General features: G+C 42.7%; 3 protein-coding genes across 11 annotated transcripts; 1 reads left to right on the top strand and 2 right to left on the bottom strand.

The window, feature by feature from the left end:
• Positions 1 to 18,738: 18,738 nt before the first annotated feature.
• LOC308332842 (gap junction delta-3 protein-like) lies at positions 18,739 to 22,713 on the bottom strand. Of its 7 annotated transcripts, none has more exons than XM_080788953.1 (3): positions 22,495 to 22,713; positions 21,130 to 21,232; positions 18,739 to 20,130 (listed from the first exon to the last, which is right to left on the bottom strand). In XM_080788953.1, the coding sequence occupies exon 3, from the start codon at positions 19,871 to 19,873 to the stop codon at positions 19,019 to 19,021; it is 855 nt and encodes a 284-aa protein (XP_080645079.1). In that variant the 5' UTR covers positions 19,874 to 20,130; positions 21,130 to 21,232; positions 22,495 to 22,713; the 3' UTR covers positions 18,739 to 19,018. The 7 variants fall into 7 exon arrangements, with proteins under 7 accessions (XP_080645079.1, XP_080645077.1, XP_080645075.1 ...); XM_080788951.1 differs by lacking the exon at positions 22,495 to 22,713 and adding an exon at positions 21,974 to 22,044; XM_080788949.1 differs by lacking the exon at positions 21,130 to 21,232.
• Positions 22,714 to 22,896: 183 nt separating this feature from the next.
• top2a (DNA topoisomerase II alpha) lies at positions 22,897 to 47,014 on the bottom strand. Of its 3 annotated transcripts, none has more exons than XM_080789738.1 (35): positions 46,780 to 47,014; positions 43,777 to 43,929; positions 43,464 to 43,554; positions 43,257 to 43,320; positions 42,984 to 43,129; positions 42,791 to 42,888; positions 42,477 to 42,689; positions 41,201 to 41,374; positions 40,911 to 41,012; positions 40,341 to 40,478; positions 39,844 to 39,982; positions 39,516 to 39,673; positions 39,204 to 39,329; positions 38,726 to 38,836; positions 37,470 to 37,575; positions 37,243 to 37,352; positions 36,781 to 36,873; positions 36,482 to 36,596; positions 35,900 to 36,021; positions 35,027 to 35,175; positions 34,043 to 34,274; positions 33,537 to 33,671; positions 33,205 to 33,405; positions 32,802 to 32,997; positions 31,615 to 31,706; positions 31,172 to 31,318; positions 30,846 to 30,929; positions 30,152 to 30,349; positions 29,687 to 29,834; positions 26,686 to 26,850; positions 25,361 to 25,544; positions 24,964 to 25,001; positions 24,741 to 24,866; positions 23,644 to 24,062; positions 22,897 to 23,426 (listed from the first exon to the last, which is right to left on the bottom strand). In XM_080789738.1, exons 1-35 carry the CDS (start codon positions 46,798 to 46,800, stop codon positions 23,283 to 23,285), a joined length of 4,938 nt encoding a protein of 1,645 aa, XP_080645864.1. In that variant the 5' UTR covers positions 46,801 to 47,014; the 3' UTR covers positions 22,897 to 23,282. The 3 variants fall into 3 exon arrangements, with proteins under 3 accessions (XP_080645864.1, XP_080645866.1, XP_080645865.1); XM_080789740.1 differs by having other exon boundaries at positions 29,699 to 29,834; positions 46,780 to 47,013; XM_080789739.1 differs by having other exon boundaries at positions 30,158 to 30,349; positions 46,780 to 47,013.
• Positions 47,015 to 63,476: 16,462 nt separating this feature from the next.
• Positions 63,477 to 64,268, top strand: lrrc3ca (leucine rich repeat containing 3Ca; the record flags this gene model as incomplete). Its single annotated transcript, XM_080789363.1, has 1 exon — positions 63,477 to 64,268. One exon carries the CDS (start codon positions 63,477 to 63,479, stop codon positions 64,266 to 64,268), a length of 792 nt encoding a protein of 263 aa, XP_080645489.1.
• Positions 64,269 to 72,089: the final 7,821 nt, after the last annotated feature.

The following is a 72,089-nucleotide window of genomic DNA, read 5'->3' as shown; positions in this document are numbered from 1 at the left end:
AGAAATATAGGGTCGCTCGGGCTCATGTGATTAAATTGTTCCTCTAGCTGGTTTCCTGCGCTCACAAACTCTGCCACCGTCAGATAAGGTCATGCTGATGCTGTATTGCATCTGTCACACAGTGAAGGGCTCGGCCAGCGCTGCCAACTCTCCCGCTACGCTATGCGTGTCATCGCTGTTCCACGCAAAGGTCAGGCATTTGGAAAGGTCACACAGGGGAAACCTATATGAGAAAATCACACCTCTGCCAACACTCTGCCAACGTTTACGAAATCTGAACCATTCTGATGGGCGCCAGGGGAACAGAATCTGGAGAGGTGGCAACCTAGAAGGTTAGACTGGGACAAGAATCTGGGTGGGGCAGGTAGGTGCTCTTAACCCATTCTGACCTGAGATCAGATTCTAAAAATGTCTTCTACATCCCGACAGTTTTCTGAAAAAGCTATGTTTCTATGTAAGTCGTTCTTCGATTTTTCAAAAATAGCAGACCTACAAGCTTGTAGCGCGCCACTCGGTGGCGCACTATGAGCTTGTAGATCTGCTATTTTTCAATAGCTAAAGCATAACATACGCCCAACAACGCCCAAAATGGATTAAGGGAGCACCCATGTTCAAGCTTATAACTTCATATAATTGATCTTCTCTAATCAGTATAAGATGGCATCCTTTCTATCTACTAGCTCTGTGTCTCAGAGGTGGGCTATGGACACTTCAGAAATCTGCCTCTCAATCAATGGGGATTCCGAGGTAATAGAAACTACAACCCTTCTCTTCCTGGAAAGTTAGCATTCTGAAATTGACGCTCTCATTCTTTTTTTTTTTATCTGCATACCAATGATGTCTCTGTAAGGCAGGTTTCCGAACTGTCCACAGCCCACCTCTGAGACACAGAGCCAGTAGACAGAAATGGTGCCATCTTAAATAAGAGATTAAATCATAAACTGGAGCTGCTCCAGTGACCAACAGCAGAAAAACTATAGTTGAATGTGACGTGCATCACAGCTAAAACAAACTAGCATGTGCTGCTGGGAATGCTTTTTTTCTTCTTCTGAAAACATATTTTCCGTCAACTGTGTAACATTCACCCCACACACACACACACACACACACACACACACACACACACACACACACACACACACACACACACACACACACACACACACACACACACACACACACACACACACACACACACACACACACACACACACACACACACACACACACACACACACACACACACACACACACACACACACACACACACACACACACACACTTAAACTTCACCTCCTCCTCTTCCTCCCTCCTCCCCAGTCTGGTAGACTCCCTCTCTAAGCCCTGAGCTTCGCTATGAAATCAACATTGGGCCTGCAGGAAATGAGAGATCTCCACAGGAGATAGTGGAGGGAGGGAGGGGAGAGGGGGAAGGTGGGAGGGAGGGAGGGAGGGGAGAGGGGGAAGGCTGGAGGGAGGGAGGGAGACAAAAGAAAATAACGGAAAGAACCGGGCCTTTGACTTTCGGGTACAAACGTAAACTCTCGCCTTCCCCTCGCTCTCCTCGTCTCTTGTACTTCTGGTCACTCTCTTACCTATCGCTCTGTCTCTTTATCTGTGTGTACAATACCTGCTAGTCAGCTGACCTGTCTGTCAGCGTATGGCGAGGCTTGAAGGGCTCGCCTTGTGAAAGGCTCCAGGTTTGTTGTTCTTTCCTGGCGGTGTAAGTCGCCCCGGCTAAGCCCTGAAAAGTGGCCGAGCGGTGAGCTATTTCACCGGTGCCTTTGTTTTTGTAGTTCCACGTTCAAAATCAACATGACCTCGGGTGACCCCCCATCCACTGACACGCTGAAATGCAGCCTATAGTGTTCAGCTTGTTTTATATCATATAAGTCTGAAACACACTGTAGTGTTCAGGTTGTTTTATGTACAACACCTCTTCACCCACTTCGCTTTAGTCTTTGCAGTTGCGAAAATTAGTCCTGCTCTGACATTAGTCGAGGCATTGGTGCCAAGCAGAAAAAATATGATTTAAATATATTTTTAATCATTGTAGTGAGCGGAAATGATGAACAGGTGACAGCTTCCGTCTCGGCTTTCGGAAGGTGTATTTAGACTTTACAGTATTCAGAGATTGTGGAATAGTTGTCTGGCTGCGCGAGACTATAAGGCGGAAACACATTGTAGTGTTCAGGACTAGGGATGCACCGACAGGCCGATACCCAAATAACTGTTCAGAATATGCAGAAACACAACATAATTGCCTTGATGCAACTAACATTACCGAGTGTCAACGAGCGGACAGTGACACACCTCAGCAATGATGAATTGAAAGTGACTGAAGTTAGTTTTTTTTTTAAAGCCCTTGATTATGGCATGATGATGTTTACTGAGATTATGGTAAGGTTACATTTCATATCACAAACTCCATGAAGTTAAAAACGGCAAATATCGGCCAATACCGATATGTGGCCTACGTATATATCGGTGAATCCCTATGTTTTATACTGTATGAAGCTGAATCACACTGTAGTGATCAGGTTGTTTCACACTGTATGAAGCTGAATCACACTGTAGTGTTCAGGATGTTTCACACTGTATGAAGCTGAATCACACTGTAGTGTTCAGGTTGTTTCATACTGTATGAAGCTGAATCACACTGTAGTGTTCAGGTTGTTTCACACTGTATGAAGCTGAATCACACTGTAGTGTTCAGGATGTTTCACACTGTATGAAGCTGAATCACACTGTAGTGTTCAGGTTGTTTCATACTGTATGAAGCTGAATCACACTGTAGTGTTCAGGTTGTTTTATACTGTATGAAGCTGAATCACACTGTAGTGTTCAGGTTGTTTCATACTGTATGAAGCTGAATCACACTGTAGTGTTCAGGTTGTTTCATACTGTATGAAGCTGAATCACACTGTAGTGTTCAGGTTGTTTCATACTGTATGAAGCTGAATCACACTGTAGTGTTCAGGTTGTTTTATACTGTATGAAGCTGAATCACACTGTAGTGTTCAGGTTGTTTCATACTGTATGAGCAGAACCACATCAGTCACACCTGCATGCCTGGTGACACCTCTTCCATGAATTTATACTGTCGATTGCTGAAGAATACCTTATTTGCTGAATGGGCTCGTCAGCAACCGATGGCGTGATGCGATTGAGTACAATTCAGTGGCGGAAATGGTAACAGTATACAGTATGTTCAACACAGCGAGGCCAGGCCATGTGCCTCCAAGTCCTGGAAAGGATTGCTGAAGCACCGTGATGGTGCCTTGACAAGTCTCACGCACACATTGTTGTAGCTGCATTAGTGTGTGTGTGTGTGTGTGTGTGTGTGTGTGTGTGTGTGTGTGTGTGTGTGTGGGCGAGAGTCTGTAGGACATGGCCTGTGAGACAGACAGATATGTGCATATGTACATATACATATGTACAGTAAGAACACACACACACACACACACACACACACACACACACACACACACACACACACACACAGGGGTGGGGTAGCTATGAAGGGGCTCAGTTAATGGCTTTTAAATTTCCACTGAGTGAGTGACTTACAACTGTGGAGGAGCACAGCTGTTCCTGATTTGGGGAACAAAGAGGGGGGAACGGCAGCGATCTGAGAGATTGCTGTGCCGAACTGGACCAGGCTGCACTCATTTAATGGGCCAAAATCTCCCAGGAACGACACAGATGTGTGTGTGTGTGTGTGTGTGTGTGTGTGTGTGTGTGTGTGTGTGTGTGTGTGTGCCATGTACACATTTATGTCTTTGCTCATAAATGCATTTATTGCATATTTATATATCTGTGTGAGAACGTGTGTTGAAAGATGCATGTACAGTATTGTGTATATCCCATGTGTGTGTGTGTGTGTGTGTGTGTGTGTGTGTGTGTGTGTGTGTGTGTGCGCTCAAACATTTATGTAGGCGTAGATATTGTGTACATCAGTTTGCAAAGAAAAAGGTGCATGTGTGTGTGTGTGTGTGTGTGTGTGTGTGTGTGTGTGTCTGTGTTTCTGCATGTACTGTACATACACTATACACTATACAGTAGGTGTACACATCAGTCTACATTCTTACATGCACATGTGAATGTACATGAATTGTGTCTGTGTGTGAAATCCATCTTGTGTGTACACATGTGTGCATATACGATATACGTACATCTATGAATGTGTGTATAATATATAGCCTGGACATCTACAGTGTAAGATGTAGAGTGATCATCTTACTGGGATTAACACCCAGGAGTAATTTTCTTACTCTCAGGACGTGATGGTGTAAACCTGTGTGCATTTTTGTGTTCTTGCGCGAACAATGTTGTGTTCTTGTGTGTGTGTGTGTGTGTGTGTGTGTGTGTTACGTGGGTGGGGAGGGGGTCGAGCCTCGGCAGCAGCAACAGGATACGTCTGCGTCTCCTGCCATAGATTATGTCTGTGAAGCGAGGGAGGGCAGACTTACAGCTCCAGAGAGCCCAATGCTAGCGAAGGTCAGCTCATTTGGGGGAGTGGAGAGGAGAGGAGAGGAGAGGAGAGGAGAGGAGAGGAGAGGAGTCTGGGAGATTCTGGGAGATTTAATGCAGGGGGAGAGGAAGGGCGGACAGACAGAGAGAGAGAGAGAGAGAGAAGGATGGGATGGATGGAGGATGGGATGTTAGGACCTATAGATATCTAGAGATCACCATGTTGGGGGAGAAAAAAAAACACATCCATCCCAAAGGCTTCTGCCACCTTGCACTTTGCAGCCACGCACACACGCACACACGCACACTTGTCACTTGCAATATTGTCTTTATCTCACTTTTTTATGCCGTGAGGAACTTTGTTATAAGCCCTATGCAGGGTTTACTTCCTCACCTGCACACACATCTGTTTCGTTGTGCACCTTTTAATTCACTTTCACTTTGTGAAAGAATAGATAAAACAAAACCTTACACGAATCCCACGATCCTCCACCCCCTTCCCCCCCGGCCCTATAGCTGCTTTCTTGATGTGAATGATGCGGAGTTCCATCTCAGTATACACAGCATCCCCCCCCCCCCCCCCCCACACTCATCACCCCCCCATCGCCAACCCCCCCATCTGTGCCTGTACAGTGCTTTGTTTCCTGCCGGTTATGAACGCCCACCCCCTCCTTTTCTCCCCCCCTTGGAGGCCCCTGCCTTGTAAAACATAGCAGGTCAGCGTCACATGACTGAGGGCTAGGCCGCTGGGGGCCGAGACGTTAAAGTACACATGGGCGGAGGCTGTGGAGAGGGGGCTGATAGGTCGTGGTGGTGGGGAGCGACAAAGAGAGAAATGCTGAGTGTCATACACTAATGCACCGTTTCCCAAACAGTGGGACAGGACCCATTTGTGGATCACAAATCAATTGTTATGGGTCCCAACTCGAGTAAAAATCCCATTTTCTTTTTCTACATTTAAAAAAATTATATTATTTCAAAAGATTTCCACCTTTTCTTTCTTTTTTAAAAAGAATGTTATACATTTCATACAAAAACAAAAACAAATCTAAGAAATTCCATACATTTCTTGCAGAGCTGCTATTTTCACTAGTTTGGGTCTCAAGCTAAAGACTTTGAGAACCACTGCACTGTCTAATGTGAGAGGAGAAAGTAGAGGGGAAGAAAGTGAATGATAGCATGCCAGAAAGAAATATAGCATTGTCACAAGAAAATGCAGAAAACCTGAACTCGAAGGAGGAATGTTTCCATCCGTGCAGGCCTCCCTCCCTCAAGCACACCTTTCACAACTCCTGCTCTCTCTCTCTCTCTCGTCTATCACCTCCTCCCACACGCCACACCCTTTTCCATGCCTCCCTCTCCTCTCCCGTCCTCCCTCCCCTCCCCTCTCCTCTCCTCTCCTCCCTCTACTCTCCCGTCCTCTCTCCCCCTCCCTCCCCTCTCCTCTCCTCTCCCGTCCTCCCTCCCCTGGATCCGTGACAGTGTGTGAAAGGAACGAACCCCTCTTCACTGCTTTCTTTTGGTGGATTTCATGTCTGGACTGTGTGTCACAGTGTCACCACATAAGGATATACAGTATACACTGAATAGATAGACTGTATGTATAATTGTCAAATTGATCACATACCCAAGTCACAAAGACAAGGAGGACATAGAATTTGATCAACATCACACAGTGTGAAGAAAACTGCTTCAGCTTACTGTCATATCATAGGTTATCAGTTATCAGCCATAGGGGTTATCAGTTACTTACCACCCTCTCAGGCCTGTATAGTCAAATGCATTTGTAACTCAGAGTGAACACGTTTGACTTTGACCTCTTTATCGATGATAAACATATGTAAAATACATATAGTGTCACACATATGTTTGTGCAAATATGTAGTGATGCATGTGATGTGGTGTGCGCCCGTGCATATGTAGTGGATCCATAAAGTCCATTTGGTTAGCCTACATAATTATCTACACTATTATGTTAAATTCAATATGCACATTACTGTGTAGACAAGGAATGTGTTGAATATAGATGCTTAGCTTGGCATTTGTCATTGTCTGTGGTTGGGTACAGAGGGCTTTGATGCATTTGATGAAGAGTTCAAAACCTTGAATCCTATCCAAGTGGATCAGATTTGAATTGTAGGTGTTAAAGATATTTGATTAGTCGAACATGTTTGCTGGGATAATTCAATGATCACAGGTCAGATATCAAAGTGATCCCAATGCTGTGTCTTTTTTGAGTGGTGCTAGCCCCTCCTATATTCAGTTATTAGTCTACATTTGTCTTACACAAACATTAAATTCCCCTCCTCTCCCCTCCAGTGCAACGCTACGTCACATTATTTGGAGCGACGCCCACCCGAAAGGGTTGACTCCCACTTCTAGCCCAGCCAATGCGTTCCTCCAGGCTTTCATTTTTCGCGTCGAGGAAAATGAAAGCCTGGTACCGAGGCTACATTGACAATGAATGGAGAATTTTACGTCATAGTGTCTAAGCAAATAGGCATACTGTACATTTCGTGTCATGATGTACGATGATAAGAGGGGCCCTCACTTCACATGGGTGTGATTCTTATTTCAAAATCTGATCCACTCTGGATAGGACAAGGAACCAATAGAATGTGATCACTCATGGACAGGTCGAGTTCCTTTCCGTGGTGAGGTCACTCATTCATGGTGACAGTGAGCACATGGTGGCACTTTCATTTACTGCTGATTGGCCAGCTGCTGCCCTGATACTGATATCAATTATCAAGTCTCTCTGTGCTCTTATCACTGCCATCACACAGGACAAATAAAAGCTGGGAATGTGAATGTGTATATTGTATACAGTATAAAGTAACTATACACATCATACAATCATTTTCAAAGACTATAACACACTTTCCAAATGTGTCCTGGTTGGTAGCTGTGAACTACATCTCTTCAAACTGCACCTCAACTGTCTGCATTCGGCATCTCTCATAACTATGTCTCGTCAGACCAAATCATAAACTAAGGTATTCTCAGAGGAACCTGTGACATCACTCACACATCTCTGCTCATCTCTCTTGTCACATCACATTTCCCAGGCTGCAGCTGGAAAAGGGCAGAGGTGCTCCTATGATTTGGTGCGGGTCGCAGACAAGCGGGCGGGCTCAGAACACACACGCACACACACAGCACACATGCGCACGAACACACACACACACAGCACACACAGCAAACAGATAACATGAAAGGTTATCCTTACAGGGGTCCAAGGGTGTACAGTGTACACAGCACACAGACTCCGGTCACTGGGGGCCTGTCCCTCAGCTGTCACCTACTGCAGTATCCAGAGACCCTCAAGTGATGCCTATTATGAATTGTGTATTCATGTCTATTTATTAACTGAAAAACATAAATTCATACTGTAGTAAATTGAGCTCCAGCTACACTAGTACTGACACGGGATTTGTTTGCCTGCAGAATTCCAACAGTGTCTTTTTCAAAAAAATGGGCTTGATCGCTGCACCAGGACTACTGCAGGGCATGACCCAGGAACACAGTGGACAAGGTTGCCACCTATTGGCTGAATCTTGAAACAGGCTCCGTTCATTCCAATTGGAGCTGCTGCAAGGACGACATAGGAGGTGGATAACCATGGATATTGACTACATCCATCACCAGGTGACAGCAGAGCCTTGCCAGAAAAGTCACAGTAACTCATATGCATCTGTCATAGGCCTGTCTATTTAGCTGGACACGATTGAGAATGCAACATATGCTATGAGAATCAGATGCAAATGGTGTATAAACGTCCATTTTATAATGTTCACGTCATCGTTTTGGTTTTAATAGTTATTTTCATTGGTCTTGGGCTTTCCCGCCTTCGATCGCAGATCTACTTTCTCTTCCTCTCTCAGTCTTCTTCTTCCTCTACAGTTTTTTTTTGTGCTTTTCTGTGACTACCAGCTGATTTACTCCCTTTGCCCACAACCAGCAAATAGTCCCTTACACATCCTGTTAAGCAATTCCCTACCGTAATTGGCTAATGGAGGGTGAAGGGGGCTGACGTGAAAGAGAGTCTTGGGTGCCTGTGAGGCCTGCTTCATGTCCACTGGACTGGAAGAGAGACAGAATGGAGTCTCCAGTAGGCTTGCCCTCTCCAGTGCCCCCACATGCATCCAAACTGCACGGCTTCAGGGGGTTCCATGATTGCATTGGGGCATTGCATTTATACAGGCACGTGCCACGTGCACACATCAAACAGGGATTCAGTCCCTGCCCTTTTCCCCGTCTGTAAAACAACTGCCCTCACTAGACCATGAATGCCGCATTTACTATGGTGAAAGAAATGCAAATGCCCTCCTCTCCTTTCCATTCCATACCAGAGAATTGCTTTTTTCTGAATCTGATCTTGAAAGCAGCATTTTGCGTTGAAAGAGTTTGTTTAGAAATCCATGTCATCGCCACATCTCCGGTAGCCATGAGTGTGGGGTTGCGCTGGTAAAATAGCAGAGTTACAAGCTTGTAGATCGTCTATTTTCTTCTAAAAGTGCCATCTTTCGGAATTTCAGCCCCCCCGACTGCAAAAGCGGAGTCAATACCCACCATGCTGGTCTGCCAGCATGCTCATACAAAACCCTACAAGTGATCCAAAATGCTGTGGCACACCTGGTCTCCGACAGCAAGTTGTTTAGACAGATTTGTTTAGATTTTGACGTTTGCCTGGTGTACTAGTTACTTTGTAGCATTGCATTTCTTTATTTGCACTCTATTTACACTTCCCTTGTTTCTGACTAGGATTCATGCACTTTCTAAATCGCTCTGTAATAACATCTACTAAATGCTTAAATTGGCTGTCACAGGGATAAACTCATGGCTGGGAGAATAGAATGTGCCATAGAAAGAATATAAAATAGATTAAGTAACAATTGCAGGGAAGCTCAGAGTACACCTGGCTGCTTTGCAACTGCAAATGTGATTCTATTGTCTAGGGTAAAAGTACAGCCTTGCGTGTATGCAGCCAGTTTTTACTGTATTATTATTAAACATTAATTGAGTTATGAAACTGTGCAGGCTCCCACAAACAACATTCATAAACAAAACAAAACCTAAAAGCAATAAAACACGTTTTTCTTGGGCGGACACAAAGAAAAGTGTACCTGCAGCATGGGCAGAGAAATTGTTTCGCATTAATAATGCATCATAAAACAAATGCATTTTTGCAACACAAACATCAACCCTCTGCGGAAAAATAAATAAAAAAAAGTTGCAACATAATATCAAGCTGCCCGTCCCACTCAGCCCTTTAGAAAAACACTGGTGGAAAAATAGAGCGCTTTAGAGGCAGCGTAGTGAAGCTCAGTGATCCACAATGCTTCTGCACGCAGTCGTTTCCCCGAGGACAACGAGAAACACTGAAAAGAGACGGAGACAGAGAGGTGGACGTAAAGGGTATAGTGGAGGTGGGGTGGAGGTGGGCGGCCGGTCAAGGCCCACTGAGAAAGGGAGGGGATGTGAGGTGAGCGAGTGAAAGAGCAAGAGAAAGGGAGATGGTGATGTTGAAGAAAAAGAAGATATATACTATATATAGACAGGGGAGTCATGATGTCTTTGTCTTAATATAGTACCTTTTATACAAAAGGTCAAGAGAGCATTGTGACATCTTCTAATGCTTCTGCTGGCGTGGCCCCCCCTCCTGAGGCAACGTTTTTCCACTATCAAGTGCTTCTGGGAGCTTGTGAGAATGTGGACTATGCAGCCACTCACTCACCCTGCCCTTTTGGTTCTGTCCGCTGTTGCACTGGTCGATGTTGTGAAGATGCGGAATGGCACGTGTCTAAGGTGCCTCAAAGCCAGAGGTTCAAGGCCCCCTCCCCGACAAGAAACTTAAACAAAACTGCATTCAATCTGTATTCTGTACCCCCTTGTAGTTTTGCTCACAATGTTACATGCACTATGTATAGTACATGCGAGTACACTTTGCCGCACATTCTATAATCCAGATACTAATCCCCCCTGTGACACTGTTGTACGACAATGTCTCGTGCTGAAAATAACATATCTACTATATAAGCTGATTATGCTCATATAATGTATTGCACGTTTTATGAACGTTTTATGTACATTTAGCACGGCTGGTAAAATAAATACGATTGTATGTGACACACATGAATGAGTGCATTTAAACACCATATGACACTATATACACTGACTGATCTTACCCCGATTAAAATAATGCTGGTTACTACAGTACACTGTCCTAAAACCTATACTAGGTGTGACAGTGATCTAGATGCGTTACTACACAAATCTTCATTGCACAAAACAACGTTTTGATCCTGTAAAGCCCAAACCACTCATTGAGTTGCAATGAGTTGCATTGGTGTGGTTTACCTTAAAAAAAACATCTCATCCCGACCCAACCCTTTGGTGTGGTTTGGGCTTTAGGGATATATGTCAGATCAAATACTCAAATTTACATCCAAAATCAGGTGTTCTTAATCGGCCAAACGAGATTATGGCATTTATTTATTTTTGCCCAATCTTTCAATTAATGCCCGTCTGAATCATGAGGGTACGTACGAATGACTCAGGCTTACGATGTATTGTACACAAAACCCTGCTTTTGAGTAAAACATGTAAACCTGATTCTTCCCAGTAATGGGGGGTATTAGTGTGAATGTAAATGCATTCACTGTGTGTCCAAAGTCAACACGTTAAGTCATCATCCTTTCTAAAGCGCTTAGCTTTCTAAAAAACACTCAAAACATGTCAGCTGCAGCTTCTCACTAATCTGTTGGCTTCAGGATGTCATCAGGATGACACAAAAGGTACGTTTTTTGGGTTATTTTGTCGTTATGCTTATCGCATCGTCTGCCTGCCTGCAAGCTGCAATGGCCTGGGGGGTGGACGGCAAAAGGGGTCACAGTGTGTGTGTGTGAAGTAGATAATGTGACCTCCTGTGATCGTCACCTTGCCAACATGTTCACACTTCAGAGAACATCAGCCAGAAAGTCATGGAACAAATTAGAGAGAGAGAGAGAGAGAGTTTTGACAAGGCTTCTCATACTTTTTCTGCTTAAAGAATCTATAAAAAACTAAAACTAGTACATTCAAATAATACAATTATTACAATTATTGTTCTTGCTAATAATACTTCCTTAAGTTCCTTACTTCACGTGTATTCTTTTACTTAAGTAAAAGTAGCAATACCACAAATTCCACAATGTTGTGAGTAAAAGTATCTATGTACCGTTATCAAAATATTTCAAACAAAAAAGTACTCATTATGCAGAATATCCCATTTCACAAGTTTTTTCAATGTGACATGTGAGTTTGTAGCTAGTATTAAAAAAGCGCATAAATGGTTAATGTATATTTTGTGATAATAATAATCAAAGTTACAAAGTAATTTGGACCTAAAGTTTTCACATAACCGTAGTGGAGTAAAAAGTACAATATTTGCTGCTGAAATGTAGTGTAAAGTATAGTAAATTAAAAAATAAATAAATACACACTCGTAAAGCAGCAGTACCTTGCAATTGTACTCAAGTACATACAGTACATTGAGTAAATGTACTTGTCAGTTTCCCCCACTGGGATTAAAGCAAGTTATGGCGCCTGTGGGTGGGCGGGGCTATGGCTGCGATGGCGGCTTATGGTTCTGTCTCTGAGCAGAAGACGTGGAGCGATGGAGCTGGACAGCCAATGGCATGTGGCCGCGATGTGGAGGGGAGGGGCAGGGTGGCAGGATGGTGCGGAGGGGAAGGGCAGATTGTGGGTGGGCCGGAGCACGGGCGGAGCTGCTATTTCTGCCCTGTCACATTGCGTTAGCGCGCAGCAGAGCACGACTTACTGAGCAGCACACCGCTATGGACTGCTCCACATGAGCTGGGGCGAGCTGCACACACACGCGCATGCACGCTCACACACATGAATGCATGTGTATAAAAACACACACATGACACAAGAACACATGCAATACCTGCACTAGGAATGTGGGTGGGTGCACACACACACACCCACGCACCGACCAACAAGGACATGGAGGATTGACAGAAACCAGGAGAGAGCAGCTCAGAGCACTCATACTGGTCCAACCTCCCCACTTCACAATCATTTCCATCCATACTGTACAATCCATCCATAATTGTCTCCTTTCCTTTCCTTTCATAACGTTCCCATGATGTGGGCAATGAGTTTCAAGCACAACAGAGGATACGAAAATAGTCATACCGGCTTTAATTCTCAAAAATGTAAACTTGGAGTGACCCTATATAACCAAGTGGGTGGGGCACATACCACTTTGGCGCAATGCTCTGATCAGAGAGTCCCCGGTTCGATTTACGTCCGGCTCGGATGGACCATTTACTGAATACTTACTCTCTCTCTCTCTCTCTCTCTCTCTCTCTCTCTCTCTGCATTTTCCTCTCTCTCCACCGGCTACAAATTGTAAAAATAATTTAAAAAAGGTAGAAGACAGTAAACACAATCTACTTTCACATAAGCATAATTTGAATGTAAAAACGACAAAATGGACGCCATGTCATTTTGGGAAATGATCAAATAGTATATACTTCCGCATTTACTAACTGCATGAGATTATAAATAATTGGTGCAATCTAACCACTGACTCAAAATGTCAAACATACAGTATGAATTCTGCTGGACAAAGAGCAGTCAAGAGAGACTACAGTCCTCATTGGGACCGTCCGGGGCATCAAAGACCTGGACGGGCAGCTTTTGTGTCCGAGAGGAAGGAGAAATAAGGCCTGGTCGAGTGCGAGCCACACAAAGGTTCGACAAGACATGTCTGAGGAGAGAAGAGCCTGGAGAGGAGAGAGCAGTGTTGATGATGCAGCAGTTACACAGTGCATGGGACCCCTCTGGCTGGGTGTACAGTGGGGATGAAGGGATAAAGAAAGGCAGAGAGAAATGAAAGGATAAAAAAAGAAGAGCAGACCGAGCAAGAATAGTCAACACATTCACACAATGAAGGGACATTCAGACAGAGAAAAGATGGGGAGGAAAGAGAGGCAGGAATGGATGGATGGATGGGTAAAGAGGGCGGCTGACAGAGGACAGGATACGGGGTGTGGGACGACAGACTTGAGCGATAGACATTTTAAGCCAAAAAGCATAGATCTGCAAGCGCAGGGTGCTAATAAATTCATTTTGAATTTAAAACTAATGTGGCAAGAGAGGATGCTCCAGCTAGCAGCATGTCAGGAGGACACAGGTCACACTATAAGTCAGAGGGCACCGTAGGCACTGGAATAGTTTGCAGAGGATACTGTTATATAACCAGACATGAATGCTCATGCAGTATATTCTTGAATATACAGTCATATACACATTGCACATGTGCGTCCAGTCACATGGCCTGTGAGTGCCAGTGAGCCATAGTGGACAGGAAAGGTTCCATGACCCTCCCTGCCAACAGTCACATTTGGTCGGTCACACAGGTCAAAATCCCACACCACGACATAAGTACAGTACATGTCTAGTTGCTCCAGTGACGAGAACAATTTCTACAGGAAAGCATTTTGACTAGAGGCAACTCATGTTAAAAGTGCAGTATTGTGACACACGGTTCACAAACATGGTGGCTAAATTTATCCTCCGTCACACGACGCCATCACATGCAGAAAATAGCAGACCTAATGTACAAGCTCGCAAGGCATCACGTCTGATGCCTTGTGTACTTCTAGGTCTGCTATTTTCGTCACGCGCCACCATCCACCATCATGCGACAAAGAATGAATGGGGTTTAACAATATTAACAATGAGAGAGCATTATTGGCTTAGACATTCTTCCCTAGCAGAGTACTTTTACATACATGACATTGCAAAAGGCAGAGAAGGTCTACAAGAATATTATTTCCAGTCATTTGGAGCTGTCAGTTACAGAGCTAAGTCTGTCCTGGAAGGAAAATAAAGCGTGCACATAGGTGTGGCATGGGCCACGGGGAGCCCCTGAAGTGGCTCGTCCTTGGGATTGAGCATATGAAGAGGGGAAATACACACACTCTCTCTCTCTCTCTCTCTCTCTCTCTCCTTGTGTGTTAGTGTGAAGGGAGTCGCTAAGAAACAAGATGACCTACATTCACTTTGAGACAGACGGCAAGAAACAGAGGCCTCCCAGGAGTGACACACACACACACACACACACACACACACACACACACACACACACACACACACACACACACACACACACACACACACACACACACACACACACACACACACACACACACACACACACACACACACACACACACACACACACACACACACACACACACACACACACACACACACACACACACACACACACACACACACACACACACACACACACACACACAGGGGGGGAGGAAGGGGCCCAGGGGGTATACGATGGGAAAGAAACAGAAAGAGGGACTCAAAGAAACACAGGTTACACTTTGTGTCTAATGAACTACACAAGAGAAGGTAGATACAAAAGACAGACAGGAGAGGGGAAAAGTTCACCCATCCGTTGCTTTCCAGCAAGCACCAGAGTGATTATATAAAATACATTTAGAATTCCATTGCATGTACATCAAAGAGCTATGCAAATCTGCATGCTGCGTCCAGGGACCAGTGGGAGGTGTGTGTGTGTGTGTGTGTGTGTGTGTGTGTGTGTGTGTGTGTGTGTGTGTGTGTGTGTGTGTGTGTGTGTGTGTGTGTGGCAAAGGACGGTTGGAGTCAGAAATAGTTCCTCTGGAAAGTTTACAGGCTTTGTATTTACATGAGCCACTTGGATGTCTGAACTGCAAAAGCTCTCAAAAGACTATTAGGATTTTCCCATCACAGACTGCTCTCATTGCAAGGTATTGCAGTAGTCATTAAGACCCAAGTACCATTCAATTCAATTTACATGGTACCATGGCCCAATTCAGCGTGGAATGGGTTCAATAAGACACTGTAATGGTTTAATCTGACTTGCTTCTCGTCTGCGCACGCAGCCCAGCAGCCATGCTACGAGGCAATTTACATGAATTAGCAGCTTCATGTTATGTAACGGGCTGGGAGCAATCAAAAATAAAGCCACCCATGAGCCTGGAAAGCATGGATATTGTCAGTGGAATTACATAGCTGTAAATGAAGGATGTTGCCAAGATCACGACTTCACAATCACATGAGAACAGTTTCCCGTGGGGATGCTGCCCCCTAGTGGTGTTGGGAAGATGCAGCAAGAGTTAGAATCACTAACAGTCAGTCAGTGATGTTTACATACATTACACTTACAGTCTTACACTGTATGTGACAGTAGGTTATTCATAAAGATTTACAACCTTATAACCTATAACACCCCCCTCCCCACAGGGATGTGGTGCTGACTGTCTTGAGAGATTAGCCTACGGAACCTACTGTCTATGAGGCAATGGGCAACCAGAGGAAAGGAAAGGAAAGAGTATAGGCCTATTATAAATAAAATAAGTAGTTAGGCAATAATTATGTTATTGTGGCAATGTGGCCTGCTATACACAAATTGGCCACACATACATAGGCTAGTAAGGCTACTCTGCCCACTGTGCCCAGTGTTAGTTGTTCTGAAAATAAAAATAGGATTTAGATATCTACAATTTCCAATGTTATTGTGGTGTGAAGGAGTGCTGAAATATGAGTGTTTCATTTGACTTTTCGGGTTGTGAGTGACACACCTCAATTCTTTACAATGCGATTAAATTCACAGTCAGATCAGATAAAGCTTTACTTTGACTCACACACGCATCCACCCAGTCCTTACCCTCTCTGACGTGCGGGCCGGCATTCATCAGGCGGTAGATGGACGACTTGTTTGTTTTGCTGCAAATGTCTTAAGGCAGCTGCTGTGCAACACCCCGCCCCGCCGCACGCAATAATATTTTTGTTTATTCGTTTTTTAATCGATGCCGAATCCATAATTAGCCTAGTATGCATGTAGGTTCTTGCATTGACATTAGGTTGGGTTGAAATCGAGTTTCGAGTGTGTGTGTGTGTGTGTGCGGCACGCAAAAGCTGTCAGTCAATCAACCCAAATTAGTCACAGGTGTTCAGTAATTTCCCACAGGACTTGTTAGACTTTTTAGCCTTGCTCATTTAATTTGTGTTTGCCAAATGCCACCCCCTCCAGATAATTTATTTATTAAATTGCCTACTAAGTTATAGCCTATATGCTTCAAAAGTACATTTAGCCTACACAATGTTGCATAGCCTTATAATCCTTTCAAAGAAGGAAATCTGATGACATTAATTAGTTGTAGCTTTTGATACAAGTCTACATCCCAGAAAAGACAGGGAGGGGGGGAAAAAACCTTTCAATTTGGATTAGAAAATCGTTTATTGATAAATCGTGTTTGTGCTCTACATTTTAATCAAGTAGATTTAATTATGGAAATGAATGGTTCATGTAGGCTACATGAAATGAAATGTGTCACATGAGACATTATTTTTGTAGGCAGATTTGAATCAGTTGTCAAGTGTTGCTGAAAAATGCTGCTGAGCCTGTTCACATAAACGATCAATCTACTTTCAGAATGGCAGATTAAGGCTAACAGAATATCACTAAAACATAATGTAGGCAATTTCAAAGTACAAATAGATCCATGACACATGCATGCATGCCCTTTTCCACCAAGGCTACTACTGTGGAAGGGTTATCGTATATAATAATTAACTTATATTGACCCTGCAAATAATTTAATATACCAGGCATGGCCCACTCAATTCATAATTATGTTGCAATTTTAGAGCTCTGACTCATGGACTATTCAACCCTGGTGGAAAAAGGGCCATGTTGATGAAATGAAGCTCTTTAATTAAATAGGTGTATGCCTAATGGTTTCTGTCAATGGTTGGTTTTTGTTTGCCATGACATTTACTAAAGCTCATATAATTAGATGCGTGTTTACTTTAAATTTGCCATTTTGTACACCCTGCTACAAATGTGTGAAATCTATCTAAAGCCATCTATCAAACACTACTAGCCCAAGACAGCCACCACTCGAGAGAATGCATTAGCCTGGCATGATGAGGTAGATTCACTCAACAGGTGAATGAATCCACGTCATCAGTCATTCGATCGATACCAGGATAGATCTGCGTGCGCTCTTGAGTCCCCACAACTCTTACCTCAATATGTCGCCCTGTCAAATTAGTTACAATGTAAAAGGGAATGTAGCTACATTTTGTTTGTAATGTACACAGTATGAAATTTAACAGGATATCAGGATGACCGTACAGATGTTTGCGCGGTACTAGAAATATGATGGGAAAGTATGTAGGCAGTTATATTAATCTATTCTATTTATATTTAGTTATAGATATATAGTTAAAGAGCCATGTTCATTATTTCTGCCCCAGTCTGCTATACCGTGTTCCATTTCTAATACTAGATCTTGGTGTGCTGTATTTAATGCTCTCTGCACTCACTTTAGTGTCTCCTCACTATAATTCTACATGGTCTAATAAAACACATGAGAGTGGACTCACTTTCAATTGTCCTAAAAATGTACTAAAATTATATAGTTCAGCAATCAAGTAAGGTTCAATGAGGTTTATAAACTTTTTGCTGCTTGATAACTATCAGGTCTTGTTTACTGTCTTGTGAGGGCAATCAGTGCAATGCCATGTTATGACTTGCAGTAATTGGTTCCTGACTTCAAGAGCTTGATAAGTAGTTTCCTCTGCAATAGTGAAAATAGAAGATCTACATGCTCACAATGCTGTTGTGAGCTTGTAGATGGCCTGTTTTTCTCTTCGCCAAAAACAGCTGATCTACAAGCACATTGTTATAGGGACTAGGGTTTGTTATTAAGGGTGATCATACTTAAGTTCCGTTGTCACGAAGACCCAAACTACAAGCTCACGATGTGTGTGTATATGTGTTGTGTGATATGAGATATATCAACATATTATAAATGTAATAATTTCGTGTCTTCATAGTGGGTAATGTCATGCTTTTTCATGTTTTACATACACTTCACATACACCACGGTTAGAAAAAACATTTGAACTCCCTGAAACTGTATTGTTTACAAAACTTAGTTTTAGTCTTTGTTAATATCCAATATCTTTCTTACAAAATACTGAAAATAGCAGATCTACAAGCTCACAATATGTCACATTTAATGACTTGACCAAACTAAAAGGTGTTGTAAATTGTAATCACTTGACTTAAAACTAACTAAGTCTTTTCACAAACAAAAACTAAATTAAAGTAAGAAACTTGCTTTAAAAGCTAATTAAAACCACCTTAGAAGAGAACTAACAGAGGAGAACCGAAAGGCCTACAGTAAATTACATTTGTCTCTATTGCAATAGATGTAATTTAAAACAAACTTAGTGCAAAGTGTCATTTCAAAATCCCATATCTCTAGTTTGGTTAATACTTTTAGTTTATATTGTTCAATATAAAAAAATGCACAAATACACAAATAATACAAATAATAATACAAATAAAATCACAATTTCTATTCCACAGTCTACGTTTTCATACCAGAGCAAGAACCTCATCTGTAAACCTAGTCAGGTGTTATTTTGAAGGCAGCAGGTCTGAAACAAACCTCTTTCACACCATGAGCTTGCGGCTGCTAGGGTATTTGCGGCCGATGCTGGACGACTTCCTGCTGGGACAGCTCCTCACAGAACAACCCTTTTTCCGCACACTGCCAGATACACTCTCTGAAGCGGCTGGCCTTGGTGACTTCTTTCCCTTCTCCGTGTCCTCCCCCTCCTCCTCCTTTAAGTTATGAAGGTTCTGGCAGTCACAATTTTGTTCCTCTGAAGGCGAATACCTCTGGCTCGGACAGAACCACTTTATGGAAGCATAGATAAGCTCTGCGAAGCTGGACACGGCTGACAGCACTCCTACGCCAAAATAGAAGCAGAGGAAGACGGTTTTCTCTGCAGGGCGGGAGGTGAAGCAGTCCACGGTGTAGGGGCAGGGGAAGCGACTGCAAGGGAACTGGGCCTCCACCTTGAAGCCATAGAGCCACCACTGACCCACCAGGACTCCCACTTCAGCCAACATGCGGAAGGCCACATTCACCAGGTAGAGCCTCCTCAGATCTCTGTAACCCTGGTTGTTCACCTGGATGAAGCTGGGGCCGATCTTCTGCTTGTTGTGGTGGTGCATGGCATACATGAGGAAAAGCAGGGAGGGTGTGGCGATGAGGACAATGTGAAACACCCAGAAGCGGTACTGGGAAATGGGGAAGGCCATGTCGTAGCACACCTGCTTGCAGCCCGGCTGGAGGGTGTTGCATGCAAACTCTGCCTGCTCGTCCTCAAACAGGTCACTGGCAACGGTGCCCAGGATGAGCATCCTGAAAACCAGCATGAGGAAGAGCCAGAAGCGCCCCAGCAGTGGTGAATGGGCCTGGAGGTTATCAAAGAGACTGCTGAGAAAGCCCCACTCACCCATGATGATATCACCTGGCTCCCTGGGCTGTTCTCCTGGAACTCTGTGGTGTTAATCCACCAGGTGTTTTGTCAGCGTCAAGTCATCGACTCATGCACCTCAATTCATTTTCAAATTAAATCTACATTATGAATCACAGAGGAACAGTGTTTATAGTCCAAGAAACGGAAATTGCGGGTCGGCTTGTCTTTAATTATTTTAATGCGACAGGTCAAAGGCTGGTCCTCAATTGTTTTATGTGAAGAAGACGAATGGAGATCCTGAAAGAAGAAATTATCAAAGTGAAAATGATGCGACAGGGAGTCACTTGATTGAAGCAACACAATAATAAATGGGCAATAACTTACATCTTCAGACTCAGAGCATATAACTTACATCCCTTTCTTTTTCAACTTGAACAATTTATTTCTATGGCCAAAGTAATGAGTAACAAATTGTGTCTTTGAAGGTAAGAGGGGGAAAAAGTGATAATTGAATGAAGCAAGAGGTGGGCTGTGCAGTGGCCATAGATGAATGTGTAGGGAGCCTGCCTGGGAAGCAGAAGGTCCCAGGTTTGATGCCTCGTGTCAAGTTATCCCTGATCAAAATACTTGACCCGTAACTATATTAATTTGAGAAGCACTCAGCTGGCAGTGTTGGAAAAGTTAAAAGCACACCTGGGCTCAAACTGATAATGAAACACAATCTTTGACAAAGTGCTAAGCCAATAAGGTCAAGGCCATATGAGGCCAACATGTGCCAGTGCATTTCAATGGAATCTAATGCACATTGAACATAAGGATAAGTTTGTCACAGACTGAAATAAGGACACAATAATGTAAAGCTTTTCCTCTGAAAAAACATTTCTTCCGCATCTGAGAATTCACATGTATACAGACAAGTGCGTATTGTTGTCCGCTGTCCGTATCCGCTCTAGAGTCTAGATCTAGCAACTCCATCCCAACCCAGTACCATTAATAAACACTCAAGTACTACCAAGGCTTGTGAAAATTCAAAATAGTTACTAAATAGTAAAACATAATATTACTCAAAATGTGAAAGTATAATGTTACATTACTAGTTACTGGAAAATTATTATTATTACTGAAAGTAAAGTTACTTTCCAACACTGTCAGCTGGGTACATTTCCCCAGAGGGATGAAATAGGTCTAATCATTATTATGGACGGTTAACTTACCAGAAATGTAGTGGTTTATTTCAAACAATTCAAAATAAAAAAGAGCATTGTTATTGATGCAAGAACAATTGCTTTTATTTACTCGTGCTACATTTTCAGGAAGACAAATGCAGTAGTTTCCATTAGCTTGGAATCCCAACAGATGTCGTCATGGTAAGCAGGTTTCTGACCTATCCAAAGCCCATCTTTGAGACAAAGAAAGTAGACGGAAATGGTGCCATCTTGTGAGCATTAGTGAGGACCAATTATATGAATACATGGTTGAAAATGTAAAATAAATATAAATATGAAATATGAAATAAAGTTTCACCAGTCTTTCTGAACTAATTTCTGTGTACTACATACAGGTTACATACTGTACAGTTAACCTTTTCTTTTTACAGTGCTGATTGGTAATCTCTTCTAAAACATCTCTAGGTTACAGGGTATGTTCTAGAGACGGTATGTGATTTTAAACCAAGAGCACAAAGGATTTGATGGAGAAGATAGCCTATGCCATTGCCTATGGTAACACCTGAAAGAATTGCTTAATGTCAGGTTATTTTGTAATGCAAAATACAAAATGTAATTTACTCACATATTTGATCAACACTGTAAAAACATGATTGCAAGTCTCATCCATACTCTACAACTCAACAAGTTGATACTTGCAAGCGTATTATATTAGTAGTTTGAAAGTAGTTCAGCAGGCTGGTTGAACCACTATCCACCCTCACTCACCACACACACGCAGTCATTAGTGTCAAAATAAAATAATAAACACCCATGGATATTTTAGGTACCTTATGAAAACAGAAGTAAACTAATCCTACTTCAGAATTCAAATAATTTGTCGCCAATGTCTTCTCCCTAGTGAGCTTTCATCCACTCATCCAATGAAAACTAAATATTAAAAGACAAAAAAAAAGAAAAAGTAGCCTACCCACCTCATTGTATAAATTCACAGTTCGATACAAAGATCTATGCCAGCTTGCTTGACTTATCCTCATAGTTCACTACAAAAGGCCACAGGGTTTATGGCTCAGTAATGATTTATAGGGCAGAGGCGGGTCAGGAAATTCCTGTTGCATTCCTAATCGGCGGCTATCAAGGGTCCCAAACAGAATTCAAGTTTACTTTAGACGAGCGAGCTCTTGATGAGCACTTGAAAGAGCTTCCCTAATGACAGGAAGGATCTCAATCATAAGACCAATCTTCAAGAGCACAAGGTCCAAAACAGGAACACCCCAACATGAATAAAGAAACCTCAAACATTGTGCAGACCAGTGTTTTCCTTTGCAAAAAGTTGTAGTAAAGAGGGAAAATGTTTTGTAAATGCACACCAATGAGTTTTAATAATATGCAAGTCTAAATGGTTTAACTGCCTTCCATCCAAGAATTGATATAGCCTACCCGAGCAGATCAGCCAGTAAAGTTTACCCAGCATTGAAAAACATGCCAAACCTACCGTCATGTTTGGTTCCTTCTCATGCTCAAATCTGATTTACCGGCATTAGTCTTCCAACTATTATTGTGTTGAAAAAAATCCAAAAAGGGAAGAAAAATAAATAGTTTTAGAAAACAAGATAGCCTAAAGAAGTCAGATTTATATGCCATATGGGTTCTTTATGAGCCATTTGACCTAAACCATCTTGAATTAGTCTTAAACTTATTCAGATTGTGCAACCCAAATGACATCTGAAACACTCAGCATTGGCATAAAGCTCCTTCCCAAGTCATCTCATTTAAATAAAAGGACACACCCGCTTCTATTGCAGCAGTGCACAGGACAAGTCTATTCTTCACCATCATGTCAGCACATAAGCACGCCACAAAAAAGCTCAGAAAGAATAGTGATCACAGCACAAGACATTTTTATATGAAACTTTATTGGCAAAACAAACAAACAGCCATTCAAATATTTACATTAAAAGACAGGAACAGACAGGAATTCAAAGAGAATGTTGAAATGCAACATTTCTAAAAGAATGGTGAAACATTTCTAAAAGAGAATGGTGAAATACAAACATTTCTAAAAGAGAATGGTGAAACATTTATAAAAGAGAATGGTGAAATACCTTACATATTTTAACCAGTCTTATAGCCCATTTTTGAGGTTAAGATTAACTATCACACCAGTATAAACCAAAATTAAAATGGGTGTGCTTCAAGTATTATTTTTTCATTTATGTTTTAAGGCCATTAACTAAATGTTTCAAAACAGAACATACAAACTGACCACATTTGGTCTTAAAATTAGTCACTGTCGGACTCGGAGTCAGACTCCAAGGTGTATTTGACAGGTTTCTTGGCACGGGACGGCTTTTCCCTCTGTGCTGCAGGAGCTTCACCGTCTGAAATGTGGAAGCTGTCGTCCTCGTCATCCCACTTCTTGGTTTTCTTTAAAGGTCACAATGAGAGGCACATGTAAATGAATATGTATTTTTTTTAAACTATTGTACAGCTCTGAAAGCTGTGCTTATACAATTATACACACTGCGAGAGGAAACCCAAAACCGGCAGGCCAAGTAAAACACCCAAAACTAAATTCCTTTCCTCTGCCAACCTCTTGGGCAACAAACCACACAAGTGTAACATCTAAAGTCACTTCACTGACCTTGGTGGCAGCCGTGGTTGTTCTGCCCTTGAGACGGCTCATGAGGTCGTCTGAGCCGTCACTATCGTCTTCCACAGCCTTCTTCCTTTTGAGGTCAGGTTTCCCCTTGGCTGCTGGGGCTCTGGCAGGGGCTTTTGCATCACCCTCAGAGTCGCTGGAGTCAAGCGAAGCGATCGTCTTGGTAGCTTTCCCCTTGGCTGCTGGGGCTCTGGCAGGGGCTTTTGCATCACCCTCAGAGTCGCTGGAGTCAAGCGAAGCGATCGTCTTGGTAGCTTTCCCCTTGGCTGCTGGGGCTCTGGCAGGGGCTTTTGCATCACCCTCAGAGTCGCTGGAGTCAAGCAAAGCGATCGTCTTGGTAGCTTTCTTGGCAACAGGCTTCGGTTTAGACATAGCATCGAGAATGGACGGTTGCTTGGCATCTGGGGAGAAATGGGGCAGTTACAGATTGGACACCAAAACTGAAACAATGTTTCACTCGGTTATGTTTATGTATAAATGAAAAAGGACACATACATAAACTTAATTCTTGCATAGTTAGGACTATGCGTACAAAGAGGCTCTACGCACACCAAAGTCCTTGTGGCGGTGCCGACGCACGGGAGAAAACTATATAGGAGGAGATCTTGAATGAACAAGAAGGTGGCCGCACACACCAATAGCCAGAGTACCAAAATTTATTCGGACAGCAGGTAAGACAACATCCAACGTTTCCCTGATGAAGGCTTAACCGCCGAAACGTTGGATGTTGTCTTACCTGCTGTCCGAATAAAATTTGGTACTCTGGCTATTGGTGTGTGCGGCCACCTTCTTGTTCATTCAAGATCTCCTCCTATATAGTTAGGACTATGCCTCATAGCTATGACAACACAAAACTAAAGCAAAGACAGTTGGTTGAATCCATATTCTGGTTCAGCTTTTAGCTAAATTAGTTTTGTAATGCAATTCCGTAATATAATGTAAAAAGTGAAACTTCATATATTCTAGAATATTTCACTTCAAGCACAATGATCTAGAATATAAGTTAAAGGTCAGGGAAATTAATTACTGATTTTAAGACAACAAACTGATGATTATTTAGCATTTAACTGCAGTCCCACCTGCAGACTTTTTGGAAAGAGCTGGTTTCTTGGCAGCAGTAGTTTTCTTGGGTGCCGACTCTTTGGCCTTTGGTGCAGCCTTAGGCTTAGCTGGGGGCTTCATGTCAGGTTCCTCATCAGACTGAGCTGGGGAGGAGAGAAAACAAAAATCATTAGTCAAGTTTCAAGCCCCAACAATGCTCATACTCCGCTTTATAAGGCATCATATGAAAAAAATACTTACAGCTGGAATTTCCTGTTTTGCTCGTCACCACTTTCTTCCTGTGCAAAAGAAGAGTCAGACTGAGGATTAACTCCTTAACTTTTAACCACTGAGCCATTTACAAGAAAACTCTAAATTATTGTATACATTTCAACCCTGGGATGCAGGGCCCAAAAAGGGTTAAAGTACTGGAGAAGAAAAAATTCTCCAGGACTATAAAACTATAGGAGTAAGACAGTGCCGACATCATGAACCAATACTGTACATGTGGAAGTTAACCTTTAGCTTCACTACTGCAGAAGCAGACAAAATACAATTAATACACCATCGATAAACAAGGGAAGAGACTGCTGCATAACAGTCTCTGGTGCAAACTGTACTCCCCATCATAATGCCGCAGCCTCGCGTTCACACTTACGTGGCCCTGGGGGCTTTGGGTGGTGGCGAGGGGGCAGCCACTTCACTGTCTGACATGTTGCTGGAATCCGCTATGAAGCTAGAGTTGTCAGACTCGTCACCGATGACTGCTTTCTTTGTTGGCGCTTTGGCCTCGACAAAGGCATCGTCCTCATCCTCGCTGTCCACAACGTACTTGATCGCACCTTTGTGGAGCAGGTGACAATGGTTGTGTCATGGGGATTCTGATTATGAGTTCTCTCAGAGGTTCATTGCTCAACTTTAGAGAAAAGTCATCCTAATCAGACATCAAATAATTTCACAATTCAGTAATGGAGCTAATTTTGGCAATCAATTTTCCATTGTTAAAACACACCCAACAATATAAACAATTTAACCGATTCTCATATTTTGAATAACATTGATGTACATTATACTAGTACTACATTTTTTACCGTGTACTAGTTTGTAGTTACGACACCATGTTTGGATCAGTGTGTTGGCAGTTAGCACCTATTACAGAAAGTCTATTCAAGAGCATGATCAATTTACTGACGTAGGATATGCAATCATCTCCATGATTTGTCTGTAATCACAATATTAGGTAGTGTCTGTCAAGCACAAACCGAAGTTAAAGTTGAAGGCAATTAGCCTCAGGAAAAAGGACTCAGTGTTTGAGTTTCAATGTCCTGACATGCTTGATGTGATTCACCAGCCATGCAATGCAGCAAATTAACCCATTTTGGACTGAGGCCGATTCAAAGAATTTTTGAATACTGTACAGAACCCCAAGAGGGGTTTTCATCCAGTAGGGTTATAACACCAAAAGGGGTTCCCGCCCAGAATGGTGACGGGCCCAGTAGGTGAAGATTTATTACATTTTGTTTTGCCCCAGAGATGATATTGAAACACTTGATATGCATTAACCACATGAACCCTAGACCCGTCCCCATTCTAGCTACTCTCATGAACCTTGGCGTCTCCTCACAATAAGCAGGCAAAGATTCCACGAAAATATCTACAAGTTCATAAATTAATGCGTTTGCGATGCGTTGTGAGCTTGTAGATTGCCTATTCTTGCAGAAAAGATTTTATGTAGAGGGGCGAAAAGTAGGGGACCAGGTAGACCCAGATCAGAAGTATATCGGGTGTAAGTAGTTTAGTTAAGCTAGGTGATCAATTAAGAATGAGACAGTACCGCAGCATAGAAGCAAAGAAAAAGAGAAAGCCACCTCATCCCACACTCACATACAGTATAGACCGTTTTGGATGAGCCACGTTGTGAGCTTGCAGGTCTGCTATTTTCGGTGTGACCGAACAAAAGTTAAGACTTGTTGGTGGTCTCACCTTTGGTTTTGCGTTCGACCTTGTCCCTGGGTGCCACCACGTCATCCGTCAACATCTCGATGTCAGACCCAGACTCATCTGACCAGGGGTTTTTCTTGGTCTTCTGCTCCACAGGCCTGAACTGCAGGGTGGTTTGCTTGCCCGTGTTTGATCCTCCTGGAGAAACTGGTACACAAGTAGTGGTAACAATAAAGATCTAGAGTATAGCAGGCATGCAAACAGGCCCAAGGTGAAAAAGGTGACAGTGTGCGGGGCCAACGCTGTGCCGCGGGCAAAACCGCGGCGCAAATCTTTTAAGCGTTTATCGGTACTAAACCCACTTTGGGGGGGGGGGGGGGGTGTCATGGGGGACAGTATATACTACACTGTACTGTACTAGCCCTCCTCCCGGCCTGTGTGTCTGTGTGTTAGGCTGTGCAACAGTGACACTTGGTGGTGAACAAATGCTATAACGCTATGTTTCGTGCTCGGACACAGCCAGGGACCCAGGGACACAGCCAGGGACAGACCCAGTGACACAGGGGCAGCCAGGGACAGACCCAGTGACACAGGGACAGCCAGGGACAGACCCAGTGACACAGGGACACAGCCAGGGACACATCCAGGGACAGACCCAGTGACACAGGGACAGCCAGGGACAGACCCAGTGACACAGGGACAGCCAGGGACAGACCCAGTGACACAGCCAGGGACACATCCAGGGACAGACCCAGTGACACAGGGACAGCCAGGGACAGACCCAGTGACACAGGGACAGCCAGGGACAGACCCAGTGACACAGGGACACAGCCAGGGACACAGCCAGGGACAGCCAGGGACAGACCCAGTGACTCAGGGACACAGCCAGGGACAGACCCAGTGACACAGGGACAGCCAGGGACAGACCCAGTGACACAGGGACACAGCCAGGGACACAGCCAGGGACAGCCAGGGACAGACCCAGTGACACAGGGACACAGCCAGGGACAGACCCAGTGACACAGGGACAGCGAGGGACAGACCCAGTGACACAGGGACAGCCAGGGACAGACCCAGTGACACAGGGACACAGCCAGGGACACAGCCAGGGACAGACCCAGTGACACAGGGACACAGCCAGGGACACAGCCAGGGACAGCCAGGGACAGACCCAGTGACACAGGGACAGCCAGGGACAGACCTAGTGACACAGGGACAGCCAGGGACAGACCTAGTGACACAGGCACACAGCCAGGAACAGACCCAGTGACACAGGGACACAGGGACACCGCCAGGGACACAGGGACCCAGCCAGGGACAGACACAGGGACACATACTGTAGCTGTCTATAGTGTGGTTGAGTGGCTGCACCACTCAAAAATGACAGATGATTATTTACTAAATCAGTACAAATCTAGTCAGTATTGAGCAAGATGTTAACATTCATGTCCTGATAGTCATAGAACAATTAATTTACTCCAACAGGAGCACTAGCCCCTCGAGGAGCACTAGCCCCTCCTATATTCAGTAGATTTGTGTCCTAAATGCCATTGACAATGAATGAATTGTCATATATCGGCTATTTTTGTCCTACACAATCCTACACATTCATTGTCACAAAAATGACAATGAATGGATGATGTATGATGATAAGGGTCACTTCACACAGGTGTGATTTAAAGAAAGAAACTGGTCCAGCACTCACACTCCCATCTCAAAATCCCTTACAGTTACACTCTTCACATCATGTAAAATAGAAAATTATATTCACTGGCAAAATAATGAATTATAATACAAATAAAATGTTTTGGGATGGTTTAGTCAACAGGGTCAGTTTACTTCATTATTTTAGCCTTAGTCAATTTAAGACATGTAGAGTAACATCCTCTCCTTATTCAACAGTTGAGCTGCATGTTTTCGTTTTTAATATATCCATTTAGTATAAGCCCTGGCTGGCACGCACGCACGCACGCACACACACACACACACACACACACACACACACACACGCGTGCTTTATTTATTTACTCATACGCATGCATGCACACACACGAGCACACAGACAGACACACACACACACACACAGCGAGAGAAACTGACGCCGGCGCGTCCACACCACAGACAGTATAACGCAAAGTGCTAACGTTGCTAATGCTAACTGTAGCAGCTAAACTAATGGATCGACTGGCGAGTCACAGACAGTGTGTCAAAATTCATGCCGAGTCCACACAAACAGGTTTTTTTTTCCGCGGAGCGACCAGCGGCTGCGCACATCATGCCGCCCAGATGCAAGCAGAAATATCGCTCAGAATCATTAGTGACTCACGAGAGTAGTCTGTCAGATAATTCTCCGGGCAGCGAGCACGGGCTCCACAGACCCCCTCACCCCCCCCAAACATTTTTTTAACGGATTTGCATGAATCACACAGGTCCTATATTTGGGATAAAAACGGCGATTTTCGCCGAAAAGCTACACTTTTGCATGTCTGAGCCATGTTATATTCTTATGAACTTGATATCAATTCAATTAGGTGGAGAAAAAGAAGAAAAAATATCCAACTTGTCAGTTGTCAGGGTATGCAACTAGGCCATAATGTGGCGCAATTTGATTACTGCGTAGTATTTTTACCCATGCTACAGTATATGCTGGTTTATCTATCAATCATTTTAATCACTGTGGTCCCCATTTTAGGAGACCACAGTGGGGGGGATGAAGCCGACATAGCTTCATTCCCCCTATTCAAAAATAGTGAATGATTGTTGGCACTGTATAATACAACTGCAGCTGTTCCTAATTATATTAGGGGTAGAAATTAAAATCGATTAATGCGGAAAATCGTTTTGTATGTTACAGAATTAATTCTTAAAAACATTCAGCAGCTTTTGTTTTGTTTGTAATAAGAGATAATCCAAGTAAAACTAAAATCTGTTTTATTATGGATCACTAGAAATCACTTTTAGTCAGTGTGGGAATTGGAATAGAGATGCATCAGAAATTGATTTATAATCAAATCGACAGGTATCTAAATATTTCCGCCCGTACTAGATATATAACCTTTTTCCTTAGCGCCAGCCTTGGTCTTAGCGCCGGCCTTTGTCTTCTTTTGCAGTCGTTCTGCCAGACTCATCGGCTCGTTCTCAATCTCATCACCATCTTCTCCAAACTCAATCTTTGTCATTACAGTCTCGTTCTGGGGGAAAAAAATCATTTTATTAAAGGAAAATTCCATCCCAAAATGCCTGGCCCCATATGAAAAAGATATTGTCCCCCAATCTAAAACCGGTTGTGCCATGCCCTGTGGCAACAACAGTTAACTGGCAATGAGTCTTTCACATCGCTGTGGAGCAACTTGGGGCCACTCGTCTTTGCAGAAGCAGGCAAATACTTTTTCGAGCACCAGTAGATAAAACAAATAATGCAGTGCAGTAAAGTAAAAAGGTTTCCAATACTGTGATCTCTCTCATACACATGGTCATTGGTTTGTGTGAGCTTGACCAAATTACCCACCTTGACCTTTGTCTTTGCGTTTTGATTGTACTTGGCCTTCTTGACGGCTTCATCCTTCATGGCGCTGGTAATGCGCGGGACGACACGGCGACCCTGTGGTGAGGGCTGGTACTCCTGCTTCATCTTGGCCACTTTCCCCTTGCCGCCCTTCTTAGCGACGGGCATGACAGCGTCTAACTTCTGCTGCGCCTCCAGACGCTACAAAGACAAGAGCAGGACAATGTAAATGATGATCGGAACCAGATACCCGAGGAACAGGAACCATGTTAATGTCAGCATTACTCAAAAAACATAGTGATTTGTGTTTTAGTGCACAGTGGTCATTTGAAAGTCATATACTTTTAGATTGCCATTTTTGCTATGACAGTATGCAACAAAAGTATTTAATTAATATTTAATTTCAAGATTTTGATATCCAGTTGGTTTCTCCTAGATTTTTTATCCCACGATTTTGAAACCCATATTTTAAGTAATTAAAGTAATTCAAATTTGAGATTATTGCCTTATATGAGTTTTCAATGGTACTTCAATGTTCAACCCCTGAATTGACCATAATCCAAAATGTATATAATAATCAATTTTTTATATGTTATTTGGATGACCTAAGTATCATAAAAAACCTTGAACGATTACTATTGCAATTTCTTTTGGGTGAAATCTCAAAAGATTGCCTGGCCTGTAATCATTTTGTTACCTCCAGTTCCTCTGTGAAAGCAGCCAGGTCTGCCTTCCACAGGTCTTTAGGACTCTTCGTCTTCAGGACATTCAGCTCGGTAATCTACAGGACAAGGAGAAGAAGCCATTACACAATGAAACGTCAACGAACCACCCTTTTATAGTCAGCTGTTGACAAGCAAAATGACAAGTGACTTTTTGTCAACTGACATTAGCCAAATGAAACCTATAGTGACCATCGAACGCATTGTGAGCATGTAGACCTGCCATTTTCACAGAATGTTTGCCTATTATGATATGAGCTGCCCAGAACATTAATTACAACGAAGGTCACGGTTTAATCACCTTGGCGTCCCTCTGCTTGCACAGCTCCTCTTTCTTTTCCTTGGTGAGGTACCACATGGGCATGCTCAGCAGATAGTTGTAGTCCGGGGCATTCTTGTCTTCTGGTTCCTGAGTCTCGTCTTCCTCCTGACCATCCTCTACTTGCTCCTGCATATTTTGGGAAAATAAAATAACATTTTATTAAGATTCTGAGTTCTGACGTATTTGTGTGTCTGGAAGCAAGTATTCAACCACTTAAACCCCATTACTTTGATGTTGTATCCCCTGGGATTCTGTACTTTGTAGTTGGGGACTTTTCCCCTCTACACTAAATATTTTATCAAACACGTCACAAGCTTGTAGATCTGCTATTTTCACAAAATGTCTGCCCATTATAACATGTCCAGAATAGTAATGCCATGGTTCATGTGGTTAACATGGCACATTATTTATGAATACTGCACCTTTTCTTGGCTGTCTTTCCAAGCCTTGACCGGGTCCGAGTCATAGCCCATCTCTTGTAGCATGCGGATCAGCTCCTTTTTTGGCTTGTTCTCTGGAGGTGCAAAGGGGATTTAATTTCATTGCATTGCATGATTGCAGAATTTGCAATCATGAAAACAAACCAATCGCTATGCATTCATAAATGCTCATGCAGGGGTGTGAAAAATCTAACAGACTGCTATTTGATTTTTGATTACTTCCTACAATTTTACCAAAGATGATGACCTTCTTGCAACAAGTTGCAAGTAAAAAGCTTTGTCAATGGGGAAATTTGTTCTTGGCAGCACAACCTCAGCAAAGAGGGAAAGCATGTTCACAGTGTAAATAGCACACAATGACCACAGGGGTGGGGGTCTGGGGGGTGTGTAAAGCCAACGTGCGATAGATGCCACCATGCTCCAGCTAATCTTCTTCATATGTTTTGGACCGGTCCAGCCTTAGTCTTTTTGGTCAGCTATATTTGATACCATTTAAGATGTGTTACAGTTGCCCATAGAGCCATGCCCTATTATTTCTCTATTTGGCGTCCTTCCTGAAACTATCCCCCTGCCTAAATATCAATCTGACCGTGTCGCTTTTGTGACGCTTCTGGCAAGACGTCTTATTCTTATGCATTGGAAAAAAACACACCCCCCTTCACATTCCCGTTGGATATCTGACATACGGTACTATATATTTTTTTAAATTGGAAAAAATGTAATACACATTGCGTGGCTCAATCTCCAAATTCAGTAAAGCATGGCAGCCCTTTCTATCTCATGTTGACCACCTTACACTCGTGCCCCCGATTGAACCTGAATAGCTGTCGCCTGACTAGTTTGTGACCATGAACTGCTTTGTATATTGACTATATTAGTGTTTTTTATTTTATATATATATATATATTATTTTTTTAAATTATTATTATTAATTTATTTTTAATGTTTGGTTGTCTTGATTTGGAATTTGTGTTTTGTTGTGTGTGTTAGTTTTTTTTAATATTTGTTACTCCGTTTGTATTTCTCAATTTACTTCTATATTTGTAAAAATTAATAAACGGAACATAAAAAAAAAGAAAAAAGTCTGCACTAGGCTTCAGTCTGAAAATGTAACCCGATATTGCTGGAGCCTTCAGAAACAAATGTTTGGGTGGCATGCTGCTACTCACCGATTACCAGGGTGCCTTGAATCTTCTCCAGGATGAAGCGTGCCTGGTTGGTGAGTTTCGCACTCTCTGCCCCCAACATGCCCAACAGCCATTCCTTCCTCAGCCCATAGTACTTAAGCCTAAGTTCATAGAAGGACTTCAAGATCTCAAGAACCGAGTCGAACTTGTTCAGGCTGCCACAATGATCGAACAGCACCTGAAGGAGACAGTAGGAGGTGCTTGTTGGAAAAGGAACAAATTGAACAAAATTCCAACAATTTTCTCAAGAAGAAAAAGTAATGAGAGCATGCAAGGAACTTGCTTTGCAATGCGTTGTGCGTGCGACTCGTTGTAGGTCTACTATAGTTGGCATGCGACAAAGCATAAATTGAGTTTATGCAGGTGTGTTTCAGATAGTAGTTACCATGGAGTTGCAGGTGAGCGTGGTCTGCAGTTTGAAGACCTTATGGAGTCCAGCAGCCTCTGCTTCCATCAGCTTCTCTTCCGTCATCTTGACCACGAAACGCACCGTTACGTCGGTGTGGTACTCCTTGTAGTCCGTGATCAGAGGAGGAACCTTCTCTGTGCCGTTCAGCATGGGCTCCAACACGCTCTCCTTGTAATTCTAGAAAGCAAAGGACCAGAATGGCAGCGGAATGAGACAGATATAAGCATTTGGTTGTACTGATGAACGCAGCCAAATCAAGGGCATGTATTAATATACAGAAAATAGTGAGGGGCCAAAGGCAGACTAACCTGAGTCCATATTTTGACCGGCAATTCAGAGATTTCGATGGTGGTCGAGTCGATGATGGCCACTTCTCCACTGTTCATGTACGTGTTATCATTCAAATGTTCAAGGGTCCCCTTGAAACCCTTGTAGTTGGGAAGCTGCAGGCAGGAGAGCAAAGTAAATACTTAAGTGTCTAGGTCTTTCTCATTGGATTGCTGGACCTTAAATATAACAAATATATATTGGATAGGGACTCAAATTGTGCAAGTGCATCAGTGCACTGGATTCCTTAAAGAAAAGCTTTGCTTTAGAGCGGCATAGGAATATCTTTGTGACAAAATGAAATTCTATAATTTTCTTTCTAAAAATAAACGTTAACATCCATTTCCCTCTATAGAGCATAAGACTAGGAGCAGATGATTAGGTATGGGTTTGGTTAACATAAAAGTAAGGATCTGTGCGGGGGGTCTAGGCATTCCATGCCTTGACCCTCCTTGCGACCTGGCATTAAACCATACCAACTTCTCACCATGGGCAGCGGCTCTTCTCCGTTGAGCATGAGGTGAACGTTGCTGACGATTTCCCTGATATCGTAGTTGGGGACCTTTGTGGACCAGCCGGTGCCAATGCCGTCGGCTCCGTTCACCAACACGAGGGGGATAATGGGAATGTACCATTCTGGCTCCACACGCTGATTGTCGTCAAAGATGTACTTGAGCAAGTTGTCGTCCACAGGGGGGAAGAGGAGACGGGTTAGAGTGCTGTAGGAGAGACAAACTTTATTAGTACAGCATCAGTGATACATAGAATGTAGCTCAAGTTACGTTAGATGATCAGATCAGTCATGTAGCCAATAGCACAATAGTCATGTAAGAGAAAATAGCAGATCTACCAGCTCACATATGTGTTGCGAGCCAAGTTGTACATCTTCAATTTACTAGTTTTGAATAAAATAAAAATGACATTACAAAAAGTGTCAAATAATACCCAAAACAGGGTTAATGGTGGTGGTCAACATGTTTTTAAATAAAATTGTGTCCATTTGATAACATCACACCAACAGTCTACCAGAAGCAAGAATCAAATCTATCACCTTGAATTTGAATGAAATGGTGTACTGCCCTAGCATGGTGGAACCACTCCCCCTACTGGACAACAATTGCATTCTGCCAGAAGGGAAAGTCTGGGCTCTCTCGGACAGAGATGATGCACCCCGAACCAATTCTGGTCGGAGCTATATGCGGCTGTATGCAGCCGCTAGAGGCGGGATCAACGCGAGACTTATGACATACTGAAGCTGTGCCACAGCGCAAATGTAAACACAACCTAACAAGACTACAGTAACAACACGAAATTATTATGGATATCAAATGTTTGTCCCGCTGCTTCCGGTTCATCGTATCTGCTTGAGAGCCCAGATGCAGGCAGGAGGGAACTTGTGAACTCAATACTGCTGGCAGAGACAGGTTAGTACTCCCCAGCAAATGGAACTCTAGAAATGAGGGCTTCTGACCTGAGCATGGTAAAGATGTATCGAGGGCTGGCAGAGTCCTTGCCACCATGGAGCCTGGTTCCAAACTGACCCTGGGGCTGCAACAGGTTCAAATTGTTGCTTCCCACAAAGTCCTGAGCCAAGCCAATAATGGTCTGCATCAGAGAGACCTGGAGAAAACAATTAAGCACATAACTGAAACGGATCATGAAATACTGAAAAACTGAACCATTATGACCATCCCAAAATATTTTTACAGGATTTTGTGATGTGGCCCGTTTATACAAGTAGACATTTTTTACATGCATGTCATCACACTGTGGCACAGTTAATTGGCTTTGTAGCTAGAATTTCACAACTCTTAGATTTAGAACAGTGGTTCGTGTCGCGAGCTTGTATCTATTATTTTTTAAGATTTTCGAAAAATATCGAAAATGTACTTCTTCAGTGGTTCTCAACCAGTGGTCCAGGGACCACCAGTGGTCCTTGACACGGTTCGAGGTGGTCCTGAGCTAAATTACTGTATGTATATTTGGTAACAAAATGGATGGATCTTTAACTCTCGAGTATAACAGAGTCTAAAAAGGAGTTACGTAATGCAGATGTTTAACAATAATTAAACATCTGCATGTTTAATAATAATTTACAATAAGTCTATACAATTAGGAGAGATAACAGGCAAACGTTGATCAAAATAACAATTGTACATCTCTCTAATGGTACCACATCAGCAGAATTGTTAACAAAATCATATCGTTTTGGGTCTGAGAGGCTAAATCACGGACGATGGTCCGTGCGTGGTTCAAATGTAGAATAAATAATGGGCCTTGATTAGAAAATCGTTAAAAACCACTGTAAAGATTATGTGGTCTCAACATTGGTGAGAAAGCTCACCTCGCCGTGGTGGTAGGCCGACATCTCGGCTATAGAACCAGCCAGCTGGGCCACCTTCACCTCCCGCTTATCGTTCCTCTTCATGCAGCAGAACAGCACCTTTCTCTGACCTGGCTTAAAGCCTAAAACGCAACAGGAAACAATACATGCATCACCATGATAAGTACTGCTACAGAGGTGAAGTAGAGGGAGTGTGTACATGTTGTCAATAACAAACGTGTAATGCTGTGTTGTGCACAGCCATTTTACTTTGCAATTTTTTACTTTGCATTTTACTTTACTACGTAGAGCCCAGCAGCTATATCAGTTTGGCTCATCTTTTGACTTTTTGCAGCCAATGTGTCGAGATATTTGTTCCTTTTATTTCTTGTTTATCAAGTTAATTGTTCTCTAATGAACATTTTATCAAATCAGGGGGGTTCAATTGATTTCAAGATAAGTTATAATGAGTCAAAACATCAGTAATCTCTGATTATCGGACCCAAGAATCTGGTACCGGTCAGAATCCAATTAAGCCATTCAACGACCATTATCAGGCGAAGTCGGGCACGCATCAGGTATTATATAATCTATATTGCTTACCATCAACTAGACAGGGGATCGACCTCTCGTTGTCAGAGTTGGAAAAGAGCACCAGCTCCTTGTTGACAAACTCATTATAGGAGAGAGACTTGGTGGCTTGACCGTACAGGTAGTCCTGAGGGGAATAGTGTAGAGACAATGGAAGATGACAACATAGTTGACCTCTTGCCATAACGTGTCACATTTTTACAGAATTCTGTAATATAATATTGGCATACATTTCCTATAAAAGAACAATGTACTTCCCCCTCAGAACATGCCATGTGAATACAGTTTTAATTTGAAGACTTTGTAGGTACCTCTGGTAGGTTGTTTTCCCTTTGCTGGCGCCTTTTGTTCATGAAGGCGGTTAGCCACTCTTTACGCTCCTCAATCATCTTCCTACTGAAGGCCTGAGTGAAATGCAAGAATGGGATGAATTAAATGGTGTGGCGAGTCAATCCTGACCAATATCCAGGGCTTGCATCCTTCAATTCATTCACTGTCTCAATGATAGCAATATTTTAGGGCTGGATTACACAAAGTGTATTAGCCACAGTTCAAAAACAGATTAATCAAATGGTAGGTGAAATGACACCATGGCCTATTGGCACTACACCATATTGTATGGAAAAACAGGTCATGAAAATACCTTCAGTTGTTGACCAGAATGAATTAAGATTTCAGGCATATTTGGTTCTGCCAAACAAACACTTTTTATAGGTGCCTCAATGACATGGAGCCAGAAGGACACTAGTGACAGAGAGATGGAGACATCATACCAGGGCGATTGCCTCGTCGTCTGCGACCCCAGAGTACTTGAATGGAATCCGATGCCTCTGCATGTCAGTGAAGTACTCTTTGGCCTCCTTGGCTGTGCTGGTACCCAAACCTAAATAGACACACCATGTTAGACATGCCAACACTCCAGCAATGAAGAGATGTGCATGTTAAATAAGAGTGCTTACTTGTTCTGGATTTTACTACCACACAGGGGTTTGAGACAAACCTTTGTAGTACTTGATTCTCCAAGATTTTAGGTTAGTCTGCTTCTCCTTCCACTCGTCGAATTCCGGGATACTGTAGAACGACAACTCCGTCTTCTTGGTAGAGGCCTGAAGGAAGAGTTACAATAAGATCACTTAAAACCCATTTCATAGTTTTGTTGTGCCATAATAGTTTTTTTTATCTCGTCAGAAGATGGCAGCCATGTTGCATATACACAGGGGTGCACACATGCGCATGCGTCGTCAAAACGGATTTAGAGAATGCTGACAGGCATTCAAAAGGAACTCAAATGAGATGTTAACGTCCTGTAAGTAGAATTAGAAATAAAACTAGTGTTGACTAATCATTACAAGTGGCTCTTATTTTGATGAGGCAGTTTCTACACAGGAAGTCCGTTTCAGTTGTAAACAAGCTACGATGGATGAGCTGTCAAAGAGCTAGTCGCTAAACCACGTTAGCGACCATATTTACAATATGAAAACTGTCAATTAAACAATGTAGGTTACACACACTGGAATTAAACATGGAACCTGCAGACAGCATTAGGTGAGTAATTCATTGTATGTGTTGGACGTTTGTGGTTGTGCTAGAGATAAACGGACAGGTGCTGCCAGTGGGACCTTACTGCTGCTTAACGACGACACTGTCTGTGACTAGGTGTACTAGTGTAGCTTTGCATCTGCCCACAAATGAATGCGCAATGCTAAATTAAATTGCAAAACGGAACATCTGTCGATTCATAAAGGCATAATTTAACCGTGCAGGGCGAACTGTATGGTTTAATCAGGCCGAGAACCGCTTGATTTTTATTTTGTTGCATAACTCAGTGCTATTGAACACCCTTTATGTCTGTGTGTTGTTTCGAATATATTGAACCAATGGAAAGTAGTAAAAAACGCTTAACTCCATTGGGACCCTCAAACTAACTCCACCACCTCTCATGAAAGTCATTGACAATATAGTCACACCACCAACTTTGATGAAGCAATATTGATTCGTTTTCCAAATATAAGGTTTTCTAAATTTCTTGTGAAATGTCTAGAGAACAGTCTAGAGTTAGGTGGTTTCTTCGACAGCAGAGATATACTTATTGAGAGCAGACATACAGTAGATGTCAGGAACACATAAGCCAACAGAAATAGCCGTGAGCACACTTGTACAGCCCGACACTTGAGAAAATTGCAATTCACCTGCTCACCAATACCCCTAGTGAAGAGGCTATGGACAAAAGCATATTATATTTTACTAAGCCTGTACCTTAATGATGGGAGTGATGAACTCTTCCAAGAAGTTGTGGCGCAACAGGGAAGGCCAGTTGTGATGGATGAAGTTAATCAGCAGACCTTTGATGTGGGATCCATCCAGATCCTGTTAGTAGAAGAGAAGCAGACAGCAACTGGTTACATACATAACAGTTTTTTCCTTCCAAAAATAGCTAACCTACAATCTCAAGACGCATTGCGAGTTTGTATATCGGCCATTTACCAAAAAAAGGTTAACAATTACAATAATTACGATCCTTCAGATAAATGCACTTCCCAACTTTTATCCATTTCAAAAGATTATTTTATGGCCATTTTTATGGTTGCTTTAGACAGGAAAGTTAAGTGTGGCAGATAAATGCAGGCAACCATGCAACAGGTCTCCATGATGTGAATTGAAAACAGGGTGTTTGAAGTTAACTCCCATGGATTTATTGTCAGTGGTGAATGTGAAATTAAATGTGCTCACACACCTGATCGGTCATGATCATGAGCTTGCCGTAGCGCAGAGACTTCAGAGACTCCACGTCACTGTAGTTTTTCTTGTACTGGAGGCCCATGATCTTGATGATGTTATTGATCTCTGCATTCTCCATGATCTGAAAATGTTGTATCAAACTTAGGTCAGGCTTTAGAAGGCGTTTTTAGAATCGGCCTTAGGCCTAAATGGGTTAACAGTCATAGGATTACCAAGAAATTTCTTAAATGGAGGTGCATGAATAACAAATTTATACAGTAGCAGGACAGGACTGAGCATATACTCTGTAACCTAAAAAGCTGCAAACCTGTTTGTGAGTAGCTTCCCGAACGTTCAGCATTTTACCCCTGAGGGGGAAGACCCCGTAGCGGTCCCTGCCGACCACGCCCAGACCAGACACAGCCAGAGTCTTGGCTGAGTCTCCCTCGGTGAGGATCAGAGTGCAGCTAGAGGAGTTCTTCGTACCTGGGGGAGGATGGGGTACAATACATTATTTTGTGACTCGCTTGAAACCCACATTCAGGAATGAGCGGGTGAATATTTCAAGAAACTTCATATAACAATCAACAAATATAACAATCCCATTTTGTAATGCTACTCAATATAATTTGTGTTGGCCATGGCCAGATGTTTACCTGCATCATTGGCATCATCCAACTTGGGCACGCCCTTGATTTTGGTGTGTTTGACAGCTGAGCACTTCTTATTGAGTTGTGCCTGAGCCTTAAACTTCACCCAGTTCATGATGCTCTCCACGATACCACAGGTTGTAGCCTGAAGGCGTAAAGAAACACATCAGCGTTGGGAATGCTTTCAGGAAAAACAGGCGGCTTAACAAAACAGGCGGTCAGAAAATGCTTATCGCTAATGAATACAAATTTAGACAATCTGTATGGTACATTACTACAATATAGCCTGCGACGCGGACTCCCTACTATTCCACTGAGACATTTCTTATAACAAATCGAGTGTGGTAGGATGGTGTTATTAGGGCTGTCAAACTGGAACAACGGACGGGGACACTACATACACACCCACAAAAGATTGTGACAGTCTTTTTAGAGATAATGGTACAGACGGAGCCTAAAATGTAGTGCTGGATACAGAATAAAGAGGTGTGGTTTGTTCATACCTGTTTGATGAACTGGGCACCGAGAGAACAGGTCGATCCGAAGCTCTTCTGCTGAAGAGTCATGTTCTCTTTGGTCTGAGAGTCAAAGGTGGGGTTCTCAACCAGGCAGTTGACAAACAGCCACATGTGGTTTTTCACCTGGATAGAGAAGAGCACGTTACTTTGGTTAGAATTAGGGTGAAACTTGGCCCAGACCGTTAGCTCAACGGTCTGGGCACCTAGGCTGCTGAGCCAGCCTGACGGCGTGTCGCGGGTTCGACCCCAGATCCTGACGGGCTAAGCCGCGTGTCTTCTTCCCATCTCTCTCCCCATTTCCTGTCAGATTACTTTCAATCTATCAATAAAAGGCAGAAAAAGTCCAAGTCCAGCTAACGATGGTGGAAAACGTGAATGGGTCCAAGATTAAGTGAAAGATGGCCTCTGTGACGCATTGGGAGCTTGTAGATCTGCCATTTTCACCATTTGAAATTTTAATAACCATTAGAAGCTAAAGTTAACCATGATATTGATTATAAGTCATATCAGCCAGTACTAGAGCAGCTGTGGTACAGGTACGCTGTGGGAGTGTACCTGGAAAGGCTTGACAACTACTCCGGCTTTGTTCTTCTTCTTCACGACCTCAATGAGCTTGGTCACCACCTGGTCAGCCACGTAGTCTGTGTGCCTCCCTCCCTGGGGTTCAGAGGACAAAAACATGTCAAGAGTTTAATGAGTGCCTCCAAATAGGATGAAATCCTCAGAGGGCAGTCAAGCTCCACACTTTGCTGCCAAAGAACATGTCCTGCTAATTCAAATAAATCCCCCAGAATGCTTTCTGCTCTTCACCGAGGATATACAAGTACAACACAGCAGATTGTTACCTTTGTGGTGGCAATACTGTTGACAAAGCTGACTTGCTGGAATCCCTTCTCACTCGTGGTTAAGCACACCTCCCAGCGGGGATTGACCACCTCATGGATCACAGCGAGGGGCCCGCCCAGCTCATCAGTCTTGTCCTTCAAGTACAGATCTACGTAGTTTCTGAAACTTGTCACCTGGAAGACACGAGGGCATGGTTGTGTTATGCAAGTCTGCGAGTGCAGTGCAGAATGCAGATAGCTAAACAAAGTACATTTCTGTTTTTAAGAAGAAAAAAAAAGTTTAATGATAACATTTACTGTATTCACTGATGGTCACATATTAGTTCACAATTTGGTTGTGTAACTTGTGTTACATCCGTCACCTTTTGAGTGGACCCCAGCCACATACAGGAGATATTATTCTTATACACTAGGATAGGCAACTATCCCCCCCCCCCCCCCCCCCCCCAGGGGTGGGAAACTGCCGCATGAGCTTGTAGATCCATTTTTGACTCCTGAATATATATTTTTTTTTTATTGGAATCCTGAAAAGTAATGTTGTGTTTATTTAATTTCAAATGCATTTAGTTATAGGTTACTCTCATGTTAACTTTATGAACTTAAATGCAAATACATTGGACTTAAAAAAACTGAAGTAATTAAAGCGGGTTTAAGTTTGCATGTCTGGAATTGGAACAGTTGAAAGCAATAATATATCAGTATTCCGATATTGACCTGCGGGACGCATTAAGTGAATGTGTGGCCCCAAGGACGCCAATTGCCCATGTATATCATAGACTTGGGCTTATGACTAATGAAAATCATTACCATGATTATGACTAATGAAAATCATTAGTAGTACTGTGGTCGGCTGCGTATGTATGGTATGTAGGCCTGTCCTCGGTGGTCCCTAATTGGCTGTTGATGGCGACGTAATTACTTGCACAAGCAGAGCGCGCAAGTACTGTAATCGGCTGCGTATGTCGTTGTTGTCCGTCGGCCAATGGGGGACCACCATTCTTACTGACGTAACTAAGGTACGTGGGTAAGAATGGTGGTCCCTTATTGGCTGTTGATGGAGACTTAACCAAGGTACGTTTCAGGGTAGGTATAAGGTCAATAACGAGTCTAAAGGATTTAGAACAGCAGTTGTAATAGACCTTAGTAGCAGTACTTGCACGCTCTGCTTGTATGCAGTTGGCACCTCGACAGAGTACATTTCTAGTTTAATTTGTGTTCAGCAGTTAAGAATGCTTAGCGACAAGGTATAAGCAAATTAAGGAGGATGTTAACTTACAGGCAGTCGCTTGCCATTGAAGAACACACGGACCCCCTTGGAGGTGCCAGCGATGTCATAGGCGCGCCTGGTCATGAGGGCCACCGTGTCCCTGTCTAGGACAGACATTTTGAACTTGGCCAGATCAGGCATGAAGGTGATGATGGTGTACTCCTCTCCGCCGAAGGGTTTGATTGTATGCTCCCCAGCACGACCCATGTTGTCGTACCAGGTCTGTGAAGGGAGACATGAGCAGGGAGACGATCAAGATGAACAATTCAAGGTAAATAATAAATACGAGTCAGAATCAAGGGTGGCTGAATTTCCATCCTTACCTGCTTGAAAGTCCTCTTAGATTCCTTGCAGGAAGTCTCTACAGTGAACTTGGTGCTGAAGATGTTGCATAGCTTAGCACCGTATCCATTACGACCACCTACAAGACCAAGTAACCGGATGAAGATGCTATTCACGTTTCTTGAAAAGCCATTTTTAGTCGTCAGACAACCATAATTATGTCCAAAATCATACCTGTAACTTTCTTCTGATCATCATCGTAGTTGCTTGACGTGAGCAGCTGTCCAAAAATGAGTGCTGGCACAAAGACCTTCTCCACCTTGTGCTCCACCACAGGAATACCCTTCCCGTTGTTCCACACACTGACAATGTTGTTCTCACTGGGAAACAGGGTAGAAGAAATAGTAACTGTACTTATCACCCCCCGACTGTGGAGGTGCCCTAGCATTTACAGTTGGTCACCATTTTGACTTTTAATCACCGGCTGCACAACAGTGCTGTACTCACGGGTCAATGGTGATCTTGATGCAGGACATGGTCGAGTCCCTCTGCTTATTGTCAGCAGCATTCACTGAGAAGATACCAAAATGTACAGTTGAATACAGCTGTTCTCAATGGTAAGACCTCCTGCCTTTTTAACCTTGGGGACAATAGTCAAGTTTGAGGAAGACGAAATATTGGACACTGTGGTATTATCCTAGGGCTTTTACTCACCTAGGATCTCATCAAAGATCTTGTAGAGCCCTGGCACAAATTTTACTTCACGGCAGTTCATTCCCTCCTCTTCATCATACACCCACATTTGCTATATGAAGAGGTTACTCATGTCATTACACAACATCCGCGTATAATTGGTCCAGAAACATTTAAGATTTTTTTCCCTTATTGTAGAAAACCATCAGTATTACTAGTAGTCCAATAACAGTCAATTCTCACTTCGCAAAGTCAGTTAGTTATTTTTGTATGAAATATGTTCTATTTTCATGAGTTTTCAGAAGTAGTTGCATTACAGGTCGTTTCAAGTTACCTGTGTGACCGGCTCCACCGAACCAATGTAGGAGTCTGGTCTGAGCAGAATGTGCTCAAGCTGGGTCTTCTTTTGGTAGATTCTCTCCACAGACAAACGCTTGGGATCTTTGTCTTTTTTTGTCTTCTCCACCTGCTTGTTCTCGAACATGTTCTGTTGGAAAGAGTGTGGTGTCAGATCTCAACAGGCAATGACTTTCAACTCGGCGCAATGACCTTGTGCACTATCCACTTAGATCATCATCATAATATGATGATGATCAGATGATATTATAAATAAGGTACTGGGTCGCACAGTGGCAAGACAAGTAGTTTTAATTATTTTCTACATTAAAATGACAAACGTTTCTGCTACCGGGCCTTTATCAGTGTGTGGAGTTGATACGAGTGTCAGTTCCTTTTCCAGAGGAGGCGATAGTGTGCAGGTGCACATTCACCACTGATCACTTCACGATGACACTTAACACAATGTTATTAAGATTTCAACAGGGAACCATCATGTTGTGATTTGAACACAGACAGAACTGTCCACAACAGTACTGCAATAACATTGCATAATTTTTTCACTTAACTTATCTTACCAAAATGTGCAAGTGTTACAGTACCAGCCTACCAGGGTTGGTATCTGAAAACATTCAAAATGGAGGAATTCCCACGTCAAATAGCCTAGGGGGATTATTCGACCTCATAAACATGTGGCATGGTTTGACCAAACATTTAGTGTATGTCATTGTGTACTTAAGTGAATGTTTCGTGAAGATTCTTGTAAACCATGTTTTTTCTGTTCTAGTATGGACCCTATAGGGCACAGAAAAAACGGTTTACATTTTTTTATTTTCGCCCTGACAATATTTACCATTAACATCCTATATAAGAGACAAAGAATTCAAAGTTTCATCATTCTTTAAGTAACATATGAAACTAGGGGGTTTTCATGATTCTGAATTCATTCCAAGCATTAGTTTGGCACAAAAAAACACTCCTTGGGCTAAAAACTGCCATTGCCATCATCACAATTGTGATGAGGTCAGTGATGGCCGTTTTTAGCCCAAGGAGTGTTTTTTCTGCAAAATGCTTGGAATGGATTCAGAATCATGAATACACCCTAGTTTCATATGTCACATATTACTTAAAGAATGATGGCATTTTGAATGCCATGTTAATGGTAAACATTGTCAGGGCGAAAATAAATAATGTAAACAGTTTTGTGTCCTATAGGGTCCATAGAAAAGAAAGATCAGACGTCTGAAGTGAGTGGCACTGTACTGTACAAGCCCTCCTCCCTGGCCTGTGTGTGTCTGTGTTAGGCTGTGCAACAGTGACACTTGGTGGTGAACAAACACAACGTTATTTTAGTGCTCAGACTCGGACACAGCCAGGGACACAGCCACACATAGCTGGTTGCACCACTCAAAAAAAATGTTTTACAAGAATCTTCACTAAACTAGATTCTGCTACATAACTACATACACTAATTTGTGTTTGATTGTTGCACCATCAGACAAATGTTTGTTACTTTGGTCACAGTCAAACCACAGACTCCCATTGGAAAAGCATTGAGGTGGCCAGCAAACACACAACACCAAACATGCGCTTGATACGTGTGTATGAGGGGATAGCGTCTTCTTAACTAAAGATTATCATTGTTCAAGCAACTACAAACACATAGGAATCGTCTTCTCTCAGCTCGTTAACTACTAGTATAGTTAACTACTAGCCGGGCCCCTCTCGGAACCCTACATAAAGCTTTAAGTTAACTACCGTAGTAGCGCCGCCGCCACCAAGTGCTAAATTCTGCTAACAGAAAGAGTCAAGACTAGCCCTAGTCTAGCCCCATATGTTCCCTCTCCCTACGCTCATTCTGTAGCTGGGGGGGCTAGCCCTAGTCCAGTGCTTTCGCTGTAAGCACTGACTGGACTAGCCATGATTCGTGACTCTCGTATTCATACGAGAGTCATGACGAAACTTCACCCTATTTTTGGCACTTGCTGCATTTACAAGTTTTCCGTATATATAAACATTCAGATTTCAAATATAAAGTACTCACATTTTGTCTGACGGGTGTTAGTTAGTAGCAGATCCAGCGATTAGAATTTCTGCATCCCGCGTTGTTTAATAAAAAGCATTTTTATCCGAGCTGTTATTTTCCCATTGGCTTTCAACTACGCGCCCCTATCGGTCGGGAGGAGGGTGGCACTCGGTGTGTTCGATATAGGTACTCTGACCGCCCTGCCAATACAGACTAATAGGCGAGTACGCTCCCGGTGTGCAACTGTGGATTTCCCAAACGAACCCCGTTTGAAAAAAGTAGCCGGGGCGCTCGGACAAAAATGCTTTTTATTAAAGAACGCGGGATGCAGCAGTGCTAGCGTTTGGGCTGCTACTAGCTAACACCCGTGGGACAAAATGTGAGTACTTTATATTTGAAATCTGAATGTTTATATATACGGAAAACTTGTAAATGCAGCGAGTGCCAAAAATAGGGTGAAGTTACGTCATGACTGTCATGATAATCATCATGGCAGTCATGTTCCAGGGCTATGACTGGACCAGGGCCAACAGAAAGACCAGGCCTTTTTTTTCAAGTGAAGCAAGCTAAAAACACATCATGTTCAACGGCAGATTAAAAATATATCGTATTCTGCACCAAAATACATTAATTGTAGTGATTGTACACATTGCTAGACTGTAGTCTGTAGTGGGTGTCACACGAGATCTTTCTTCTTTGAGTAAAATGGGACCCCATAAAAATGCAAAATGGCAGTATCGTACGTTGCATGAGAGACTAGGCGCATCATTTAATACATAAAATACATAAATACATAAAATACTGTCTGATAAACAATTTAGGTCTAAAATGTTTTGTATGGTGTTATAAATGAAACACCAGCTATTGGCTACTGTTTTGAGTGTTTTCCCTCCTTCAGAAAGCTAAGTTTGCTAGTAGCACTGCTACTAGCAAACGTAGCTTTCTGAAGGAGGGAAAACAGGACCGTGTGCCTACCTTCAGCGGTACAGCTGCCATTGTTCCTTTTGTGTTTATAGTCCAGCAGCGGAGACGAGAGAAAAACGACAACCTATATATTATTGTTATCTTGCCTAAACCTACGAAATGTGTACTTTATGTAGGGTTGACGGCGACAACTAAACTACTACGAAGTAAGAACCGAGACGCCTACAGCTGCCGGTCATTTGACATTTTGAAAAGTTCTTCCTTGCCGCAGTTGCGCTCCTCGAGTTCTCGCGCCAAGCCGCCAACCGGTTTAGGACCTCTGACTGACAGCAGGTTAGACCAATCAGAAACATAGGAAACCTGTTGTTGCTTAGTTCATTTCGACTGGCCAATGGAACGGGTCGTTTCTGGTCAACTACAAATCAGGAGCCAAGGGGTTTAGCCCCCCCCCCTGCTGTCTTCCAATCCGATTATCCGATGTATGACAAATCCAGTCTACGTCAAGTAAATTCTGGTCCAATCAATGCCCCTTTTCTGTTCTGATGTTTTTTATTTGTTGACCCATAATAATAAAAATAAACTCAGTCACACAACATACCAGAGACCAATAGACCATTATTATGCATCATGACATGCATGAAAAACATTTTACCATCTTGAATGCAAAGGTACTATTGTACGTAAGTCGTCATATAATTTGTACAATGTACAGTCACACACACACACACACACACACACACACACACACACACACGCACACCGTGTGTGCGTGCGTGTGCGTGTGACTGAGATACAGGATATAGAGCTTAAACTTTTTAACAAAGACCTTTTTTGTTTTAACCAAAATAATAATGACATAATAAGACAACCAGTAGATGGGGCAATAACCCTTTCTATTCTTTTTATTTTTTGTAACCCAAAATAGGGCATCCATCCATTCCATCCAAGTAAATTCAATTATTTATGGGGGACTCTGTGTCTGTCCTTGTTATCTTTCCAAGTTTACATCCCTGTGTCAACATATGCGTATTAAATAAATGATCCAATACAAAAATAAAGTATGTACATGTTGAAATTATATTTGTTTTAATCATACATGTAACATGTTAATGGACACACTTTTTCTCCTGAGCTGGCTAATTGCCACCATCCATGATCTCATCTTCCTGTCCAGGGCGAGGAGAGGGCATAAAGTGGGACCCACTGCTGCAAACTGGCTGCATGTGTGGTTTGTCCTCATGGATAAGGTGCCTTTCACCACACCCCCTGTTCTAATGGCCTACCAGGGCCAAATACAGCGACTAAAAGGAAAGGAAAAGAAAGCCAGCCAAAGCAAGAAAGACAGAAAAAGAGAGGACCCCCCTTTTTTGGATAGTAGTATGATAAGGAATGGGGAGAGAGATGGGGAGTGACATGCAGCAAAGGTCGTTGGGATCGGGATTCGAACCCCCAGCCCGACACGCTGTCGGTGCCTGGAGGCCATGAGAGTTTGTTTGTTGAACTAGAATTTTCATTTATGCTCTTCAAATACAATTTCATTGTAGCCGAGACAACAACAGAACACAACACTCAACAGGCGAGAGTCATTCACTATATACAACAACATCAAAATACATGAATCAGAAGACCAAAATACACTAAAAACTTAAAAACAGATGACAAAGGTGTTCCACCAATCATTGCCCTGAATTGACCCAAATACATGTTAGGGCACCTCTTCAGAGGGGTGTGGACTATTTCATTACATTCTCCCAATGAAAATCCAAATCCTTATAGTCAGGTGTTTTAAAGTCTTCTACTATGGTCTATGGAGAAAGGATTCCAGAATTCCAATCGGATTATAGGGTTGACTAGATTCTTATTGTAATGAGATTAGAGAAACAAGATTAAATTGATCAGGTGTCAGGTTATTACCAGCCGTGACAGCACGGCTGGTATTGTTTTCACCCTGTTAGTCTGTGTGGTATTTGTCTTAGGTCAGTTTAAAATGGCAGCATCCCTGGATAAAGTGGATATTGAGGTAGGAATAGGATCTATACCAAACTCCTCCAGAGAGCCCCCCTCCCTTTTTCGACAGCTATTCTCAGATCTGTGACACATCCAGCTTACATCTCCCACTGTTGCCACAGATGTCCAACTGCATCAAGGCCTGTGAAAACACAGGTCCATCAATAAATAAAGAGGAAAGCAGGTGGTAGTGTGTGTCCATGCCGCTGCAATGCTATGTTTCTCAGCAACTTCAAATGGGTACCTATTTTCAGATGCTGTTTCGAACTCAAACCACATAGTTTAATGGACCATAATGGCATCAATACCTATCTCTATTTGTAGTGCTGGCCTCTGAAGGCCACAGTATTGTACATAAAATAAACACAAAACAATTGTTCCGTAAAAAACCAAAGCTTTTTTTTTTTTTTTTTTGTATTTTCTAATTAATGTATGGACATTTGAATTAAATTTGTAATCTAAAGAAATCTTTGTGGCAGTCTTCAGAATAGAAAATGCATAAAAATGCATGGCTCAATTGTGTTGGATTTATTTATCCATTTTTTACACACACACACACACACACACACACACACACACACACACACACACACACACACACACACACACAGACAGTATTTGGTGTACAGTTGAGTAAAGATATACTGGTGCCCTGAATGCAAAAAGCACACTACACACGTACACCTTATTCGCTTCATTAATACTCCCTGCAACATCATGTTTTACTTACTTTACTCTTACTGCTCCTCCATGACAACATTCTATTATGGGCTACCTGATCCCCATTGGTGTCCCCGTCCTCTGTGGAACATATTTCCATCCGTCTACTTGAAGACATATAATGACCTTTGAGGTATATACCACTCCCTGTCTTTCTTTGTGAACATGTCAAGAGACACAATGAGGGACCAAGCATAATTAATTACTGTTAAAAGGGCAAAAGGGTCTGGCATCTCTCTAACCTGTGTTGCAACAGCAGGGAACAATAATTGAACATTTCTTTAACCATATGGTCGCCTAGCTTCAAACAACACAATGAACAGTTTACACGCAACACAAAGTAAAAACCTTCTTATATTTCTGATATGGCCAATAACCCATCTTTTTTGTGATAAATTTCCAGCAGCGGCATAAGCAACATGGGTTCAGTAAAGTAAATACGTTACTAACTATCATAGGGTTAAGTATAAATTCAGTAGTACAGACCTATTCAATCAAACATTGTTTAATATTTTATTTAGAAAAGAAGAAGATGAAAAGTCATGATAGGAAATTATGCATGAATGGAATGAAGGGAGGATGAGGCCAGGGAATGGCGGGGAAAGGACGAAGAAGGGAGGTTGAGGATGAGGGGAGAGGATGAAGGTAACAGGGAAGTGAGAATGGGGGTGTGAGGATGAGTGAGAGATATAGCGAGGGGCAAGAATGGATGAGTGAGGGGATGAATTACAGTAAGTGGCGCAAGGTATAGGTGGGGGGGGGCGCTATGTATTTGGCCGCCTGGGGTCTGAGGAGAGAGGCATCCTTCTTGGCAGTCGTCTGTGGACACACCTTCAATCAAGACCCCCATCTGGAACCTGAAACTAGAAACAACTGTGAGTACATGAAATATCTACTCTTCCCTTATTGGAGCAGGGGTGGAGAGCTTGTCAGTTACCATGGCAGCAGGGCCACGGTGAGTAGCGATGGTGGTGCGATCAGTCACCATGGCATTTTAAATTGAGGGAGGAGTTTACTCGGTTACCATGGCAATGTTGATCAAGCTTGTTACCTGAGGACAGGACTAGGAATGGGAATTAGCATGTGGGGAATAGTATGGTATGGTCAACAATCTTATTCTTTGAAGGTGTAGTAGTCTTCCTCCTGAACATACATTGTACCAACTCCAGTTAGGCTTTACACTTCCAAAGTAGCCTGCTGCATGCACCAACCTTCCGGAGTTTACAATCAAAGATTGTACAAAAAAGAATGAACCCCACAGGGAACACAGGCCAGTAAATGTAAACCTATTCATTATCCTCTTTCGAACTAATTTAGACCCAAACACGAAGATTTGTGACACAGCTCAGGCAGATCACAACTACATCCAATGGGAATTCATTCTGCATTAGAGATCTACGAGCAGCCCCCACACTTTCTCACTGGGAGGAATTGTCTCATTGAAGTCTGTGTTACTGGACTTCAAAGAGTGCACTCGTTGCAGAGAATAATATGATATGACCCACTCTGTTACCAGAGGTGGTGGGGAAATATGCCCCTTTTTGTAGTAGCTGATTGAAAGGTTTAAAGACAGACAGGCATATAAATAAATCAACAGACTTCATTCACAAAGATGAGGTACCTTTGATCTGGCTCAGCAGCGAGGAGTTGGCTGGGAGTTAAACGGAGACAGTGCACGTGTCGTGTGTGCATCTGTGAGTGCGTGCGTGAGTGCGTGCGTGCGCGTGTGCAATAATGAAAGCAAATGAAGCAAAGGAAAATTAGACAAAGAGAGAGACAGAGAAAGACAGAGAGATAGAAACCGAGAGAGAGAGAGAGAGAGAGAGAGAGAGAGAGAGAGAGAGAGAGAGAGAGAATGATTAAAGCTGTTATGAAATATGACCTCAGCTGCCTGACTCAGTGACAAAACATGTATGTTATGGAAATATGACCTCGGCTGCCTGGCTCAGTGACAAAACATGTATCTGCATAAGCATATTGATAACCATGACATGATGATTGTCCACTACTGTATCGGAGGGACTGACTTCATGTGCAATATGTGCAAATTTGTTCCAGCTCATTCTGTTTCCATAATCTGCTAGGGACGTCATAGATCCACTGTTCTTACTGTATATAAAATATTTCTCTGTCTCTGTGTGTGTGTGTGTGTGTGTGTGTGTGTGTGTGTGTGTGTGTGTGTGTGTGTGTGTGTAATACACTTTAGAATGTATGTGAATACCTTGTTGTGTTGGCATATGTTCTCTGCGACTCGACGGATCCTCACCCACCACCCCAAGGTTTAGATGGAGACTTAGAGACCTTATAGATGGCCACCCAAATCACAGGAGAAGGGAACTATTCATTAATCTGAATGACTTAAGGGAGCAAATTTGGGCATAACATATATTATTTATTATTATTTTTTCTTCCCCACAGGATGTGATGCAGTGAAATGTATTCCTTTTGGATTTTGGGGGGAATGCTCAACTGTGTGTATGCGTGTGGAGTGGCATAATTCATGGTCTGAAATTGTATGTTAATAACCATTACTAATACTAACACAATTAACCCACTGTTTTTGTATCTGTGCACTGTATGAATGAAAAAAAGTGGGAAAGTGAGCTCTTATCTTGTTTATATAGGCTAACACAATGTTATTTAGAAATAACAAAGTCTCTGCACAGCTCTGCTTGCCAAGGTCACCCACAAATGGAATGGTATGTGTCAAGCGTACTCTGGATACAAAGGAGCTCTGCGCACCCTCACATTGTGCACCCTATGCCTTGACTTCGCCAGGAAGCTATTCAAATCAAACTTCAGGAACTGGCTACCCCCCCTCAGGAAAGAGATCTCTGGACGTCAAACTAGAAATGGAGACGACCTGGACACTCCATCATGAGAGATATAGAATATCACCAATCCCATATATGTGCAGACCTTTAAATGATAGTGTATTTTAGATTTGTAGTTTTATATTTGTGATCGGCAAATTAATTCAGTGTTTTTAATGGCACCTCTTGTCTTTTTAAAACTGTGATCATGCTGAAAAGTTGAATAAACATATAAAAAAAAGAAAAAAAGGATAATCAATTCACACAACATCCTGCACTTCACACACATCAATTGTTGTGATTTGGGTGACCATCTATATTCTATAAGGTCTCTAGAAGTCTCTAAAAACCTTGGGGTGGTGGGTGAGGATCCGTCGAGTCGCAGGCGCGGAGAACATATGCTAACACAACGAGGTATTCACATACATTCTACACAGAGAAATATATACAGTAAGAACAGTGGATCTATGACATCCCTAGCAGATTATGGAAACAAAGATAAGAACAGAATGGAGCTGGAACAAACATGCATCTCATATCATATATTGCACATACAGTCAGTCCCTCTGATACTGTAGTGGACAGTCATCATGTCATGGTTATCAATATGCTTATGTAGATAAATGTTTTGTCACCGAATAAGGCATCGTGGCCGAACGGTTTGCGGAGCGGTCTTGATATCGGAAGGTCGCTAGTTCGTATCTCCGGACCGGCACTTTAAAATTACCACCGCTGAAGTGCCCTTGGACAAGGCATTGAACCCCTACCATGAAATGTTCTATGAGCAGGGCCTGGCTGTAAACAAGTTCTTGAGCTTAGTCCAGTTACCCTGGGTAAACATAGTACCTTTCCTTTCCTTTCCAGCTGAGGTCATATTTCATAACAAAAGCTAATAGATCTTATTAATAGTAGTCTGTGGTATCTGAAGCGAGAGAGATTTTCTTAAGCTAAAAGAGAAATGGAGAAAGCTGATGCAGACCAAGAGACGCAGGCAGAGAGGTGATGTTGTTCTCTGAGTTTGCATACAAGCAGAGAGACAGAGTACAAGAGCATAGCCTCCCGCTATAGCCCGCAGCCCGCAGGAGCACACACGACTTGACCACCGTCCATAGTGACAAGCCAGCTAATGAACATTTTTAGGCAGTATATACTGTTACAGTAGTAGTACATGCATTGAATAATGGGTAGGGTGGGGCCATGAGCTCACCCCCAGCACCCCGTTGATCCACTAGACAGTGGATCAACAGGGTGCTGGGGGTGAGCTCATGGCCCCATTCCCTGCTTTCATCTAAAAATGCAAACATCCTAGGTGTGACCCAGGAAAGAAACAACACGGTAGGAGTCCTAGCACCATATGAAACAAAATAAATTATAATCATTATGACAATATACCTAAAGAGATGCTGGGAGCCCTCTGAATTGAATATGCTAAGTCTTGGAACAGGGCATTGCAACACATGTCTGAACATTATTATGAACTAATGAATAGGGTTCATCACAAATAAAAGTCCTTTTGTTGCTCTGCCACTGGGAGCACAGGCTTAATGGCACATCATTCCCACGATGTTGATGTAACATGTAGAAAACATGGCAATATAGCAGCCGCACTCTGCTCTACCACATTTGACATAGGCTATTTGATTTGATAGATATAGACATTTAGCAGATGGTCCTAACGACTATAGGCCAAAATGCTGTTTATGATTTGTGGAAACAGGGATGTTCTTTTGAAGGCTACTAAAGGGTTCTTCAATATGAGTAGGCTTACTGTATATATGCCACACTGCCTCCAGCAATCTGCAGATGTATAAAACGCATTCCATTTATGCAATTTTCATTCATGTAAACTACTTAACATTGTGACGTGTTGTGAGTTTGTAGATTTTTGCTCATATTGACTGAAGTGGCGGGCTGACTATTCCCGCATTTTTGCTTTCAATCATTCCACCTACATCATTAAGAGGGACAATGACAAGTAAAGATCATAATACTCTAGGTGGCACTTGACAGTTCGGAACAAACACAACAGTGTCATCCACCCTGACAGGGCATGTCAATGGAATGGCCCATTAGGGCCGATGATGCGTGACGGATAATGTGTAGCGAATCCAAGCTTCCACCCTCCCACACACCCGGTAGTACTGAGCAGCCTATGCAGGGCTAATTTGATAACCACTGGGAAAGAAGAGCGACTTCTGGTGCACTCCCCTCCGTTGCGGCCAGGGAAACTATAATTCCATTCTCTGCTGTTTAATCTTCATATGCTCTTCCTCACATCTCATCTCCTCCTAATTGACATGGAAACCCTCCTCTGCCCTGAGCGGTCGTTATTAGGGCAGCACAGAAGTCTGGAAATACAAATTAAATTACGGCAATCTGATATCAGGGTGAGTTGTATTTGGGTGAAATAAAAATGAGAATTTATCTACATTTAGTCATAATACAGAGTCAGACAGGCTGTCGTTGATGTGATGGTTTCATGGTATGAGGGAGGAAGTTAGGGTGGAGTACTTTATTGATTTTAATTCCATTAATACCTTATGACCGGCTGCTTGGCAGGCACTCCCAGGCCTTTGCCCATGTCAGTTATCACAGTTCGCCTGATTATGGGCCTCCTTATCGGCTGGTGGCAGGCCGGAAAGGAGGCCAGTAGTGGAAAGTAACTAATAAGGGGTGGTATTGTACTTTTACTCCACTATACAACAATTTGAAAACTTGAGTTACTACCATAGTTACTAAATTTTGATTATTATTTAAAAACATCCAGCTCTATTTAAATTTTGGCTATTTGAAAATAGCCGATAGTAGACAAGCTATTTTCAAACTCATTTTTGTAAATGTTATTGTGAAACACGACGCTCAGCCTTATGAGTAGCCTACTTTTACTTTTAGTACATTTTGATGCCAATACTTTTGTACTTTTACTCAAGTAAATTTCCAACTACCGGACTTTTACTTGTGTACTTTTACTTGTGGAGCTGTTGCGGGGGCAACAGCTCCACCAGAGAGCTCCAGACTTCCCTCTCTATAGAGCAACATTAGTAACTTCCTCCTGGGAGATCCCGAGGTGTTCCAAGGCCAGTGAGTCGATGTAATCCCTCCATCGCATCCTTGGTCTGCCCCGGGATCTCATCCCAGTGGGACTTGCATCGAGGAAATCCCTAGGGAGATGCTCGAGAGGCATCCTAACCAGATGCCCGAAGCACCTAAACTGGCTCCTTTCCAGGCCATGAAGCAGCGACTCTACTCTGCGTCTCTCTCGTGTGACTGAACTTCTCACCCTATCTCTAAGGGAGATGCTAGCCACACGTCTGAGAAAACACACTTCGTCAAAATGTATTTGTGACCTTTTCTTTCGGTCATGACCCACACTTCATGACCATAAATTATAGGTGAGAGTAGGAACGAAGATTGCTGGGTAAACAGAGAGCCTTGCCTTCTTTTTGATACTTTTACTTAAGTGAAAATGTTAGTACTTTCTCCACCACTGCAAAGATCCTCAGCACTGGCAGCCAGCTAGGACTGTACTGAAACAACAAACTCCAGATTAAAGACGTGATTACTGCACCAACTCCTCAGCTCAACCACTTTAATCCTAGCACCCCTATACTGGGGCAAAGATTGGGCAAAAAGAGCAGATCTACAAGCTCATAACAAGAAGTGCATGAGCTTGTAGATCAGTTATTTTCAGCGAAGAGATTTGGTATAGGGAGGAGGAGCGGACCAAAGTCCTGTCCTGGGGGACCCCAGTCAACAGCACAAAAACATAAATAACTTTTATAACAAATTTAAGCAATAAAATAAACTGCAATGCAGAAACAATTAACGCACCAGTGGCATTCCCCTTGATGGCTTCAGGTTTCGGTCTTCCCAGCTTCAATGTTTGCAGTTAGTCTTTCAGTTCATTCAGTTGTTCTGCTTCTCTCCATGCAGTGTTCTCCACTGCTGCTAACCTCGCCTCACCAGGCTTTCCACCGCCTCGGAGGAAAGCCTGGTCTCTGTTTCAAAAGTCTGTATGATCCGGGCTGGGGCCGGATGATGTGGTTACGTCATGTTGTAGTATTGTTTTGTAGTCGCCAGACAGGATGAACAGGCGGCGACAACTTCCTTTTCCCTCTCAATAAAAGCTCTCGCTTACGAGAGCTTTTATTGCTTTTAATCAAACAGGAAGCAACAAACAGCTTCCTGTTTGTTGTAGGCAAAACATTGCCTACAACATGACGTAAGCATATCATCCGGCTCCAGCCCGGATCATATACCGAAATGAAATGGTGCCCAGGCTACACTGCTGCTGCTCTCATACTGAACAAACACTTCCTGTTTTCAGTGCCTCGCCCCAATCAGTGATTGTCACCAGGTGCTGACTCATGATCAGTTGGTCGACACCAATGACTGATGCCAATTAGGCCAATTTGGGGTTTTGACAGCACAATATGGTTTATGTGCATTGCATTCTTGGTTGCACTTGTGCCACGTTCCTATGTGTACTACTATTTACGAGGATATTGACATAGGCCTACAAAAAAAACAGAGAGATAAAGACCTTTACAATCTTCTATTTAGGGGGATTTTAGCATTATGGGTTAAAGTTAAAGTGTGACAGGGATAGAGTTAGGTTACAGTATGGGCTATAGTAGGGTTAGACTACAGAGTCAAATCGGCAGTGTTCATTTAATCCCATCACTGGTCACTTTATTTATTATTTATTTTATTTTTTGTAGTTAGCCTACTTTTAAATCATGGTTGTGTCTAACAGCTCTGCAAACCCTTGTTGCTACATTATTGACTTTTAAAAGGGACATTTTACCGCTGGAAGAAACTACAGTCACTCAATGTAATAGTATTTAACAGTAGCACAATTTGAAAAATGTGCACCCTGTAACCAGAAATATAATGAAGTCTGTGTGTTTGACTGGATTGCTGAATTCCTACAATGCCCATAATGCTTTAGTAGTGCACTTCCCCTCCTGTGGAGGTGGGGAGGCTGCATGGAGGTGTGACTTTGTAGTCCAGGAAGGAAGTGAGACCACATTTTCATGACAGGTTTTTGGTCATGAACATGGCGTCATGACTAAAATATCTAGAAAAACATATTACACACATAAAAACCCCAGGAAATTGTTTATTGTGTCCTAAACATCATTAAAATAAACTCTGGTTGTAAAAGGGGTGAAGTGGCCCTTTTACTCCATATGAGTCAGTGCATATGAGTCAGTGCTAAGCCTCAGACAAATAAATTGGTCTGGATGTTCCTAAAGGCCTGATCTGTGTCTTTGCCAGCAGGGCCTCTGGGCTTTGGAATGACCTGATCTGAGTCCGAGTATAAGTCAGTGTCTATACTCTAGACCAGCGGTCCTCAAACTTTATTGGCCGTGCACCCCGTTAACACCTGACCTATAGCTGACGCACCCCCAGCACTAAGTCTCGTTGTATTTGGCCAAAAATGATACATATTTTAATATGATTATGGCAAACTAGACTATTGTAACTCCCTCCTTACTAGCCTACCGGCATGTTCACTTAAGCCTCTCCAACTGATCCAAAATACTGCAGCTCGCTTGGTCTTCAACCAGCCAAAATTCTCACACTACTCCCCCCTTCTCCGCTCCCTCCATTGGCTCCCGGTCGCTGCTCGCACAGAATACAAAACTCTGATTCTGGCATTCAAAGCAACCAAAGGTATGGCACCCCCATATCTTGCAAGTATGATCGAACCCTACAAACACTCCCGCGCACTCAGGTCAGCCAACGCAGGAAAGCTGGAAGTACCTTCACTAAAAACAACGGGACAACGCTCTACACGTCCCAAAGTCTTCTCCCTTCTGGCTCCATTACAATCAGGATGGCAGACTCCATCATGGCCCGTAGCCCCTTAGATAGCACTTTACGTAGACTTAGATAGCATTTTGTACAGACTTATAGCATAATTATGTTACGTAGACAGCACTATAATTGCATTTTATGTAGTCATATAGCACATAGTATAGTATATAGTATAGTATGCATAGTTTATATAGTTTCATTATATAGATATTCCACTGTTACGTTCTTAGCTTACGCATGTTTCATGATAACCACTTTTTGTGATGTATTGCCATGCTTTTTGTGTTCTTGCTTAATGTAAGTCGCTCTGGATTAAGAGCGTCTGCTAAATGCCTAAATTGTATATTGGCAAATAATAACAGAATGTCACTGCACTGAGCTAGACATGCAGCTGATGTATACTCCTGCAGCTGCTCTATACATCTCCTTACAACAGTGGTTTGCCAGGTTTTGCCGTTTGTGCTGCTAAATAACACGATAAAACCGCCATTATACCATTTTCATGTCACGCACCCCCTAGAAGGGGGTCGCGCACCACAAGGGGTGCACGCACCACAGTTTTGGAACCCCTGCTCTAGAAGTCACCAATATATACCTATACTGAAAACCTGATTGTATAGGCTAGCTTTTAGATCATTTTATTTTCTTTTAATATGTGACCGGTCCTCACAAGTAACTGGATACAGGTCCAGTGGCAGTGGGCACAAGGTTTAGGTACCTTGTGGGAACCGCATAAATGTACATTTAAAAATAAAAAATAAAGTATAAATGCATGCTGATGCTATCATTGTCAGACTTAAATTTACCCTTCAAATTCTTGTTTATCACCAACAAGATATCACAGGTTTTGTAGAAATATAGCATGCCATTTTGTACAAATATTGGGGCTTAAATGTAAGCTAATAATGCAAAATGTAGGCTATTTGCGGCCTCTCATTTAATTTGTAAAACAAATGTTTGTGTGTGTGTGTGTGTGTGTGTGTGTGTGTGTGTGTGTGTGTATATATATATATATATATATATATATATATATATATATATATATATATATATGTATGTATGGCTAATATATAGGCCCTATATAAAAGCTGTCCAGTGAGTGTTCTTAGGGGCCCGGCCCCCACACTGTTCCTATCTATGTGAGCGAGCGCGTGCGTGCTTGTTACGACGCGCGTGGGCGTCACTCCTTGATTGATTTCACTAGACCTGATGTATGCGTCGTATCAATGTCACACTCATACACACACACTGCCTCCAGCAGTCCGCAGACGTATAAAACGCATTCCATTTATGCATTTTCATGAATGTAGGCTACTTCCAGCTAGCTTTTAAATCTCTCCGGGCGGCGACGACGACATAACTCCGTCCATATCTTCTCTGTGCATGCGCGTATAATGCATTAAACGTGTGCGGTGCGCGCTATACAGTATTATTTAATAATTAGGATAATAGCAGTGCGATAAAGGGTAAACCCACCAGGAATTAGCAGGCTAACCTCTCGTCGTCGTGCTGCTTACTGCCAATTTGCGACGGCTCCAGCAACGTTGCCTAGTTTAGTGGTTGCGTGGAAACTAAAAGGCTGCATTGCATTGAGCGAGCAAGCAGCCTCATCTAAAGGTGCATTTCCACTGGTGCGTCGCGGTAACACCGGCTGTGTGGCTCTCTCCTGCACAAGTTGAGCAAGCAGCGAAGACTGATGGAGGCTTACCGAAATATTTACCAACCCGTCTTTTGGAGTGCGCTCTGACCAGTTTTGGCCGATTATTTATACTGTAAAAGGACACTGATCTTGCCGTGACACCCGTCATGAGAAGGAGAGGAAAAGCGATAAAGATGTAAGCTACGTGTTGCTTTACAAAATGCATGCGCTTGTCTTTGAAATGACATAGATAACCACATATAGCGTATCGGCTACATATGCTCATTTGATTTTTTTGGTGTAATTTAATGTAATTTCAGTATTAGGTAGCCTATTGTATGCTGAAGCTTTTGGATGTTGATCATACCCATGACTAAAACAAAACAAGATGAAAGACAAACTTAACAAGGGTATCAATTAACACGAGGCACCATATCCATCCATCTACACCTCTTGTCCAATTTTCCGCCAGAAGCTTGTTGCATATATGCAACAACAAATTACGTATACATATGCGTAATTTGTATGAGACAGTGTTATGCTATACTCTACTCAGCGGCAAGAAATGGTGCCTATTTATTTTACCCAATACCCATGCACAAACATTATCCAGACCAGAATCCGTGTTATTATAAATAGCCTAATATGACAAAAAAAGTTGAAAAGTTTATAATGAAATAAACGAATCAACGAGTGATCTAGACCTAGTATTTTGCAACACAGTAGTATAGGCATGATACACAGAAAGTCAGAAACCAATCAATCCGATAGCCTCAATGAAAACGTTTGTTCTATATTGCTTTAATGTTTTGCAGGTTGAACAGAACACCATCTTAGATTATTCATTATTTAATAAATATGTGGGTCATTGAGGACAATAATTAGATGAGGACTTTAATTTAGATTAACAGAGTCAGTATAGAGTAGACATGCAGCCAGGGATGGCGGATGTAGGGAGAGACCTTAAACATTGTTACACTGGCACTAAAAGCCTGTCTTTCAAACTAAATATGTTAAGATATCTTTGCTCACTGACTCTCATCCCATTTAAACAGTAGGCCGATAGCTGTAAGCTAAGTCCATTAGACCTATATGGTGAAGTAGTTAAATGCTTTCCTCCAGAGCTGCACATATTTCCCTGACAAGGATCAAATCCTCCTCTGCTGTGTATCTTACATTTGGGCCTGATGAAGCATGAACTGGCATGAGGAAAATAGTTACAGAGATGAAAGAGGTGAGACTGATGCACAAGCAATTTTGCACTAAGAATTTATTTTCAAGAGATGTCCATCAGGGGCTGGGTGGTGTTTGCATGAGCATCTAAAAGTATTGCTCGTTGTGCTGCCAGAGACTGACTGATTGCTACAGCATGGTCTGCAGTGAATTTATGAAGCCAGAAACTGACATTTGGGTGCAATATTTGTGGTGTAAATTGAACACCAGCGGGGAATATCAACAGAAGAAGGCTGTGGTTTTACCAACACTGTCTCACTGACATAATGGTCCTCAACTTATTTAGAGGCCAACTGATTTAAAGTGTAGACTAGAGGATGCCATCAATCGTGTTGAATGGCTACCAAAACTGATCACCGTATATCAGCATCTTTGAATAATATATCTGTCAAAGTAATACACTCAGAGGGAACAGGCAGTCAATCCTCTCAATTTGAATAACACAAGGGTGTCTCCGAGCAGACCCTCCCAGCCTCTCGATGTTGCATCCTTCCTTCCTTCCCCCTCCTTTTAATCAGCGCCCACCTCAGCCAAAAGCCACACCTCTCTGCCCTATCACTGATACTTCTTTCACAGCTGTCCTTAGTGCCCCATGACTTGCTAATATTTCCCATTTCCTCAATATCTCATTAGTGTGTCCCTCCTCAGTCTGCCTGGCATAGTGTCTGTGTTGTCATTGTAATGTTACCTCTCTCGCCCCAGTTCCTTCGGACATGGCTCTTTCTCTCACGACTGTGTGTCCAATTTCCCATCCTTGCCTACATGCATCAACTCCTCCACCATCACCACCATCGCCTCCTGCTGCTTCTGACTTGTTATCTCTCTGTTAAATGTCAGGCTAGAACACTGTGTGATGGGGGAGAAGAACTGCCCTTTGTTTATTATATATTTTTAACGAACAAAACATTGCAGATCAAATTTAGCAGGCTATTGTTATTTCCCCAGGGTGTTTGACCCGTCCACATATCTATTCTGCTCCCAACAATATAAGCACCAGCAGGTTATCTTGTTTTGTTGTGATGATGAAGGTATATAAACATCTCATTAATGCATCTTGGGAAGGCAGAGTGCATGCAGGCAGACAGGGCCTTGTGAGTCGTGACCCAGGCTTGAGCTGGATCTGCATCCATCTCCTCATGGCTCATTATGGGGACAGTTTGGCAGGCATTTCTTGAGCTGGCGTAGTACAATGGATCTTATTAGCTCTGTCCCGGCTCAGACAAACCCTCACCCGCCCTCCACCATGCCCTCCCTTAACCACAGACACACCAACAACACACACCACTAGCATCACCACCACCCTCTGTCCTCCACCACCCCACAACGTCATGTGATACTAAGAGGTACTTAGAGATCGATTTCATTTTTAATCGTGGTAAGTGGATCTTGCCTAGTCTCCGGCTATTTTTAAGAAACTCAGAAGTCCATTTGGGCCCCATGGTTCCCTGCAGAAAAGAAGAATCATCACATCTGTTTTGGTGGACCTAGGTTCTGGTCAGAGCATTAGCATTTACCCCTACAAAAGGATTAGGTGGCTCAACGCTATACTGACCTGAGGAGCTTTTTTTAGAGGATTAGTAATGAGATAGCAGGTAGCCCTGATCAGCTATTAATGAATTCTGTTAGGGTGGGAAGATGTACTATTTTAAGGATTACATAGAAAATAAAATAAAAAGTATAAATTACAGAACACACAAACAAGTGTTACTTGCACTTTTGATCAAATTACCTCAAGTCTCTCTGGTGAAGCAATTCCTGATTATTCTGATTCCTGATAATTATGGTCGTTTTGTATTTCACACCCACAAGACATGCATGCACTGTCTGTCACAGAATAGTTAAAAAAGACCAGTATAACATAAAAATGTCTCCTCCTGTGCTCTTAAGCTGTCATCTCCCAGTCGTTGAGAGAATGAGGCAAGCAACACTGTACATTACTGCATGAATAATATAGCAGGGTGTTTAAGTACGATAGATTATGTGCAAAACATTCATTTTATTCTTGTTGCATGATAATGTTAATGCTACAGACGTGCAGTGATCACTGCAGACAATTAAAAAAGAAACAGTGGCCTCATTGTGCTGCTTCTTTTTTTTAACCTCCTGCTGGTATAAAGGGGCTTTTCGGTCCTTAGAACTTTCTCAAGCTATAAGAGAAAGCCAGTAATTTATGTCCTCCAGCCATGCTGAAACAAGAGCGCCAAAACATCCCCACTGCCTCCTCACTGCAATTAGACAAGTCAGCCTCCATCTGTGTATTAAGTAACACTGCAGCGTCTCAAGAACATCTCCTGTCAATCACCTGTGTTTTGCATGGGGGAGAAGCACTGCTAATTTCACAGTGTAATTTGCACTGCTCTGATACTGTAGGTTGCATTCTGCCCTCTACCAAACTGATTTCCTCTTCTCTGTTATAGGCTTGACAGATACTGGGGTGGTTGATGTCCCCCCAACTCACCACCGCCTCCCCTTGACCCGGACTGTCGTCCCTGGAGCATGCCCATACATCCGACATGCCCCTGCTGGTGGGCTGGCTACTGCGCCACTCGGTGGTCATGTGTTTACTGCTGCACAGCCTGGTGCTGATGACCTTCTGCTTCCATCACGCTGCCACCAGTGGCTGTAAGAGCTGCTACTGCTCCGATATCGAGGGCGGGGGGAAGTCAGTCCGCTGTAGCAAACTGCAGCTCAAGGAGATCCCGCAGGACCTCCCAAATGACACAAGGCGAATCTACCTGGACTACAATGAACTCACCACGGTCCCGGCCAATGCCTTCGCCGGCCTGCCACTCCTGGTCGAGGTGGACCTATCCCACAATGAGCTGATCCAGCTGGAGCCGGGGGCCTTCAGAGGGCTGGGCCCCTCGCTGCAGTCGCTGGATGTGTCTTCCAACAAGCTTGTGAACTTTAACCTTGAGGCATTCGAAGGCCTGCACGCACGTGCCAACCTGACTAACAACCCATGGCACTGTGACTGCGACCTGCAGATGGCCATGCCTCATGTAGACCTAGAGCCTGCGTCGCTGGCGGGCATCGTGTGCCAGACCTCAGATCCCAAGGACATCGGTGTTAACGGGGTGGCCTTCCTGTTGGCACCAGACGTTGACTTGTGCGTAGGGATGAAGAAGACCACGGATGTGGCCATGCTTGTTGTCATGTTTGGCTGGTTTACCATGGTCATCTCCTACCTTGTGTGCTATGTCAGATCCAACACGGAAGATGCCCGCAGACATCTGGAGTACCTTAAATCTCTGCCTGGCAGGCCGAGGTCGGAAGAGTCTTCCACCATTAGCACTGTGGTATAGGGGTGATCGAATCCACAGGACTGTTCCTACACATTCCAAGAGGAAGCTCCAGCCTGGACCTAATGGGGTCATCAATCATTGGTCTCAGACAGTTCTGCATGGCTGTTGTGAGGCAAGGTGGCCAACAAGACATGCGTGCAGGAAAACCAGGCCAGAGCAATCTGGCCCAGATGAATAATTCAGCTATCAGTGGCCCATTAGGAGTTTGCATTGGCTGAGTATAGGCCTACGGTCTACACTTACGGAGTAAAAGCAAGAGGCATGTTTTCGGTAAACTCTGAAAATGGGATTTAAATGGAATTTATCCAGTGGTGCATGCACCCTAGACGCACCTCTCTATTCTTTACGCAGACCATTCAGGAGACTACGTCAAACAGCAATATAAACAGGAAGGGGCGACATGCAGGTTATGCTCAACTATTACTCACTCTGTTACTCCAGACCGCTACATGTACAACTGTTTTCCAATAAAAACAAAAAAATCATCATCCATAAAGTGTTCACTAGTATATTAACAGTAAAATTATATTATTTTCCATTAAAGCTACAATCCGTAAATATTAGCTCCATTGTCCCCCTTTCCTCTACGGACAGGAGTAATTGGAACAACGTCCAAACTAAAATAAAGATGGCAGAAAATCAAATAACTTTATTGACATTGCCAACAATGTCCTACCTGACGCTAAGGTTGATATTTTTCATTGGAATAATAGGGAGACCACCACCAAACACTGCATGAACTATATTGTATTAAGGGCAATTTTGGTTTTTTTTTTTCAACCAAGGTTCATGTTTTAGGTTGTTATTAGAGAAAGTAAAAGATGGGTGTTAATTCTTTTAAATTAGCTACTTTTTTTGGCTAAATATGCATTTATTGGTTAATGGCGATTTCTTTATTATTATTTACTATAGTCCTACAAGACCCCGGGAAAAGATCACACGATCTACTGAATGTGAAGGGGGAGGTGACAAACTGACACAGAGTATGGCATCCCCCTAGTATCCCCCTTCACATTCAGTAGATCCCGTGAAAAAATGGGTTGCAAAAATCGTGGGATAAAAAACCCCAAACATATTTAGCCACTTGTTCGAATGCCCCCCCCCCCCCCCCCCCCCCTGTCAAAAATAACAAAAATCGTTAAAACGAAAGAAAGCAGCAATTTTATTTATTTATTAATAATAATAATAATACAAATAACACTCATTGATTGATTGATTACTTTATTAGACAATAAAAATGCAAACAGCACTTCTCAAAATCATGAAATGTAATGTACAGGTTGGAATAGAAATAAATCAGAAGGGGAGAGGTGGGACGATCACCTTCTCTCCTTTTGACCTGCTGATAGTGACAGGCGAATTTTCAAGCCTGTTTTAAAGGAAGCCAGTGGTTTGCTTGTTCTGAGGGAAGGGGGCAGGGCATTCCACACCTATATGGGCGCATCCAGACAGTAGATTCACAAAGATGCCAAATGCCACTCGCATCAGGAGTCTCGTCCTGGTTTTTAGACAGCTGGTGGATGGAAATGAAGCTCCACCCACACTGCAACTTGCAGTGTCAGCCAGAAAACCGTAAACGTTTTGCCGACGCTGAAAGATGCAGCGTGGGTGGAGCTCCATTTCTGGATGCATTCTATGGCAGTGCTGTAGAAGGTGGATTTACCCATATTTGTTCTAAAAGTGGGTGGCACCAGATCATTATTCACGCTCCCTCTAGTGTTGTGGCTGTAGGTGTCACTCACTTTTTTTAGGTAAGGTTTGCATTTACAATTTTGAATGTCATTTTCAATTGCTTGACTCTGTCCTCTACCCGGAGCCAACCTATGCTATCAAAATGCGTTGCACAAAGATGGGTCATGGGCCCTGGGCCCTAGGCCTAGAAGAAGAATCTTTTACTTTCTCTAATAACAACCTAAAACATGAACCTTGGTTGAAAAGGTTGTCCTTTAACTACTCTGCCACACAGATTGGTTCAAATAACATTGTAGTCATTAAAATATGTACTGGATGGATTGTAGCTTTAAAGATGCATGGGTGTCATTTCATAATAGTTGATTGAAGATGCTGTGTAAAACACATGGTAGGCATACCGGCTACACCCCAGCTGACCATTGCCAATGCCTACAGGGTTTTAACAGGGTTATAATTTCAATAACGCTTAAATTCATGATTATTCAGCTCATTGTGCTGATGCATCAGATCACTGTAGGGTGAAGGACTCAATATGGCTTTGATGAGTTGTAGCGACGGTGAAAGCTCCATACTGATGAGCTCTTAAGAGTTCCAAGCTACACATTTACAGTAAGCATTTGACAGGAAACTCCTCCCAGTTTCTGCTATAGTCACAGTTGTTTTTCTTCACCACTGCATGTAATTGACAGAGAGATTCATGCTTTTTCTGTACACCAGAGAACACACTATACATACTGTACATACATGAGCCCATGAGAACGGAAATGTGTTCGTTGCCTATTTCCTGCGGCAGTAAGCTCATACTGAGGTCAGTCCATGGGGAGCTTTGGTCAATTTATCAAACACTGCCCAACAAAGAGGGAAATGAGTCACCCAAGAGTGAAGGACACACTGGCAACAAACTGTAGGTCCACCTGATAGCAGCAAACTTCACACACTAGGCTTGACATTTGCTGTCTACCTGAAACCAGAAACACAGCCGTGCCTCTGGAATTACCCCTCAGCATAATATGCTAATGTTGGTATTCTTATCTTTGGCCATGGCCAATAGTCTTAACATGCAATATCTTCTTGATATGATAAGCAGAGAATTATGGCCAATTAATACTATGTTGTTTAAAGTCAGCCTAATATATAACAACAATATTCCAGCTGAAAGTTGATGCAGTATTTTAGGTATGAATTGGATTTTAGAGGTGGATTAACTCTGGATGTGTTACTCAGGTCATCAGGTTCAATTTGTTTAAAAAAAACATTCATAACTACTTAAGCCCTATATAATTCTTCTTACGAGCAATAACAAAAGTAGCTGACCTACAAGCTCACAATGCATCATGATGTAACAAATTTAAATTTGGCACACCAGTGTTAATGTGGTTAACATATATATTTTAAATTAATATTAAGACATTTCCCGAAAGGAAATTAATGTATATAATTCAGTCTGACCAGAAGCAAGAATAAAACATATCCCCACCGGCCATAAAAATGAATGACCAGAAGGGGTAATATAGAGAAGACCCCCCAGCACATTGAACCCTGCCTGTCATGGCCAAATGAAAAAGAGAGGACAAAACAGTGGGATGTAGTACATTTCACATTCTTTGCTGCGCTTCGGCAAATGAGTCATATGTGGTCATTCTCACCTCTTCACCACACAGTGACCAGAGCCAAATACAGAGAAATGTCCTCCATTCTGTGGCCATTTGTCTTAGAACATTTGCCCGTGTGCTCTGTTTCCCGAGAGGTGTCCAGGGCAGTGCTGGGAGCCTCACAGTCTGATGAGTTCATTCCCATGGGTCTCCCTAGCAGCATTGTTGGGGGCATGACCTGCCAGTTCATTAAGCAGAGCTGTCTGGGATATGGATCTACTAATTGCCAAATGTTTCCACGCCATGGACCCCCAAATAGCTTCTTCTATTGTGAAATGGCTTTAAATACAACTGAAAATAGTGAAACAACCACGCGTTGCCTTTGCTCATTTCCAATTGCTCCACCGGCAGCCCCCACTTTGAATAAGTGTATAATTCACCAGTCAGGCACCTACATTTATCTGCAGTGGATTATTTATATGCAGAGTAGATGCAGATGAGACGGGTGATAATTTACTTCATATCAGACTCTTCAGCCAGAAAACAAAATAAATGGATTGAAGAATGTAACAACCCTGGACCATTGACAAACAAACCATATATCTTTCACAGTGGAAGTAAGGGGCTGTAGCTGTTTTCACAATGACAATATGGAAAGAGCTTTTCTTGTTGTTTTGCACATGACTATGTAAGATTAACCTAGTGCAGTGTTGAATAATGAAATTTGATGTTCACGTTCTGTCAACAAGGGTATCCCTGTTTCAAACACACAAGATGCCTCCAGACCGGTGCACAAGCCAATAAACTATGCATGACAGCCATAAAAACACTTGAGGATAAAGTCTGGGAAGGCATACATCAACTCAATTGATTTGATTCTAAAACTGCTAAAATTGAGGGAGGGGGGTCACAGGGATCAATCATAAGCCCCCCATCCTGCCCTCTTTCACTAGTGCCTGGATAAACCCTGCTCTGGGTAAAGCACCTTCTGAACCCCTGATCTCAGGAGCAAAAATTACAAAATGTACTTGCCACAACCCTTCTCTCTCCTCTTCTACCTCTTTCTGACACATCTCTGTCCCCAAGGCAACGCCTCTGCCTCTTCCACACTGCAGCTAGAACTATTGCAGCATTTATCTCCTCCTACTGTATAACCCTCCTCTGATCTGAAGCCCAAGGACAGGGCTTTCTGTGGAGACCGGAGAACAGCTTTTGTTATAGGGTTTTTCTGCTATTCATGGCCCAACCTGACTACAGTTTGAGGCAATAGGTTCTCTCTCCCCAACTCCCCCGCGTCTCGGCTGAGTTTTCTTTACAAGGCAGTTGAGTTGTTATTGATCTTGGCAGAGTTAATCTGAAGGAAGTCCAAGTACAGCCTCCTGTGACAAGCAGGAGGTTCAGCGGCACTGAAAAATAGATGTTAAGGCTCTCTCTCTGACATTTCCTGCCACACGCATTGGTTCCCTCATCTCCGTCTTGTCCTAGTGGAGTAACTACTCACCTGAGGGTGCAATGAGGACAATCAATGCAATAGACTGAATAGAGAGTACTGATAAACACGAAAGCCGCTTTGTACCGTGTGTGTGCGTGTGCGTGTGTGTGTGTGTGTGTGTGTGACTGTGTGTGTGTGTGTGTGTGTGTGTGTGTGTGTGTGTGTGTGTGTGTGTGTGTGTGTGTGCGTGCGCATGCGTGCGTGTGCGTGTGTGTGTGGAGAGTGCATGTGTGTTTTAGTATGCCATTGTCAGTTTCAGCTATTGTATGTGACTTCTTTTGTACACCAACATGTACGACAGGTGTGAGTGTATGTGACAGAGTGTGTGTGTGTGTGTGTGTGTGTGTGTGTGTGTGTGCAGTGCACGTGTGTTTGCACGGACACATGCATGTGTTGTGCATGTAGGCAGTGGTAGTCTGGTAAGGTAACACGTCCATTCTCCAGCACACATAGATGTCCTTCCTTGGGCTTAATTTAAATTTCAGACCAGCTCAGCTTGCCCCGCCTGCTACCCCAGACACGTTACACTGGTGTGAGCATTACAACTGCTGGGTAATGGGACACATTAGTGGGGGATAGGGTGGCAGATCCAATCCCGCAGAGCGCATGCAGCCTCACTCGGCATTAGGTTGCAGGTGACAATCATGTTTCCAGGCTCCTCTGTAGAGCACTTGGGGTTTCTTAGCGTGTACATCTGTGGGTTTCCTCTTCCGGCCCAAAGGTAAAGTGACACAGAGGAAGACTATACACGGCATGCTCTAAAAAAGAGTGAATGTTCGGTCTCTGGGTCACTCAGAGAGTGACCATATGGACCCACAAGGTTCATTTGGTTACATTACAAATGGATAATTAACACTGAGATTGTACTGTGTGGCATATTTCTATAGTGAGTTATGAAGGTCTGAGTTAACATCCTCTGTTGGTTTGCCTCATGATTTCTTGTGAACTGAACTGGATACATGCTTGATGATTGGACTGGGTTGAGGCACTTCATAATGGATGCTACGGCTCCCCCTGTCTTTTCAACTTTGTAAGTGTGCAAGAAAGAACAATATTGATTCAGGGATGTGTCACTACTTTAAAGGCTCTGTTCTAGTGGCGATGAGCCATTATTTAACCTTATTAAAGATGACTGAGCACCAGTGCATTTACTTTTAGACAGGTAAGAGCAGCTTCATACACCAGACTCACACATTCCGAGCTTCCGAGTACAACTCTTGCCCTTTTGAGTACAGTATAATTGGTTGTTAAATACCTTGCTTCTTCTATATTACTGTACAACAGGGCACATTTTCAGCAGTCAATACAAGCAATCTGATATACTGAACACATTTTATTTAGAATTATATTCTATATAATATTATATACAGTATTATATTATACATTTTAGGCTTTGATAATCAATTATGTCACATAGCTGCTTTACATTGCTGCAGGGATGAAACACCATACATTGCTGACATTTTCCGATAGATAGGACATGTAGGCGCAGGGCCAGGCATACGGACAAATACGGACCCTCTTATTGACGGCCACCTCTTTCAGAGAGGTTGGAATGTGTTAAATGGGAAGTAAAGTACAGCGATTAAGAATACCAACCGCAGATTTAGGGCCCTTGCTTGGCCCGCACTTGGACCGTCAATTAGAATATCCATACAGACATACAGACACTGGCAGTCACATTATATTACTGGTATTTGACCAAAGAGACAGACCATTAGGCTATGGAAGAGGTTTTATTACCTCTCTTTAAACACCAATCAATATATGAAATGTATTAATTCCGTTGTTTTGGCTTCCTGCTTCCTATTTCAGAGTGCTACAATCCTTTTCCTGCTCTGAACATCATCTCTGTAATTTCTAGGATTCTCTTTCCTTGTCATGCAGTCAGATTTCACAAGAAGGGAGGTTCTTTGGATAAACTCAGCATAATAGACAGAATTACCGTCAAAGATGTTATATGAAGTTGATCCATGAAAGGACACTGACCCGTGTCTCAGGAAATTGTCACTGGGGACCACCGAGTTTCTCAGGTTGTTTTGAACTTTTGAATGCACGGACTGGGAGGTGCTGCAAGAGACAGGACATTTTCTTTCTTTTTTTCTTGGCTAACCATTATTTAACCAGGAGGACTCTCTATTTTTCAAAAGCGCACAATTAACAAAGTTGTGGACATAAAACCAACATAATAATTTAAAAGGAAAGTATTATAGTATAACATGCGTCATTCATTACATTAGGGATATAAGTAGTTATTTAAAATTACTTCCAGTGAGACCTTTGCAACAGATTCTAAGCAGAAGAACACCCAGTTGGAATTGCTCCAATTTAATAATGACAATTCCCATGTTAATTATCTAAGTTGTATAATCATTTTATAATGCCTTATAATGCATTGTATTCACTGTTAAAATGCATAATAAGTTACTATAAGAGGTCATTTGTCACTTTAACACACAAACACCTGCACTGAATGACACACCCACACATAACACATTAAAACTCCACCCGGTTACACCAATTTAGAACATGCTTTAAGCCAGGACAGATAGTAGGATTATGTCCTGGGAGCAAGGATAATAACTTTCCATACTTTTTGTTTGTTTGTTTGTTTTTGAAGGATGTAGCTTCATAGGTAAAGATAATAACAATACGCTAATTGTTAAGTCTATGGCTGGACAAGGCAGACCATCCACCCGAGCATACAAAGAGGTATGGTAAGTAAAGTTGGTAAATTTGGTCTCAATGCTCCATGGTAGAGAGTAGCTAGCCTATTCAGCACATGTAGGCCTTGTGAAGATGCATGCATGTACAGTTTATATTTATAACATCACCAGAGTCCAGCACAGACATAAAGGTGGCAGCAACAAGTCGCCATTTGACCTTGGAGGAAAAGAAAGAAAGAAAACCAATTTCAACTTAAAACATTTCATAAGTTGCTGAATTTGAGGCACACAGTATCTCTAAAAAAAACAAAAATACATCGCATGGATGCACCTGGGACGTATTCTCAGTGATGTATCCCAAGGTCATTGGGGTTTTGGG

Source organism: Protomyctophum bolini (assembly GCF_963924005.1).
Source record: "Protomyctophum bolini genome assembly, chromosome: 18".
NCBI lineage: Eukaryota > Metazoa > Chordata > Actinopteri > Myctophiformes > Myctophidae > Protomyctophum > Protomyctophum bolini.
This window is presented reverse-complemented; position numbering and strand designations above follow the sequence as displayed.

What these genes read in the sequence shown, in the direction of transcription:
- LOC308332842 (XM_080788953.1), bottom strand. Translation starts at nt 19,873, where the DNA reads ATGGGTGAGTGGGGCTTTCTCAGCAGTCTCTTTGATAACCTCCAGGCC.
- top2a (XM_080789738.1), bottom strand. Translation starts at nt 46,800, where the DNA reads ATGGCAGCTGTACCGCTGAAG. An exon ending in GATCCCCTGTCTAGTTGATG is followed by an intron (nt 36,022 to 36,481) that starts GTAAGCAATATA and finishes GTTGCGTTTTAG; the next exon opens with GCTTTAAGCCAGGTCAGAGA. An exon ending in CAACCACGGCTGCCACCAAG is followed by an intron (nt 23,427 to 23,643) that starts GTCAGTGAAGTG and finishes TGACCTTTAAAG; the next exon opens with AAAACCAAGAAGTGGGATGA.